General features: G+C 26.7%; 2 protein-coding genes across 2 annotated transcripts; one reads left to right on the top strand and one right to left on the bottom strand.

Moving 5' to 3' along the window:
• The first annotated feature begins 17718 nt into the window (after positions 1 to 17718).
• On the top strand, positions 17719 to 65580 carry LOC100202602 (uncharacterized). Its single transcript, XM_065816406.1, has 13 exons — positions 17719 to 17840; positions 26449 to 26576; positions 26920 to 27033; positions 35550 to 36455; positions 43872 to 43988; positions 48141 to 48281; positions 52911 to 53012; positions 53100 to 53267; positions 56480 to 58014; positions 58124 to 58212; positions 58517 to 58652; positions 58786 to 59032; positions 65249 to 65580. Exons 1-13 carry the CDS (start codon positions 17768 to 17770, stop codon positions 65453 to 65455), a joined length of 3963 nt encoding a protein of 1320 aa, XP_065672478.1. The 5' UTR covers positions 17719 to 17767; the 3' UTR covers positions 65456 to 65580.
• Positions 65581 to 69508: 3928 nt separating this feature from the next.
• Positions 69509 to 71158, bottom strand: LOC136089754 (uncharacterized). Its single transcript, XM_065815835.1, has one exon. The coding sequence runs from the start codon at positions 71156 to 71158 to the stop codon at positions 69509 to 69511; it is 1650 nt and encodes a 549-aa protein (XP_065671907.1).
• Between the last annotated feature and the right edge of the window lie 931 nt (positions 71159 to 72089).

Genomic DNA, 72089 nt, shown 5'->3' with positions numbered 1-72089 from the left:
GTTTTTTTGTTTTTTGTTTAGTAATAAAATAAAAATTGGTGACATTTACGGACTTTTACAACAAAATAAACTAGTTCCTAATGATATACCATTCTTTTCATTGAAATTAACTGTTCTAGTTTCTGCAGATATTAAACTAGAGGATTCTGAGTGAAAAACTTTATAAAATTATAACGTAAAAAGCTAATAGCTGCAAACAATGATAATACTCATTTTGAGAGAAGTAATGAAGATTAGCTAGCTCAAGATTTTCAATACACCTACGGTACATTAAATGCTAGATCATCAGTTAATGAAGTTGGGAAATCTGTTGCTCTTTTGAAAAGCTTGTAACATAACAAAACAAATAAGCCTAAGAATGTTAGTAATATTTTATTTAGCCATAAATTACTTCATGCAATAAAATTAAAACTAAGAAGTGAGTTTAAGTACAAAACTGGCACAAAAATTTCTGAAATTTGAAATAAAAACCCCATTAAACCTGCTTAGATATATTCACCTGATGAAACTTTATCATTAACTATTAATAGTGATATATCAAAATCAACATACCAGCTTCTAAGAAATGGTGCTGAAAAAAAAGGCTGCCACATATCCTTTATATAATTGTATAAGATCTTCAAAAGCTAAATGCTATCCCAAAAACATTCAAATAAATGGCTAGTCAGTACAAATATCGCTAAAAGATCATCTAAAACACACTCTTAAAAAGGTATGTGATATACAAACTATTGTGCTAATCGCAATGCTAAGAAATTAACTAAACTAACGTTTATATGCAAGGTTGGTTTTCATGGTGCTACAGGATATAGTGTTTATAAACTGGTAAGTTAAAATGAAAATAGTGGCGTATGAAGAGTGCCTATTGATTATTTGTATAGTACCTTTAGAACTCAGTAGACTTTATAATAATAAAAACGTTGTAATATTATTCACCCAGAATCTGCGGCCAATATATTAAAGATAAAAGTAATACACTATTATATATAGCGATGATAAATAATCTACAGATTTATTCAAAACGTCGTAAACATGTTACAATATCAATAATAGAGTTTGAAATCTATTCACTTCTTTATATTTTTTATTTATTCCTATATATTTATTTATATATTTCAAATCGATCATATAATAATATCGATAATAGAGTTTCAAATCTTTTGATAAATTTTTATTTTTACCGAAGTAAGTGTGCATTTTAATTTTTAAAGTTTGTTGCATCAATTTTTATTTTAAGTTTATTCCACCAGAAGAGTTTGTTATTCAGTTTCACGATTTTAAGAAGTTATATGATTTAAAAAATTTAAATCCGCGTTTTGAAAGTTTTATAAAGTTTGTTAAATAATTTTTAGTATTGGCAACTATTTAACTAAAATTTATAATAAAAGTAAATATATCTCAATAAAAAGTATTTCTTAAGACATATAAAGGGTTTTAGTAAAAAAAAAAAGATCATAATAATTTTGTCCACCATATGTCTAATATCCGGCCCACTGTGCCACGCTGTATTACGCCCATAGTTTTGCCAAATTACAACAAAAAAAAAAAAAAATTTATAAACTTTAAATATGTATACATTTATAAATATTATTTATATTTTACTTTATACTTTTAAAAAGTTTAAAAATATAGGCTGATCTCCTTTTACACGTTTTAAAGTTTTAAGCGATTAAATGCTTAAAACGTTTAAAAGTTAAAAATTTATTCGATAGTCCTAGAAAAACAACCGTTCTGACACAATTGTTTTTTATTTTTTTATTTTTTTAAATAGTCAATAGACCGGGTAAATAAAAATAAGCAATTGCTTTTACCCAGTAATTGATCAGCTTTACGTGAAAAACTAAGCAGTTTTGCTTCAATTTTTATTCACGTAAAGTTAAAGCTGAACAATTCATTCAGTAATTGTTCAGCTTTACGTAAATAAAAAGTTAAGCAAAAATTTTTAAGTTTTTATTCACGTAGGGGTGACCAATTACTGAGTAAAAGTACTTGCTCATTTTTATTCACCCGGCCTAATAAATCATATAAAACAAAACTTTAATGTCAAATATTTAACATTTGTTCTTGTTAATATTTTAATCGCTCGTTAACTTAAAGACAAACGCGCAATTATTTTTCATTGAATCCGCCGGCAGGAGGAAAATATTTCCACCTCCAATTTGGCAGCCGCTACCAGCTGGGAGGCAGAAGCTATTGGAGGCGGCCTCCAAATGGTTTTGCCTCCAAAATTTATTATGGAGGCAGTCACCATTAACTTTCCGCCTCTCTATTGGTGTTGGCCTCCAAAACATTTTGCCAAAAAAAAAAAACTCTGACTGCAGTCGCCAATAGAAGGGCGGGAGCCAATGGAGGCGGAATAGAAAAGATTTTATAAATATAAAATTTTATAAAATTTACCGCTATAAATTAATTGGGAGGCAGCCACCGTCTGCTGCGGAAGAAAAGTGGAGGCGAGAATATTTACCCCGTTTATCAACACTGATGTAAATAGTAAGGTGTTACATTTTTTTTAAAAACCTAAAAAAAATTGCTATTTTTTCTCTTACATCGCAATAAAACAAAATAACTTGGTTTAAATAAGTTGGTTTAAGATAAAATCTTAAACCAATTAGAAAATAGCATTTTTATATTTTTTTATTGTGATGTCAGAGAAAAAATAGCAATTTATTTTAAGTTTCTTATTTATTTCTCATAACATAAAAAAATGACTTAAGCGATTGTGAAATGATCGTGTCGACTAGGTCTTGTCATCGAGAACCGCTAGATCGTTAAATAAAAATAATATAAAATAACAGGATAAAAAAAGATATAAAATGAGCAACCGTGGCGCAGTGGTAGCGCACTTGCCTCTTTTGCGACATCAGTTACAAAGGAGGCAAGAACTATCTATCAAATGCTCATCCACGGGTGTCGCGTTAAATTAGTAGATCGTGAAGTAGACAGTCAGTTCTGCGCAAGCGTCACGCATGCGCAGATACGGGGTAATACTTCTGTTAGGTAGGTTACATCTATCATTAAATAAGTAGTCTTGTTTCCGTTAGGTATAAACTCAATAAACAAAAATAATCATTTTTTTAAATTTTTTAAAATTATATAATTAAAATGCCAGTCTATAATTACTCTGTTGAAGATGTTTAGCAGTATGTCTCTGATGGAATGATAAATTATTATATTAAAAGAATGTCAATTTTGTGGTATGTGTATATATAACCCACTATTTTAGTTAAACTTTTACATAATTCATGATAAGGAGTTTATTATTATTGTATATTTTATATTATTTTATGTTTCTGAAGTTAATTTTGTACTATGTCTCAGCATCTCAAAATACACAGCTGTTTTGGGACTTCATTTTATGCATTGACTTATTTGTCAGTTTTGCTCAGAACTATTAGTCAATTTTGTTATATATTTACTAGAAATATTTATTGAAAACAATCTAAGATTAAATTACCTGTAAAATTATTATTATGGATTTGAACCTAATTTTCAGAAAATGACCCTAGGTACAGTTTAAAAGAAGCTTATTGTACAATTTGTACATTATTGTACAAATTGTACATTATTTTAAAACCACTCCTACTTGGTGGACTTTTATTAGTATTAGGTATGTTACATGAAATTTTTAAATTCATCAAATTCTAGGTTGTTATATATCATTAAAAAGAGCTTCATTTCAATATTCCAAAGGTGAAAAAATTTTCAAATTGGAACCACCATACAAAATGTTATGGCGTTTTAAGTACCAATTTTTTGATATTAGAATTTGTTGAAGAAACTGGTCAAATAAAGTTTTTATTAACTAAAACTATTATAAATTAATCAATTTTTATCCAAAAGTTTATATCTTGCTATCAAAAGATAGATACAAGAGTTATAAAGATCTACAAATTTATAAAGGTTTCTAGATTACAGGCGCAAGAGGGGGCACAAAACCACCATCCTTACCGGCAATAAAAACTAACTATATTTATAAAAAAGTGTTGTTTTTTTTTTAATGAAAATGTAAATTTTTATATACAAGATGTTATAGTGATTAGCTATCAGACCACAGTCAAATATAGAAGTTTCATCATTGCCTTTCGGTGGATGTAAGGGTAATGGTTTCAAACACCCTATTATCAAAAGTGACTCTTTTTTTTTTATAAATATTTATCTTTATAATTAAAAAGAAATCTAGTATTCAAATCAAAAATTATATTTTACTACTTTACAACATCACTAGCAGCACACCCTTTGTTTCAAATGGTGTAGATGTGTTGTTGCATCCCTTCTTTTTTCCCCCTTTTTCAACCTAAAAAAAAGTTATATTTTTAATAAGATTCAAAAAAATATTTAATTAAATTTATGTAATTAAAATAATAAATTTTAATATAAAAACATCTTTTACCAAAATTCAAAATACATCACACAATGCTTAGTGATAGTTATAGGTGGTTCCCCCTCTGACCTGAAAAAAAATTTTAAAAACAAAAATTGCAAGTTTCACTACTCGCTTTATATTTTTGCAAGTTTCACTACTCGCTGTAAATTTTTTTTGCAAGTTCCACTACTCGCTGAACATTTTATTATATATATATATATATATATATATATATATATATATATATATATATATATATATTTATAAGATAGTAAAATGTATGTCCAATTATCAAAAAATAATGGCAGCATATTCATATTAGAAAACCATCAACTCACCGGATACAATGTCAGAAACTAGCTGGAATTTTTTCATATAATAATCAACAGCTTCAGAATCATTTTCTTTTCTAGTCCAGTAAGAAATAGTAATAGCCTTTCTGCGTTTTTTTAAGTTTTTCTACTCTACTATTATGCAAGACTGTCATTGCTGTATCGGAATCATATCATTCATAATTATTATTGATATAGTATATATTATATATATATACTATATTATAGTATATATTAAATATATACTATATTATAGTATATATTTAATATATACTATAATATATACTATATTATAGTATATATTTAATATATAATATACTATATGTCTATATATATGTCTATATAATTTTAGACAAATATTAATTTATTACTAATATATGATATATTCTAAATACATAAAAAAGCAATATATTATATTATTATATGTTACAAAGCTTTTTTAAAATGTAATAATATGATTGGACTGAGCAAAAAACATGTATTATTGATTTTATATATAATAAATGTTATTTTTACATTGATACTTTATTAATGTAATATTAGTACTTACATTACAAAATCATTGTATAGAAAAATCACTTATGTTTTTTAATAATTATTATTATTGGCTTAATAATATGCTGAAGGATATTCAATATTCGTTTAATAAAAACGAATATGGAATATCCTTTAGCATCCCCCCTCCTCCTTCTCCTCCAAACAGAAGTCGGAAAAACAAAATTTAGGTATCAAAAGTGAGGGTAAAAATAGGGTATCTGCTAGTTAAAATAAATTCTTGAAATTTGGCATGTGCATAGAAAATGTATAAACTTAAAAAAAATAATAGGTTAGAAAAAAAAAGGTCTTATCTTCAACATTTACTAAGCACAAGAAGTACAACACAGTTTTTGATATCAATAAATAACACTTTAAATTTCGTCAATATAATAAAAAAATACTCTTTAAAAAAGTTCGACTATTCTACTTTTAAAAAAACTTCTAAGTTAATATAAAACTCTTTAAAAATATTCTACAAAACACCATCCTACCATACTGCCTACACGCAAAGTTCTAGAAAACGTGGAACAGATATTTAGCACCAAAATCGGTTCCGTAAAACGCAGTATTTGACATACCTATTAATATAAGTCAATATACTTATGCTAATACAAAGTAATTAGTATGGAGATGTGATCGTATTTTCGGCCTTGAATTTGGGCATTGAAAAAATCTGGCCATAGCTATGGCCAGATTTTTTTTAGGGATGTTTTTGTACCTATGCATAGGTACAAAAACATCCCCACCTTATTGGACCTCTTGCCTTAACAAAACTTGGAAAAAATATATTATAACAATTACTGATCATTGTAGTAAATATATTGAAAAATTAACAAGTTATGTAACTACTTTATTTTATAGATTTTTGGTACTCTTTAAAAAACTCTAAAATTTTAGATTATTTGATAAAGTCTGCTCATTTTCCTTTTGGGCTTCCAAGTTTAAAATATCTGGGTTTTTTGCATTTTTAATTGTTTTAATTTATGTGGTTTTTCAGAAAGTTACAGTTGTATGCAAATGATTAATGTTAGAAAATCATATTTAGTGTTTCTAAGTAATGTATTCTGATGTTGTTTGACATTAGAAATGTGTTCAGTTTTATGATTCACTCTTTAATAGTTTATATAAAGATGATGCCCCATTGTTAGTGCATAGAGTTACACATGAAAATAATTGTGATCTTTTCTTAAAAGGAAATGCAACGGCTTTGTGTAGCAGTATCAACCTAAGTTTAGTTATATAAAAAGATAATGACATGAGGTGGCATTACCTTAAATGTATTAAGAATGGTAAATTAGAGATGTTTCCTTTTGTTACTGTGTTATACTGTCATAAAAGGTGTGTCTTTAGTACTATCATTGTTGTGAATGTATTCTTTTATCTCTGTTGTTTTTGTTTTAATGACTTATTTAAATATTTAAATTCAATCAATTTACATAAATACGTTGTTTTTTTTTATTGTTATTTTTTTATTTTAGTAAATATTTAAAAAGTTCATTACTTATTTTATTTTTGTAAGTGTCTCATAGATGTCTAAAGTTATACAATTAGCTAATTTAGGTCAATTATTGCTTGTTCTTTATTTTGTTATTGGCATGATGATTTGTTTTGCTCACTTTGTAGTTGTTTTTTTCTTACTGTCATCAGTTATTCATTTTATCAACTAGGGTTATCGATATAAGATATAGTTAATAGGTACAGTTATTAAAGTCAGTTCTTTATTTACATACATTTGTTGCAGTTGCAGTTAACTATAGCTACTATTACTATTACACCTAAAGTAGTATTAAAAAATTTAGCTTTTTTTAGTTATAATGAGATATTTGATCAATTTTTTTATAGAATATTGTGAAAGTATAGACTATTCTGGCATGTTCATACCATAGCTGTTTTAACATTTTTAACATTTATATGATTTAAAAATTCAAATCCTTCTGGCACACAAGAGTTCATTTAAAGTTCATTTTGTAAATCAATTTATTGACATATATTGATCTATGCATTTATTAAATACTCTTCTGGCACAAAAGCAGGTATTTTTTTTTTTTTTTTATTCATTGCGATTTTATGATACTATTTATATTATACTATATTTCTATTCTATACAGGCTTGTAATTCCATGTGGAAAAATCGAATTTATTCCGAAAATGCCCAAGTTTCAACCAAGTTAAATTTTTTCAAAAGGACTTAAAAGCCATATTATTTTATTTTGCTATTTATATTGTGTAAGGATAGTTTGATCTTATTTTCAAAATAAAGTTTTAGTGTAGCATGAAGTGTGTCGTCTCTTCGATGTCGTTTGTATTTAAAACATTCACATAGTGAGGAATAGTAAACTAAGTTTAGGTCACATTCTATTATTATTGTGCTAAAATTGTCGAATAATACCCCTCTAGGTTGTTTTTCAACGGTAGTACAGTACTAGTGTAGTGGTAGAGCGCTTGCTTCATAATCGAGAAGTTCCGAGTTCTATCAACACCACCTCTCTGGCAGTACCGCGCTCAACTTGTTTCTCCGCGTAGCGGTCTTGTTCGCAATGGTTTGTGTTTCGAAGTTATAGAGTTGAGAGAGGTTTGTAACAACAACTCGTTGTAACAGCAGCCTCCTTGACTGCAGTAGCTTTTTCGGCCTTGAGGAGGTAAATTTACACACAAAAAAAAGGCTAGACACGAATTAATAAATTCTTTTTTCTGCAATAACGTCAAAATACTGTCCTTACTATTTATCTGCGTAGAATCAAGTAACAATTACAAATTTAACAATTGTAAGGTTTAAAAGTTAAAGATAAATAATTTAACGTGAAACATTTTGCTAAAATGCACAGTTAATTTATTTAGGAACACAATAAACTTCCTTGTGAGATGACTATTTTATTTGATATCATTAATACGGGTGAATGACCTAAAAAAAGCTTTTTCTTAAAAATATGTTTTTTGTCATACTATACTATAAAGATATAAATTGCGACTAGAATATACGACGTGAGTTAAATATTATTAAAAGTAGTAAATAATCCCAACAAAAATGCCGTAAAATAGTAACAATTCGCATGACAAAGCAAATGCTTTAAGTTCAGTTAACGTATTTTTTTTTATAATTTGTTCGTCTGGGTAACAAAAATGCCTTGATTGTTCAATTTATCTACTTAATTAACGATCTGTCACGGAGAAAACTGTCCGCGGAGAAAGTTGTCCGGTTGGACATTTTACTCCGGAGTAGAACGTCCTTGTTTGTTCTATCCGTCCGTCTAGGACAATTTACGATGGTTTGAGAACTCGCGCATTATTCTGCGGCATAAAGAAAACTATAACACTTTATATACTAAGTATAATATTATTTTAATTAACATAGTAATATTATGCGTCACGTAACTCATACAAATAAACCTGAAGTTTTTTAGTTCACAAGGTCATTTTTTACCGGTTTAAAAGTTAAAAAAAAAAATATATATATGTTAACACTGGCATGTTTAGAACTTTATACTTCGTTTAAGGTTTAAGTTAAAAACAGTAAAAAATGATAATTATGTTTTTTATGTTATCTTGTATGTTTAGCTATATTTTTTATTTAGTACCTAATTAACTTTTGCCACATGTTACTAATATATGTTTTTTAAATGTGTTTTAAACAGAATTCTTTTTTTCGACCTTGTACAAAACATAAAATTGAAAATGAAAACTTGAAATATTCAAGGTTTACTCTTTAACAATTATTTGAGCGACTGTAGCAGAATCATAGTAAACTTATGATAATATTTTAAGTTTTGAACAATTATCTTTAATAAAAAACGAATTTTTTCTTTTTGCTTTAACTGCTTAGATCTGCCATTATGATAGAAAAATTTAAAAACGTAAAAACGTTCTGAAACTTTGTAGTGCTTGTTCTTTCAAGGTGATAAGTAAGATCTTCACTATGACAAGAACAAACAATTTTCTTTCTCTGCTCTTTCCTAAAAATAATCTCAATCCATAAACCCTTCTTTGTCATATATTTTAATTAATTACCTTCCATTCTAAACCTGGAAAAACATATTTCTCTTTTAATTGGGAGTGCAACTAATGGGATAGACCCCTTTATTTAAGTAAATATTAACATCTAGAAAGTCTTGTTCTTCTTTTTCATCATTCACTTCATCAATTTTATTTAAGAAACTAAAGTAAGTTTTTTTAAAAATCGTATCTACTAAACTGGTTGACTTTGTCAACCAAACTATATTTTAACAAAAAAAACTAATAATGTAGGTCATTTACGAAAAGTTTAAGTAAATACCAGCTAATATTATTAATGATACAAATAACATTGATAAAAATAAAATAACCAACTGAAACAATTACAAGAATGATAAGATAGCTTTATAATTAAAAAAAATCAGTATTCATTTTTAAACAACAATAAGCTAAAGCAGTTGGGAACTGCTTTAGTTTGTCACTATTCTATTAAATAAACCATTCCATTAATGACACACAACTGCATAAACAACAACAATATGCTTGTTTGATTAGATAAGGTATACTTTGTGGGGTTTAAGAAATAGTACAACAGACATATTATAGTTCAGTAAATAAATGTAAAATAAATGTAAATAAATAATGATACAAAACAGCACTAAGGTATAATCTAACTTCAGTTAAATCATATTTTGCAATGTTACCTGAAAATAAAACTAATATTACCTTTATTGAGTTGAAATCAATTTTTCCTTAATTGTTGGCGAATGATTAATAAAGTAAACTTAAATTCATAGAAGTTTACTAAATTAAAATCATATTTCAACAGTAGGCAAACTAAAATAAAATCATGGCAAAATTAAAACCAATGAAATAAAGGAATAAAAAAGAACTATTTTTTTCAATATAATCATTTAATAATAAAAAACAAACAAATCAAAAACTTTAAGTTTTTGAAACCTTACAACTAAAAACTTCTTTAAACTCCAAACATAAATAAATAAAGCTCCAAGCATAAATGAAAAAAATAAATAAATAAATCTAAATAAACAAATAAAGCTCAAGCATAAATAAAATTATAGACAAAATAAGTATAAATATAAAGAAGAAGAAAAACGATAACTCTTTAAACTAATGCTACTCCTTAAGCTAGTACTACTTTTCAAGCTAATGCTACATTTTAAACTGATATTACTCTTTAAGCTAATACTACTATTTAATCTAAATTTCTAGCTTATTTATCATAAACTAACTATAACTTGTAAAATCAAACAATTATCTCAGTTGTAGTGCAATGCAGATGATTACTTGATTTTAAATCTGATATAAAACTTTATGACACTCACAACTGAAAATTTAACTCACACACATACATATAGATACAAAGATAAAAAAAAGAATAACATCATAATACTATTATGATATGACTCATGTCTTTATCAAAATACTATATTACAATTACTATTATTAGTAGTAACTATATATTAGAATTTTATATAATTAAAATTTTATATAAAACGATATTTATAGAAATGGCGCTGTAACTCATAAGAGTTGAAACTGAAATTACATAGAATTTCAGTTTATAACAGCCAAAAAAGTTAACAAGGATTTGAAAAAATACACAAGATCTGAGATTTGAGGTTAAAATTAAAAGTATTTGTGAATGTGGTTCTTAAATTGATTTATATTTTTTGACTTGATGATTTATAGTGTTAGTACATTCCAGTCATTTACAACTATATAAGTTAAAATTTTTTGTCTGATTGTGTTATTGACTCCTTAAGCATTTTTAATTTATGACCTTTTGCTCGACGATAAGTATTAAAATTTTCAATTCGGTTAAGCAAATATATTTTGTCAATTTGTTTTACTAATTCGAACTTTTACTATATACATACATATATATATATATATATATATATATATATATATATATATATATATATATATATATATATAAAACTTAAATTGCTAGTTAAGATGAGCACTCTGACATCACACTGAAATGGCCTGCTGCCAAGGGCTTCAGTACATACATCGACTGACAAATAGCCTGACTCGCAGCAGAGTGCTGCTACATTGACTGAGAGTTTGGGATGGAGCAGCAGTCTTTTCTTTCATTATTCTTTGTTTTTTATTTCTTTTTCTGAAAATTCATATTTATGAATTAGGAAAAATCTGAATATTCATAATTAATGTAACAAAAATAAGGTAACAATATAAAAAATATATATATATGGAAAAAAAGAATATGAAATATATAATAATTATGTATTTCATAAACTAAGTTTTTTTTAATTTGATTCTTTTTTATTTTTATTTATGAGTTGTAGAGCAAGGAAACGGTTGACTTAAAAAAGTTGAAGGTTGTATGAGTCAGGAAAACATGAAGATGGGAGAGAGTTACCAAGGGTTGAAGTGCGGGGGAAAAAACAACATATTTGCTTAATTACTAAATACCAGTTTATTTTATTTTAATGCAGTCACTGTTGAAAGGAGCTAACATCTTTATTTCCATCTAAAACTAATTAAATTAGTTATTAGTAATATAATATAATAATATTACAATAGTAATATGTAATAATATTACAATATTAATGTGTAATAATATCACAATATTATTATTACTGTAGTATATATCATTATTACTGTAGTAAATATTATTATCAAATAATAATAATAACTAAATTTATGAATTAATAATAATAAAACTCTTACGAATAAGAACTATGGTGACAGTATTTCTAAAAGTAACTTTAATTATTCAAAATAAAACCTCTTTTTCTCTAAAAAGTCTCTAAGTACTTTTTTAATTTGTCTTAAAAACGTCAAAACCTTTTTTAAGCTATTTTGTCTGATGAAATTTCACGTTATTCAAAGCGGACAACTTACTCCAGTGTAGGACAATATACTCCGAAGTAAAATGTCCTATCGGACAGTGTACTCCGACGGACAGTTTTCTACGTGACAGATCTACTTATTTTTATACTTAATACTTGAAATAAGTATCCGTAAAGTAACGCATGCGCAGAATATCATTTGTCTAATTTAACGATCTACTTATTTATCGTGTCAACGGTGTTCTGTGATAAGACTTCTTTGGGTACCTAATTAAAAATTAAATAAAAAAAACATAATTAAACTTGACAAAATATAAATCGCTCGGAATACAAGTGTCGTATCTAAAATTTATTAAAATTATATATAAGTACTTAATTTAATTTATGTAATTTAATTAAATGTAATTTATGTAAATTTAACATTATGTTAATGAAGAAAATTCATTTTGTACAGAGTTATATTGAAACGTTATATAAAAATACTTTTTTACATTTACATAACTTTAAATTTATTTCAGTCGCGCGAAGACAGATATACTTTTTAATAAAATAAATAATGAACTAAAAAGAACATTGGTTTAGAAAAAATAAATTGTCTTCGAATACGGATGAAACAAATTTTTACTTTTTTACCCAACATCTAAAAAAAAAGAGAATTCAAAATATCTTGCCTGACTTATTATTTGACAATACAATCATAAAAAGAGAAAAAGTTACAAAATTCTTAGGAGTCATGATAGGAAAAGAGACAAAAACTTATCTTGGAATCTAGACGAAAACTTATCTTGGAATCAACAAATTGATAATATTTCCATGAAAGTTGCTTAAAGCATTGGAATTCTATATAAAGCTAGATATATACTAAATAAACATAACTAACTCAACTATATTATTCATTTATTCATTGCCATATAAACTATGCTAATATTATATGGCGAAGCGCTCACAAAACCAAACTTAAATCTCTCTATCGGCATCAGAAACACGCAGCTCGCATAATTAATTTTGCAAATCGTTTTTCAAGCTCAACACCACTTCTTATAGAAATAAATGAAAGTTTTAAATATATACAAACTAAATATTTTTTAAAATTTAATGTTTTATGTTTAAATGTAAAGAAAATGTCCTCTCCTAGTGTATTTATAAATCTCTATAATTTAAAACCCAAAAACAAATATGAACCTCGTTGTAGTAAAAATATTCAAGAGCCATTTTGCAAAACAAAAATCGACCAGTTTTGTATTTCTTATCGTGGTCCATTTCTCTGGAATAAAATAGTATTACCTAACTTTGATTTTTCTTTCAAGCGGTCTTTTTTTTCCTTTAAAAAGAAATTAAAAGAAATAATATTTTCAACACAAAATATATTCATCTATTTTTAGTATTTCAAGTTAATATGATTTAATACATTATTTTTGTTTACTGTATAAAGAATATAATTTATACAACATATATTGAATACTTTATATTGTAATATTATTCAATATTGAGAATGTTATATACCTATATTATATAATATTATGTTAAAACTTGCTTAACATCTGAAGAGTATTATAACGCATATGTAACTTTTTAATGTACGAATTCATTTATATTTAGATTGTAAAAGGCTTCATGATAAGGTCATGTGATCTTCTGGAAGTCCAACCAGTAATATATTCATTGTAAATTTACCTTGTTCATATTATTCTGAAAAATAAATTACAAAAAAAAAAAGAAAAAAAATTTACATAAATTAGATAATTTTGCATTTATAACTTAAATAAATTTCAGATACGACGCTTGTATTCCGAGCTGACGTTTTACCAAAAAATTGAGCCAATTAGATTTGGGAACAAAAAATACTATAAAATTTATTTCTAAATTTATCAATAATATCTCCTATAAATTATTTATAATTTATAGGAGGCGCCGTCAAAAACTGAAATCCTAGTAACCATCTAAATACCGTAAAAAAATTAAATTCACATTATGTATTCATTACTTTACAAAATTATAACGTTAAAATTTATTATTATTACATTTTGTAAAACTTTAATCGAAAAATTATTATTATATATTAGATTATGCAAATTAATCAAAAAAGCGCAACATTGCTAAATTAAATAAAGCTTGGTTTCCAATAGTTGTTAAAATGTCGTACAACAGTTGTACAACAATAATGCTTTATAATGGAAACATTTTCTTGCGTAAGTTGCAGAACTTAACATCGATTGTACAACAAAATTTATGTTGTAAAACAAAGGTTGCGGAAATAGAATCAAACCAATCTCGGCAACAATTGTTGTACAACAAAAACGCACAACTGTTGCACAACATTTCTACAATTATTGGAAACCAAGCTTAAACATCGCTAAATTAAATAAGTTCTTACATTACGCAATTACAACGTTACAAATTATTACATTATGTAAAACTTTAAAGAAAATATTATCAGTGATTTAATTTTTAAGTCCGGTTTTTATTTGAAAGACTTTTGCTCAGCTTCCTTTCCGAAAATTTTCCGAAATTTAATAAACACGTTTCACTCTACTCAACGCCGTTAATGCAAGTTCTCAAACTTTTTGTCTTGTTTGTTATAACATTCGTTTATAACAACGTTTGTTATAACTCTGTTATAACAAACATATTTTTTTTCCGGTCTGCAACATTTGTTTATAAACAATATATGTTAAGTTTTAAAAGATATGTTAAGTTTAAACAATATCTATATATATTGTTTAAAACTCAACATATCTTTTGCGATGGAGTAAGAAAATATGTATTCATATTTTCTACAAAAAAAAAAATGAATATATATATATATTCAAATAAAATATATATATTAATCTATGGTAATTTAAAGACCGGAACTTTAGTTAAATAGTTTTATGGCATTATAAAATAGGGGTGGTTCACATCACAGTAATGTTTAAATTTTGAGCTTAGACTTTTAAATGAGCCTTAAAAGGTTTAACTATAAAAGTCTAACTAGTCGTATGTCAATTTGTGTGTTCTTCACACTCATATTAATAAAAACTTTCACATAAAATGGAAAAAACAGATTTTAAACTTGAAATAACTAATTTTTTTCGACCTTTAATATGTTTGCAGACATGTGACTGGTTAGAAATTAAAAATATAACTTAAAACTAGTTTGAAAAAGTTGTTTTCTCAATTTAATGTTTTATCTTCATTGAGAGCAGCACCATTTTCTGCCAAAATATGGTTCATCAACTATAAAGCAAAATTTTATATATAAACTTAAGTAATTTAAAAAAGATTTAACTTTGTTTGATTTTAGACAAACTAAAGCGCTAGGAGAAAAAAAAAAATTAAAAAAAATAAATTATTCGGGCTAAAAAGTGCACTGAAACATAACCTTTTTATAAAAACGCAAAATTCGTGTATTTTCCAGTACATGCATTAACGGCGTTGAGTAGACGATAATTCGTCTGACTTTTTTCCAGTTATATTTATAAACATTATATATATATATATATATATATATATATATATATATATATATATATATATATATATATATATATATGCAAAAAAAGACTTCCCAAAGTTCACGGGGAAAAAAAAGTCAAACGAAACATCGTCTAGTTTAACTCACGTTGATTAACCACCTGAGAGTATTAATGTTGTTTATCTGAAAAGAGCTGTCAAACCTCTAGTTAAGTCGGAATTCTAACCATTGCGTCACGGCTGTTTAAATTATTTTTGTTCTACTTATCGCTAATTGTTTTTTATATAAAATTTTAGAATTGAATTTGAGATATGAAACCTGAATTCTAAATATAAAAAAGTTAATTGTTATATATAAACTTTTTTTTTTGTAACGGACTAGATGCGGACCAACGTTACTAAATTTAAAATTTTAAAAAGTAGGGGTAACGGTTTCTGGTTGCCATAGAAACGGAAGGTTGCGGTGGCCCATTCAATTCAAATCCCCGCCCCTCCTCTCGTAAAACCGCCTCTGTATGTATATATATATATATATATATATATATATATATATATATATATATATATATATATATATATATATATATATATATATATATATATATATATATGAATATATGAACAGAGCAATAATAAATTAGTAAAAAACACTTCCTGATGATCCAGCAATGGTGAAACTTCAAGTCGAAGATAAAAGTTAGATAAGTGTTTTTTACTAATTTATATATATATATATATATATATATATATATATATATATATATATATATATATATATATATATATATATATATATATATATATATTTCATCTCAGTTTAAGTTCGTAATTTCTAAGTTCTAGTTTCATAGCGTCTAAATGATGCAATGAAATGAGATTTTAACATATTCGTTGTATAGGCTGGTTTGGCGCTAGGTCAGCCGATTATCTTTTTCTATCTCGACTTTTTTAAGTTTTGAGATGAAACGATTTAAAAAATAACAATTTTAGGAGACTGCATATAAAAAGTTTTTTATAACTTATGTTTTCTCCGCAACATTTTTACTTATAACTTAGGTTTCAATACAGTAAAAAAAACATTATTCTGAAGTACATAACACTTCATAAAATTTTTTTTTTCAAAAAATGGAGATGGAACAAGTACATGTAACGTCGCGAATTATCAATGTCGTTTTTTAAATTAAATTTTAAACTTTGCTTAAATGCAAATATTTTTTATAGTATTTTTTTATGTGAATAACTTTCAGATGATTTTTTTTATGGATTTTTTATGTGTCTTTCCAGTTATTTTTAATTTTCTTGGCTTCATTGCACGGAGTTTAGGCTTGTTTTCTAGTTTAATTTTTTGCTTTGCTTTTTTTTTAGTTTTTAACAATTTCTTCCAGAACCGCCAAACCGTTAATAATGGCGCCTTATTGTCTTCATTTTAGCTTTTAAAAGTTCGAGCGCGTTTCAAATTTAGTGTAAATTTGCGTAATTAGAAAATTAGTTACTATTCGCTTCCATTGATTCATATAAATAAAAAAATGCTTTAAATTTAGACATACCATTCTTTCTCTTTTATAGGATTCAAGTGAGACATGCTCAAATTTCATGCATTTGTTCTATTTATATGAAATAAATATGATTTTAAATCAAATTGAATTAATACATGTACCATATAAATATTATTAAATTTCAATATCTAATTTAATATTTAAATATTATTAAGATACCCATGAATTTTGATAAATATAATCTATATATATATATATATATATATATATATATATATATATATATATATATATATATATATATATATATATATATATATATATATATATATATATATACACACACAAAATGTAAGACTCATTGTGGAATATTATTGATATTTTTATTATTATTATTATTATTATTATTATTATTATTATTATTATTATTATTATTATTATTGTTATTATTATTATATATATTAATGCTTTTCTGTTAGTTATTGGTAATACTAATATTTAATATATTATTATTATTTTTGTTATTGTTACATATTATTTTCGTTAGTAAGTGTTAATCTTATATTTGTTACTTTCCACTTTTATTTTTGATAAATTAAGGTATTTATATCAATTTTAAAAATACAATCAGTATATCAATAAAGCAACACATTTTATTAAATACAAAAAGTTTATTTATTAGTATAGAAGTGTTACTTAAAGTTTACTTAATGTACTATTATTTTAATTTACTATTTTTTCTTAGGAATTAATTTTAAAATACTCCTTGAAATGGGTTAGCTGAAAATATATAAAATGGAATTTTTATCCAATGATGCTAAAAATGCTATTAAACAACATAAGAATTTAGAGGATAAATATGAAAATAGTAAGAGATTTTAATATTGTTTATAAAAGTTCTATTTTAGATAAAAGGTTTAATTTGCATTTTTTATTAATTATTATAATATTGATAGAACATTAAATGTTACAGTATTTATTATAATATATTATGCACTAATTAATCATATTTTTACTAATCACTATAAAATTTAACATATTATTCAATATGTTAAAAATCTCTGAGTGTGGTAGTGATGTGATGGTAGAGTATTTCATATTCAGAGTATTTCATATTCATATTCAACTTTTTATATTTTTCTATTTATCAAATATGAAAATATAACTTATGGATATAATAAATATGATAGTCCTGTGGCAATGTTTATTGTTTATTACTTAAAGTTTTTTGCAAATGTATTCTTTTTTAATTATATTGTTCTAAATAAGATTATGCTATAGTGGTAGCTAGTGATGATTGTACATTTTAGGCTGATGCCAATACCGATAAACAAAAAAAAGCTGATACCAATGCAGTTACCGATTAATTAACTAGTTATATAAATAATCAATAATATCAAACTAAATATTACAGCTCAGATCAATTTCAATATCATCATAATCACCCTACTGGTAACATAATCAAATATAACCTGGCAGATATCTTGCTGCCTTGTAACTCTGACTTAAATAAATCCTGCCTTGCGGTTCTTGGTTGAGGCTAGAGATAGTGTTTTGATAAAAATATTTGTCTTGGACAGTTGTTAACATTCAGCTGCTGCATTGAAAAAACTTCTTGGGCTAAAGCTTTAGAGGTAAGCAGAAAATTTTTCTAGGCCAGCTTTGCATATGTTTTTCATTAATTGGCTGGGGTATTTTAAACCTGCGTTATATTGTTTTTTTGTCTTTTTTAAACATCTTCGCTTCCAACAAGGCTGCAAGCAACCACTAATTAGAGTTGGAAGTTACTGGAAGAGAAAAGATGAAGATTGTAGAGCTAAATAACAATTTACAGATGACTTAAAAGATTGCAAATTACATGAATCAGGAAAGCAAGATAAAGGGAGCGAATTCCAAAGAATTGATGTTCGAGGAAAAAAACTAGACGAATAAGAGTTTTTGGAGCACTTAGGAACAGTCACAGAAAAAAGATTTAATTAAATGACAAGTAACACGAGAATGAATTTTAGTAGATGGCACAAGAAACGCTAGCTGTTTAGAGCAGTGCCAATTATAGTATTTGTAGAAAAGAGAAAGAGAAGCAACATTACGGCGATGTGATAATGGTTATAGGTTGGCTGCAAAAGCAGGTCCAACTATGTTTACAATGTGTTTTTGCACCTTGTCTAGAAAAGAAAGGGCATCATTAGAAGATCTTTCCCAGATACGGCAACAGCATTTCATACAAGGCCGGATTTGAGATTTATAGAGATAGAGAATAGAATCGGGAGTAAAAAAGTGTCAAGCTCGATAAAGAGATGCAACTTTAACAGATGCTAATTTTGCATTGGATTTGATATATGGTTTCCGGGAAAGATTCTGATCTTTCCCGGAAACCATAAGAGTTATTCCTAGAAGATGAAGGGTAAATGACTCATTGAGTGAATTACTGTTCATAAATATAGGAAGAACTAAATTATTGCGATAATTATTGGCTGAAAAAAATTGAGTTTTATCTGAATTGAATTTCACCAGCCACTGAGAGCCCCATGCTGTAGCAGAAGTGAGATCTTTTTCAAGTTTAAAAGCCTCCTCCAAGCAATCAGAGAGTGTTGGCTTCTTATCATGACAAGAATGAATGGTATTATCATCAGCAAAAAATGCCACCTTAGATTTGAGAATTTTTGGAAGATCATTAATGTAAATTAAAAAGAGTATAGGGCCAAGGATTAAACCTTAAAGAACCTCTGAAGTTACAGGATATAAAGAAGAGTGCTGTCTATCGAAGACAACTTTTATACTAGGATTGGAAAGAAAGGGCTCAATAATCTTAACAATGTTACCTGATACATCGTAAGAAGAAAGCTTATGGAGAAGACCAGAATGCCAAACTTTATCAAAAGCTTCAGAAATGTCAAGAGTGATAGCCTTAACATCTCCACATTTATCTAATGCACGATAAAACCTATTAGTTATAACTGTTAGCAATTCAGCTGTAGAACAAGAAGATTAAAATCCATATTGATGATCAGCAATTAAGTTATTGCTGTAAATTGTTTGTTAATTAAAGATTCAAAAACCTTGCTTATGATAGAAAGAAGACTAATAGGACAGTAGTTAGACGAATCTGATCACTCTCCAGAATTTTTGAAGATAGGGATAACAGCCACTTTCCAGCTAGCTGGAAAGCAAGACTCTGATAAGCACTTGTTGAATAGTTTTAAAAGTATAGACAACAGCTCCATAGAACACTTCTGCAAGACTATAACAGGTATGTTGTCCGGGCCACAAGCTGTAGAAGAGTCTAAGCAGGAAATCACTTTAGATACAGAAGCTGGAGTGATGCGAATGTCAAGCAATGGATCAACTTGTTTGACAGCTTTATCAGGTAGAATTAAACTAGTGGAATCAAGAGACCATATTCATGAAAAATTCTTAGCAAACAATTCAGCTTTGTCTTTAGGTGAGGTGACAAAGTCTGAACCATACAAGAGAGGTGGAATTACAGATTTGCCCTTATTATTGATACTATTAAAGATTCTCCAGAAGTCATGAGAGCCTAATTTTTGTGATGAAATATGAGATTTCATGACCTGAGAATAGTAGGCTTTGGTATTAGACAAAATCTTTTTACAATAGTTTCTAGCAGTAATAAACAGAAATCTGTTTTCTGGAGAATTGTTTTGCTGATAGATATGAAAGTAATGGTTTCGATTGGCAATTGCAGCAGCACAATGTGAGAAAAACCATGTAGAAGAGTGAGGCTTAACCTGGAATCGTTGATTGGGAATATAAGATTCCATACCAGCCTGAATCCACGAAGTTATGTAAGAAAAACATTTTTCAACAGGAAGACGAAAGATTTCTATCCAAGGGCCATCACTATGAAAATGACAGAAAGAGACCTGGCTCCTTCTGGCCTTAGAATCATATAACTGAGTTTTAGAGCTGTACCCTCATTAGGAGATAATAGAATGAGTTTCCTTGTCATAAAAACAGAGACACAAGCAAAACCCATGCATTGAGTCAAGAAGATCCAGCATTCACATCCTAAACTGGAAACAATGTATTAAAAGTACATCTGTGTCAACCTAATAGATGAAGAAGGGGTGCGAGGCTGGTTAACAGATAGAATCTGTTTACCCCTTAAGTCTTTGCCTAGGAGGCCTTTTACAAGACAGTAGCCGGATGCATTTAACATCTGCTTAAGATGAGTATTTTTATGGAGACATAATCTCTAGCCTTTACTCAACCAAAAGCCCCAATGCAGGGTGGTGTTTTAAGTCAGAGTTGGCATCTCCTAGCCTTTGCCTAAAAAGGCTTGGAGATGCCAACTCCGACTTATTGTTTTTAACTTATTGTTTTTAAGCCCAGAGTCCAGGATTCTTCCTTGCTGTCATTATACCAAAAGACTCCAGATACAAAAATTGATTGTTCCTCTAACCTTAAAGTGTAAAATTTCAAAAACTAGGAAAAAGTAATCTTATTGTGACTTTCAAATCCAGGTATGCAGAGACTCTTTTTTAAAATCGTTTTCATTTAAAATAATTTTGCCAACATGCAAATTGGTAAACAGCTTATGGAAAAGTTGTTTTTAATTTGATATACAATATCAAATTAAAAACAACTATATACTATATATATATATATATATATATATATATATATATATATATATATATATATATATATATATATATATATATATATATATATATATATATATATATATATATATATATATATATATATATATATATATATATATATGTATAATATCTATACAAAATATATATATATATATATATATATATATATATATATATATATATATATATGTTATATTTAAAACATATAGATATATGTTTTTGAATAAATGAGTTTAAAATGTGTAATTTGTTTTAATTACATTTTTTTGTTGAGTTTTTCGAACCCAACTTGGTAATTTGTTTTTGTAACTTTGTGTTTATTATTCATTATTATTTTTTTTTTTTTTGTGCTAACTTGCCTTTTTTTGTATTACTAAAATAATTTACGTTTCTTCTTTTAAAAATTTTCAAGAGGAACTGAGGCAAGTTAACATTTTTTTTTATTTACATGATTTTAAAAAGTTGAACAGTGAAACTTTTTTTTTTTTTAAATATGTGAATTTTTATTTATAGTTACAAATATAACTATCACAAGCATCACAAGATATTATTTATGAAATAGGGGATGCTTACATATCAGAACAGTGTTTCAAAACAAAGAAAATAATTTGCAGATGATTTTAATGAATCATTGCATTCATCTTATCACTAGGTGATAAGATGAAAAAAGAAAGAACTCTGGAATTTCAATTATTTCAACAACTTTATCACTAATGAATGTCCAGGCTTGAATGTTGATTAGTTATTAACTTATAACTTTTTTTTTTAATTCACCTTCCCAAGGCCAATAAGGCCACTACAGATGAGAAGGCTACTTGTGGTTATAACCCTCTCTCAACTCTATAACTCCGAAACACAAACCTTGACGAACAAAGCCGCTGCATGGAGAAACAAGTTGATATTGAGTTAATACACAAAATAATAAGACTATTGATTGTGTTGGCAATGCACTTTTTAAAAACCATATGGAAACAATAGATACTTTTAATACTGATGAATCCATAACTTTAATGCATTCCCTTAAAGCAAGTTAATGGGTTCAGGGTTGTTAAAGCGGAAAAATTACTGGTTTCTATTAACATGCAATAATTATTAGATAAAATTTTAACAAAGATAACCTTAATATATATTTGAATATATTTTAAGTAGTAGTATTAATATATATAAAATTATTAATCTTTGATTACTGGATTATCGATAAAGCATTAATTTAATGCAATGTTTTAAAAACAAAGATAAAAATCAGTATTGAAAAAAAAATCAGGATTACAGAAAATATAATTTCTTTTTATTTTTAAACTTTTTGCTTTAACTATTAGCAATTAAAGTAAAAAAAAAAAATGGTTTAAATGTTTTGTTTATAATATGAGTTTAAAACGATAAAATGTTTTAATGTTTTTCAAAGTTAAAATGGTTTTATGAAATTTTAGTAAGTACATTTTCTAAATAACATCCTGATTATTTGTCAAACCTTGTTTTTTAAAACTCTGATTTTTTTTATTAATCACGTCTAAACTAGCTAATGGCTTTAACTAATCACGTCTAATCATGTTTAAACTAGCTTATCTCCATAAATTCTTTGCGTAAATTTTAAATTAATTATTATCAAAATCTAATCTAATATAAAGTATAGAAAAGAAACATCATACACTTAAGAGCAAGTCCTGTTAGTTGTGACCACAGTACAAAGCAGTAATTTTTTACTTAACAAAGCTGCTCCATTATTTAAAATACCAGTTTTAGTTTTTTACAGGTCTGCTGACAGCATAGGAGAATTAATTGCCAGTGGTTCAAACATGGTTGCAGCAGCAACTTAAATCAATTCTGGTAGATAAGCTTATTAAGTTATTGAATTTGGAGTTAACAATAGTGTAAAATTTAAAATGATATCATTACACTAGTTACAGACTATAAGCCACACCAAGGTCAGTCTCATCTGTTTTCTAATGGTACAGCAGGGAGAGATTGGTACCAGCTTTTCATCAATGGGTGACATAAGTTGACCATCAGTCATTTTTTATCACTCAGCCACTTCTTGCATGTAAGAAATAGTAATACAAGTATTTCAACACACTGTAAATTGAATTCAATGAAACAGGTGTTATTGAGAACATTTCATGTCATTAATGGAATTTTGATGAAGTTGGCTATTCTGGTGAGCAAGACAAGTAACACATAGTTTTGCAGGCATAGTGCTAAACAACCATTGAAATTGGTTGGCAACTATGAAAAAGTCATCAGTTGGAAATTGCATTAATGCTGCTGGCATTCAAAAAAATATCTGGTTGAAAAAAACATAAAGGTTGGTGCTTGCGTAGTCCAGATTCTTCATCTTCACAACTTCTTTATCTGAATGGATGAAAGATAAGCATTTTGTACAGAAGCCGATTGTGGTGTAAAATCCAACCAACATTCTAGTTAATTAGTTCAGTCTTTAGTTTAATTATTTAATTAGAAGAAAATAAGTAGAACTAATTATAGTTATCAAATTATAGGTGCTCATATTTCGATCATAGATGAATACTTGACATACCTATCAAGTTGTACTTATTTGTATCAAAAGCAATATCTCGTTAATTTGCTTATCAGCTCATTTGCACACATTCTGCAGCCATTGTTGTTGTTTGTTACCATGTCAGAAGAGTTTGGCACAAGTTACTTCAATAGTTTTATGCAGAGAAAAATTAAGCAATTTATCATAAGAACAGCATGGAAAATAAAGGCCGGTCAACGGTCAACGACCGTCTGAAATCACTTAAATTGCTATTTTGACCTCCCAAAACGAATTCTTGCTGGTCATGTTTGACCGGTTAAAAAAAATCAGAGTTTTGAAAAACAAGGTCTAACAAATAATCATGATATATTTTGGAAAATGCATATAATAAAATTTCATAAAATCATTTAAATTTTAAATAAGCTTGTTTAAAATAGTTTAGTTTACGACATGCTACTTTAATTTGCTTTGTTGACAAATTTATGACATAAACTATATCTTTTTTTTTTGCTTTACTTGTTTGAATGATTGAAGTTTTTATTTTGTTATTGTTTTAAAAAAAGTATCTAATATATTCTAATATATTTTTTTATATGATCTAATATATTTTTATAATAATATAAAAATATAGAATAGTTACTGTATTTAACTGAGAACATTTTTGCTTTAATGTATTTAGTCATTATAAATATATATTTTTTTGGTGCAAATGTAAGAAACGAATGAATGATTTATGGGTAAATTTAAAATTTTCTATAATTATATATGATTCTTTAAAAAATATGCTTAGTAAAATCTTGTTTTATGTAACATTAATAATTTTTTTAGTAGTGTTTCATGAAACAATTGTCTTTTTAATATTAAGTATCAAGTTTAAATAGTAAGAGTGTTTATAAAGTTTATAACTAATTTTTATAGTTTTTCAATTAAGCAGAGATAAAAAAGTATTTTATATCTCTTCTCATTAAAATTAGAGAAATAAAACTATTATTTATAATTTTTGTATGTAACTGAGAACATTTTCTCTATCTTACTTTGTTTTTTTCTTTTTTTAATTTAATCTTTTCATAATTTTTTTTTTTGTAACTTTTTCCAGCCTATGAAAAGCCATTGCAATGAATGAATTATTTTTAAATACATTTTAAATTGTCAATTGCGTGTTTACTATTTTTTTTTTTTCTATTATTGAATAGTAATAGAAACTTCAAATGTCAACCCGTCCTAATGAAGGCGAATAAAAAGAGACAAACAAAGCTTTCATTTTTCAATAGCATTTCATAAAACAATATCTTTTAGTATTAAGTATTCAAGAAAAAATTTTTAAGTATTTTATAAATTTGTTTTGATATTAAAAAAAAGTTTAATGTTAGATTAATCGGGTATTATCAAACTTTTTTTTTTTTTAATTGAATGAAAATATATTCGCGCAAGCGTAATTTTAAACAAATTAACATCAGCTGGTAATTTGAACGTTAATTATTTTGGGAGTTTGAAAAATACATTGATTTTATTTAAAATTATTATTTTAAACATGAAAGAATACAAGCTTGTTATTTTTTGAGCATTAAAAATTTAGTTTTAATTATAAAAAACTATTACTCAGATGAAAATTTGAACAAAGAAAAAAATACAAATTCAAAAAAAATAATTGACCGCCAATTCCATGTGTTAGCTGGTCAAATTGACTGCTCGCCTTCAGTTTCTTATTTTCCACGTTGTAAGAATGCTTTAGTCAACTGCTAACAAAACCTTTCAGCTCTTGTTATATTTTTTACACACATAAATTATCACCGTAAATCAAATTATATATTTGTTTGAACTCCTCATCAACAAAATCAATCGTTCAAAATTATAAATTGTTAATAAGTTTGAAACACCATCATTTTACCTTGTGTCTTTTTTATCTAACCACCAGAATCTTTGTTAGTACCACCAAAAATCTAGTTTAACTTTAATTAAGACCCAAGAAATATCTTTTTTTAAATAAATTCTAAAATAATTATTTTGTTATCAAATAACTGTTATCAAATATTTATTGTTTTTTAAATTTTTATATAGTTTAACTTTAATTAAGATCCAGATTGACTTATTTTTGAAGAACAAAATGTACCTTGATGAAATATTTTTTTATTATATTTCAGGTTTGTGTTGACTATAATTAAAAAAATAATGCTGAAACAAAAAAATATTGAGAAATTTGTTTTAAGAATAAGCTGTGTTCATATATTTTATGTTAAATTTTTTTCATGCTCTATTATTATTTACCTATTATAAATCCAAAGTCTTATTGGAGTTATTTATTATGGAACTATAAAAAAAAAAACTTTTTTTTTTTAATTGAATATGTTTTTTAGGTTGTTTAAAATTTAGTCATTTGTTGGAAGAATTTGAAAAAGAAAAACATGAGTTTGACTGTTTTTTGAAAAAAACATGGGAAGACATACATTCTTTTTCTAACAAAAACCTTATACTTCCTGAAGAGGTTAGAGTTGTATATAATGTTGTATATTCTTGTATACACCATGTAAAAATAAATAGTTTTTTCATAATTTATTATTGTATATAGCTTTTTATATTAGCAATTATCAGTTTTTCAATTAATATTGGCAGCATATTGTATGAGTGTGTATTTATTATTCCAATTGTCAATTAGGTTGGAATTTTTATATTATGTAATTTGGCATTTGTCATTAAATAATTCTTCTATTCAACCTTTTCTTTTTTTGTTTCATTGAAATTAGCTTGATAAATCCTCATTTACAGTAGCTGTTTTTATGATTTAATAAAGAGACTCATTCATGTCTATCTATTTGCATAATTTTTAGATAGATAAAGTTCAATCAATTTCAAATATTACTAATGAAGATTTTGCAACTGTCAATGATTCAACTACCTCACACAGTTCAACAGCAGAGCACTATCTTTCAAAATCTATAGAGGTAATTAGTAAAATTATGTGTATATTGATATATCAGGGGCTATTCTAGACCGTTTTCAACAGCATTGACCGTATTTGGGTGCCGGTTTGGGTGCCACCCAAATTTAAAGGTAAGGGCCTTTTTTTTTTATGTTTTTTACGAGACATTTTTTTTTTTAATTTTTTACTTTGTTTTTACTGCTCATTTTTTACATTTGCTTTTACGTTTTTACATTACATTTTTATGTTTTTACATTATTTTTATGGCACGTTTTTTTTTACCTTTTCACATTTATTTTCACGTTTTTTTGCAGAAAAATGCCTATATTCTGCAATATTTCCGCTAAATTTCTCCAGGGCAGGAGGGTTCTGCTGCCCAAATTTTTTTCCTAGAATAGCCTCTGTATATATATATATATGCATATTTTAGTTTTTATTTCTTTTTACAGTTTATGGTTTGTTTATTTTAATTTTAGTTTAAGTTTACATTTGTTTATTCAGCACATTTTTTAAACGCTCTAATTTTCACAACTTGCAAAGAAATGTGGCTAAGTAAAAAAAATATATATATATTCCTGGTCATATAAGACGTACGACAACACGCTTTTCTTGAGAAGACTTGATATATATATACATATATATATATATATATATATATATATATATATATATATATATATATATATATATATATATATATATACACACACATATATATATATATATATATACACACACATATATATATATATATATATATATATATATATATATGTATATATATATATGTATAAATATATCTATATGCATATATATATACATATATATATATTTATATATGTATGTATATATATATATATGTACATATATTTATATAAATATATGTACATTATATATGTACATATATTTATATAAATATATATATATATATATGTATATATATATGTATATATATATATATATATATATATATATATATATGTATATATGTATATATGTATATATATATATATATATATATATATATATATATATATATATATATATATATATATATATATAAAATATATATAGCCCTCAGAATTATGGTTGACCTAACTGCTAACCTGAGAGTGTCTGACAAAATTCTTTAACACTGTGTATTTAATGAATGGTGCATAAAAAGACATGGCACAAAGTAATTTTTTTGCCAACCTCAAAGTTTTAAAGTTTAATTTTATTTGCCATTTAAACTAAAAAACAAATGTTTTGTTAAAATTCTAAATAAAATAACTAAAAAAATCAGCAAAATAAATTTCTAAGTAATGTAACTAAATTAAATATAGAATAACAGAATAAAGATTTTAATTCTTAATAAACTAATTAAAATAAAAAAAGTAAAAAAAACTTTATTTACATTCTGAACAAAGTAATTTAAAAAACTCTACTGCAAAACAAGGGTTTTATTTAACTTCTATATAAAATTTTGCAAAAAACCAATGCAAAAGCAAATGTTTTATTCAAATCCTTAATTAGATAATTAAAGTAAAAACAGCAAAAAACAAATGTTAATTAAATTCTTAATGTCAACCTTTTATTTAAATAGTAATCAAAATAATTGAGATCTACACGGATGTACGTGTAGATCTCAATTATTTGTGTGGTGTTTTCCACACCCTACATATGCATGCAGGGTGTGGAATAAGTTCCCGTACAAAAATATAAACATCACAAACAGCGAAAGTGCCTGTACAAGGCATGAAACAAATTACACTTTAATTTAAAACAAAATAATACTAAAAAATACTAAAAGTATACAAAGGAATACAAATGAAAACTAAAACCACACTATATATTGAAAGAAAATATACCATACATTTTGTACGGGAACTTTTTCCGCACCCTGTGTGTATATGTATATATATATATATATATATATATATATATATATATATATATATATATATATATATATATATATATATATATATATATACACATATATGTATATGTATATATATATATATATATATATATATATATATATATATATATATATATATACATATATATATATATATACATATACATATATGTATATGTATATATATATATATATATATATATATATATATATATATATATATATATATATATATATATATATATATGTGTGTGTATATATATATATACATATACATATACATGTATATATATACATATATATAAATATATATATATATATATATGTAGAGTTCCACGCGGTTATTAAAACAAATCTCGTTTAAAAAAATAAAAATAATGAATTTTTTTTTCCATTACTATAAGTATATAGTCTTAAATGTTAAAAAAAAATAATTAAAGAAAAAAAAAAAAATTGAACAAGCTATTTATAGATTTTAAAGTAAACGGAAAAAGTATAATTTCATTTAAGAAAAAGTGTTTAACTTTCATTATTTTTTTATAATCTTGTAGTGATCCAAAATTTTTCCAATTAGTTTTAAATTGGTCGGCTGCAAAGCTGGTTTAATATGTTAAAGCACTAACATTTAATTTTTAGTTATTTCACGCGATATAAGCAAAATAGTTTCTTACACAATCATGATGCGTAGCTGACCGCTGGGAAGGAAAAGTTGTCTTTTTTCATCAATTTAAATTTTTTTTTTAAATCCTTGTCGATTATTTACGTCAACTAATTAGCCATATTAAGGTTTTGCAATAATTAAAAAAAATTGGCATCAAATAGTTAAAAAAAACCCACTCAACTTCCTGTTGCGTAGCTGACTGCCAAAACTAAACATTTAAATGTCGCAAATTTTGTCAATTTTTTTAAATGCAACAAATAGTTTTGCCCAAACTATTTTGAACTTCAAAACATTTATAGTCAATTAGAAATTATTTAAAACTCCAAAAGACTTTATAGTCAATATAAAGATATGGAATCACTGCAGGAACCAGTTGCTTGCGCATCCAATAAAAATAAAAAAGGTGAACATTGTGTTTTTATAGAGTTTTTAAGTAATTTTTACATTTATTTGAATGTTTACTTTTTTTATTACAGCTATAAAGATAAAAAATAGAAAAGCAATGAATCAAAAGAACTACATGAGTAGAAATCATGAAGAAAAGAAATTCAAAGCTAAAGAAAATGCTAGACTTCGAAGACAAAGATGGAAAAAAGATTTTCGAAAAATTGCAGCTGAAAGATTAAAAAGTTTAGAAAGAATGAGAAAATTTCGACTTCGGCAAAAAGACGCATCTTTATCTCTCGAATCAAATCACTCATCATTTGCAAATGATGAATTTTTATTGCGACGATGAAATAAGTCGAATATCCCCAAGAACAGCAGATTATACTTCTGTAGTGATAGGAGAAAAAAAGGTGCGTGTTCAAATTCGACACATGTTATATACGCTAAAAGAAGCTTTCGAAGAGTTTAAGCTAAACAATGCAGATATTAAATTAAGCCTGTCAAAATTTTGTCAGTTGAGACCAATTTGCGTTCGATGTGTATCATCAATTCCTCATAACGTGTGCGTTTGCATGTTACATGAAAATATGCGTTATGCTCTTGAATCACTTTCGCGGGGTTCAGATATATTCACTACAATTAAAACGGGAAACTCTATGATTCTAAACTTTATTTGTGAAAAACCAACAAAACAATGCTTCAATGCCGTTTGCAAAGAATGTACTGTTTGTAATATGTTTGATAAATTATTACTTCAGTTCGAACAATTTGAGTTAGATGTTTCATGGAATCAGTGGCAGAAACCTCAAGCAAAATCGTATATCAAAATAGAAAAGGTTAAAAAAGAAGGAACAATTGCAGTTTTATTATCACATATTAAAGAAATGCGTGCAAATTTATTATTCATTGTAATGTCAAGAGCAGTCAATCGTCCGTATTTAAATTTAATATAGAATCAGCGATTCAAAAAGACTCAAATAAGGCTGTTATTCAAGTTGACTGGGCAGAAAATTATACTTGTATTTACCAAAACGAAACGCAAGCAGCTCATTTCGGTCAAAATCACATTTCTATATTTACATGTGCAGTTTGGCATCGTCAAATTAAATCTTTTGCGCTAGTTTGTGATTCAAGCGATCATACAAAATTATCTGTTGTTCCAAACATAAATAAAATTATCGAGCTTCTATCAGACGATATTACAGAAGTTCATATTTTCAGTGACAACGCAACATCACAATTTAAAAATAAATATATTTTGGCATCAATGAAAATTTTAGAAAAAAAGCATACAATTAAAATGCACTGGCATTTTTTTTGCTGCAATGCATGGAAAAGGAGTTGTGGATGGAATTGGAGCCACTGTAAAACGTGTTGCCAGAAAAAATGTTTTAACTGAAAAATATATAATTTCTAGTGCTAGCGATTTGGCAGCCGCAACAAACAATTTAAAAATTACCGTTATATTACTGACTGATAAAGAAAAGCTAGAGATAAACAACTCTCTTGGTTTGAGCACCTTTTTTAAGAAAACAAAAAAAATTAAATAATTGCATAAATGCCATTACTTTCAGGTTTTAGACGGTAACGTTGTAGGTGAGCAGCTTTCGCCAAATATTGCATAATATCAAAGCGATAGAAGCGTCTAGACATTTAGTAGTGATCAAGTAATTTAAAAATCACCGCTGTAAAAATTTCTTAATAAAAGCCATAAATAAATATTAGATTTGTTTTGCGTAGCTGATTGTTGCGTAGCTGACTGCATGATTTCTTAAAACGTTTTTTTTTTTTTACCTGTTATTGTTATTCTATTGAAAGTCTTACTTATTCTTTTCAATACTTTTCAAGTTTTCTTGGGGTGACTTTTTTTGCGCAACTAAGCTCAAAAGGTTTATTCAGTTTATCCCTAATACATTTCGATCAACAATAACAGCTTACACGTTTAAAGAACTTCTAGTTGTTGCTTTTTAAATTATTTTAGTTGTTCAATTATTGTCCAAATACTTGATGCTTTTAAAGCTCTGAAGATCAAAGTTCCAAAGTAAATGCAAGTAAAATGAATGTATTTATATACATCTTTGAGTTAAAAACGTTTATATAATAAGGTTGTGAACAGATAAAAATATCAAGAGTACATTTAAAAGGAAATTGTATTACCAACCCCCTAGCCCCATTATTTAAAAAAGTGAGAGTACTGAAGCTTCTAAAGCCCCCTCCCCCTTTTCCACCCCGGGGTCCAGGTTTCTTTTAATGTAAAATTATCTTTATAAACTTTATAAATAAATTTTATTGTTTCTAAATACAAGCTATAAATATAGTTTTAGATTTGTCTTGGGTTTTAATTTGAATTATAATAAAAATTCGCATGTTGCGTGGCTGATTGTTGCGTAGCTGACCGCATAGTTTTTTGAAAACTTTTTATTTGACGTGTAATTAATATTATATTAAAAATTTTTTATAAATATAACTTCAATGAAATAATTGTTTTTGAAGAAAAAAACGTTTTTATAAAAAAATAAATTATAGATTCGGAGAAAAAATAATTCAAACTTTAAATTAAAAAAACAAGCTTTTTTGCGCGTTGCGTAGCTGACCGCTGTCTTTTATTTCTATTTTACTCAAATTGTCTTCTTATCCTTTTTTTTTTTGTGAATAATAATAAAAAAGGATAATTTGAGTGTAAACGTAAAAAAAAATTAAAAATTATAATATAATGAGTCAGTTAAATTTTTAAAAACATGTTGCGCTCGTTGCGTAGCTGACCATAGAACTCTACATATGTATATGTTACATATACATATATATATATATATATATATATATATATATATATATATATATATATATATATATATTAATATGTATATATGTATATATATACATATGCATATATATACATATACATATATGTATATGTGTATATATATATATATATATGTATATGTAACATATATATATATATATATATATATATATATATATATATATATATATATATATATATATATGTATATATATGTATATATATATATATGTTACATATACATATATATATATATATTAGAGATGTGCTGGAACCAGTTTATGCTGATTCCCCAATTCCCGGTACCCAGAAGATAATATTGGTTTGGAATTTGAGTACCAGGCACATTTAAAAAGCCGGGTACATTTTAAAAAGTTGGAACAAAAGCCTGTGAATTCTCTAGCGCTGAATTTTCACTAAATAACACAGATTAATTTGCGCTAATTAAGTTTGCTTAAATATATCAGGTTTCTTTTTAATAAACAACTATATTTACACTTGAGGTCACAAATTTAAGTTACGCAAACTAAAGAGTAAACTCGATGTCTGTCAGTGTCTCAAGATTGCTAATATTTAAAATAACTTGCAGTCTGGCGTCCTTAATGCCAAAAACATTAGGAACTTTAAAATTAAAATTAACTCTATGGAGACAGAATTGCATTAAAAAAAAAAAGAGTAGATCTCGACTGTAATTTAAATAAAAAAATTATATATTTTAAGTGAGACGCGTCTATAAGATGTAAACAGGGCTTTGTGGTTATCAACTCCATAACATTCTTAGACTTATATCAACAAGTCTATTGGTTGATGTTTAAACTAAAAGCAATCCTGTTAACATTATTTTGACATAATTTAAAGTACCACTTAAAAAAATAGTTACAGCAATTAAGGTTAATATTTGTAAAAAATTGGGTACCGCAATAAAATAGCCAATTCTAGGTACCCAGGAAAAACTGCCTAATTATCGGGTCCTCCGGTCCGAACCGGGTACCGATAATTAGGCTCACTAATATATATTTAGCTTAAACATATTTTCTTTAAACATATTTTCTTTAAACATATTTTCTTTTAACATATTGAATATGAAGATACCATGTTAAAAGTTTGGAGTCTTTTTCACAAAATTAATAATGTTTATGTTATAAAATATTATAAATGGCAACAGTAAAGGTATTAACACAAAAAGTGGGTGTATTTAGATAATTTAATTATTTTAAGACTAAATATATATTAAATTGTTTAAAAGATCTCTATAGTGAACATATAAATTTATTAATCAAAGCAAATTATTTATAATAAAAAAAATTGTGTATAATTATTTAAAAGTACTGTATGGTAATCACATTCATTAATTAAACCAGGTATTTTTATAACAAAAAAGGCTATATATAATTGTTTAAAAAAAGGCTATGGTGAACACATTAATTTAATAACTCTAAAATCTAAATAAATAAAATCTAAATAAAAATTTTCTTTTTTTCTAAAGTTTATTTATAATAGTAATACAACTTTATGCAACTTTATTTATTTATACATTGTGTAAACTTTAGTTTCATAGTCCCCCTTCTAGCATGACCAGATGATAACTTTTACTGAAGTTTTATAATTTATTTTATACTTTTTATAATTTTTTTGTGATTAATAAATTTTTTGTAATTTACATTTTGTAAACTTCATTAGCTAATATTTTTTGAATCACAATAAAAATGTTTAAAAAAGAATTAATATAGCAACTTTATTGTGATCAAATATTAAATTCATCTTTTAAAAATAAAAGCAGTTTAAAAAAAGTTGCGCAAGTATAACATATTATAAATAAAATTTTGTCTGCATTTTAAAACAACCAAGTTTTGACAATTTTTAATTTGGTAAAGGAAACAGTAATCCCAAAAGATAATCTGTTTGAAAAAACTATCAAGTGTTTAAAAATATAAAACTACTAATAAATTATATATTTATATATATATATATATATATATATATATATATATATATATATATATATATATATATATATATATATATATATATATATATGCACACATACATATACATATACATATACATATATATATATTTATATATATACATATACATATACATATATATATATATATATATATATATATATATATATATATATATATATATATATATATATATATATATATATGTATATATATATATATATATATATATATATATATGTATATATATATATATATATGTATATATATACATATACATATATACACATATATGTTTTTGTTGATCTCAAACACTCTTAGGTCAGCAGTTAGATCAGCATTGCAAATGCAGACCCTATGTGTGTATATATATATGTATATATATATATATATATATATATATATATATATATATATATATATATATATATATATATATATATATATATATATATATATATATTATATATATATCTTCTATAGCTGAATTAGATAAGCATTTGCTCACTATTTTTGCTTACCTTTATAGCATACCGCGTTTTTATAAAAAGAAGAAAAATGAAAGGAAAGATTGCTGCCCCATCCCAAGCCCTCAGTCAATGTAGCAGCACTCCACTGGGAGTCCTGCTATTTGTCAGTCAATGTATGCACTGAAGATCCCAGCAGCAGGTTATTTCAGTGTGGCGTCAGATTGCTTATCTAAACTAGCAATTAAAGTTATATATATATATATATATATATATATATATATATATATATATATATATATATATTGTTATCTAAATAAATGCTTACATTTGTATTAATATTCTTATAGTGCCGAGATATATCAATGCAAACTTCATTTCAAGAACTTAGAGACAACAGCAACATTTCTGTTTTACCATTTAATCGCACATCTGCTTTGGATGTTTTACCATCCAATCATGCATCTGTTTTGGATGTTTTACAATTTGACATCAGTAATATAAATAATAATGATTTTGTAAACTTTCAACAAAATTTATATAAAGTACCAATAAATGAGACATACTCAGTTGGTTCTCAGGTTTCAGCTGTGGTCAATGCTACAAAAACTTTATCTAGGGAATCAGATATTGACTATTATAACTTAAAAGATGTTTCTGAAAAAATTCCAAATAAAAATTGTAATTCATACTCAGCAGAAGTTTCTGGAAAAATAACAAATGAAAATTGTAATTCATACTCAGTAGAAGTTTCTGAAAAAATTTCAAATGAAAATTGTAATTCATACTTGGCAGAAGTTTCTGGAAAAATACCAAATGAAAATTGTAATTCATACTCAGCAGACGATTCTGGAAAAATACCAAATGAAAATTGTAATTTATACTCAGCAGAAGTTTCTGAAAAAATACCAGATGAAAATTGTAATTCATACTCAACAGATGATCCTGGAAAAATACCAAATGGAAGTAGCTCAGATAATTCAGGAAAAAAACTAAATAAAAATCCTAACTCATTAATGAATGTTTGTGAAAAATCTCAAACGAATGTTCACAGTAAGTTTGAAAATTTGTTTGGAAAAATGTATGGCGATCAAAGTTTCTCTTTAGACATTACACAAATGACACCAACTAATAACAATGAATTCTTTTCAAATAAAAAAGTTTCACCCATAAATAAAACTTATTCACTAAGAAACAAAAGAAGGACTCCGCATGGTTTTTTTTCATCCACATTCATTGACAATGCTTCGAATCAGGTAAACATATTTTTTAAGATTATTTAAATAGTAGGAAGATGTTATTATTATATTTTTTATATAATATATTAGTAGTTGCGTTTGAAATTTAAAGGAACATTTTGTTGCTGCTTTTCAAATTTAAAGTAACAATATGTTGCTGGGTTTCAAATTTAAAGTAACATTATGATGCAGCATTTCAAATTTAAAGTAACATGTTCCTGTGTTTCAAATTTAAAGTAATCGCAGATGTGTTTTTAGTTTATAGTAGTTATTTTTTGTTATTGTGTTTGAAATGGAAACATATTTTAGCATTAAAGTTATAGTTAATAGCCTGATATTGAGCATTAGTTCTAATTTCAAATTCTGCGGAGTTTCATACTGCAGCTGTTAGTAGTTCTAGCCCCCTCATGTTGTTTTTTGCACTTTTTTTTAAAATTGACAACCAAGTTTTTTTTATAATTTTGTTCATCTACCTTTTTCTCCAGACAGAATTATTGATGCCAAATTGTGTTTTGGCTCTACATGTACATGCCAGCATGTCTGGTTTTATGCATGTTCCCTCAAAAATCTAACTACACTATAACATTAAAATAGTTAACTGGTCAAATTCCCTCTAAAATTGAACTACAATATAACATTAAAAAACTACTATAGATATATTACATAAAAAAATCATGAGTTTATTTTGCTGTATTAATGTACATTTGATAATATTAATCATTTTTTTTATAGTAATTTTTTAAGATGATCTGTATTTAATCTTCTTTTAGTTAAGCTCACATGCTGCTGTACTACCTCTGGAGTGACTTTTTTCAAACAATATTAAGTTCTTCAATATGTTTTTGATCATTTTTAGTTTTCGATTTCCCTTGTAGACTAAACCTTTTTAATAACCCTGAAATTTGTTGGTTTTATCTTTGGACTATTGGCAAGATATATTAGGACTATTGGTTATCTTTATTAAGAACATAATTGATATTTTTACTCTCCAGCAAAGCAATGATTTTTTTTGGCAATGAGCTGAAACTAAGTCACGCCAAAATACGTATTTGTTATCGAGATATTATTCATGTACGTACAGAATCTGCATATAGGGTTAGTGATTTTTGCTGAGAATGTTTTGCTAGTGACTCCCAGTGATAGTATTTGATGTTTGGCTTAACAATCTATGTTTGTATGTGGTCAAAATTTTGAAATTTTTGTCTTATTTTATAATGGTTGCTTTGGAATTATTTTTATTTAAAACTAATTCACTCCCAATAAGACTGCTATTATGTTGGGACTTACTAGAAAACAAAGAATATTGATAGAATATTAAAAAATATTAAAGAGCAAGGAAACAATTGACAGAAAACTTTAGAGTCTGGGAGAGAGTTCCAATGCATTGATGTGCAAGGAAAAAAATGAAATGAATAAAAGTTTTTAGAGCATCAAGTGATAATAGGTACAGTAAAGACTTATAATGTTGTAATAAATAAAGTTTAATACAGCCACTTTGCTGAATGACTTTGCAAGAGTGAGTTTTGGTTGATAGAACTAGAGATGATTTGAGCTGTGTTTTTGACCTAGTTTAGAACTAGAGATGATTAGAGCTGGTTTGAGCAGTGACTATGATAGTATTTGTAGAAAAGAGAAAGAAGTGCAACCTTATGAGGGTTAACAAAGCTTACATATTTACATTGTTAAAAGTTAAATTGCATCATTATAGTATTTTAAAGTATTGCGTTTAATTCTATTCTTAAGAATAAACTGTTCTTTAAAAAAATACTTTTGTTTCTTATTTATTAAAATGAAGTTTTTTGGTTGCTTTTACACATTTTGATCTATAATGGAGAACCTCTAACTTTTTTACACAATGTATTGTATTCTTGTGTTACTCGTCATTTAATTAAGTGTCATCTTTTAACTGTGAATGCTCCTAAGTGCTCCAAAAATTCTTATTTGTCTAGTTTTTTTCTTCCAACATTAGTTTTCCTTATTCATATAATTTACAATCTTTTAAATAGTTTGTTAATCGTTATCTTGCTTTTTTAAACTTCATCTTTTCTTTTCCAGTAACTTCCGACTCTAATAGTGGTTTCTTGCAGCCTTGTTGGAAGTGAAGTTGTTTAAAAATATATACATATATCAGAGTGGAAAATTAGAAATAGAAGGCGAGCGGTCAATTCAATCAGCAAACACATGGAATTGACAATTGTTTTTTTTGGACAGTAAATTTTTATCTTAGTATTAATTCTTCATGACCAGGACCAAAGACACAGGGGATGTATATATATATATATATATATATATATATATATATATATATATATATATATATATATATATATATATATATATATATATATATATACAGTGGTTTTCATAAATTTAGATGCACTCATATTTGAGAATAGAACTTTTAGTTTAACTATACGTTTAAAACTATACGTTTAAAACAATAACGAAAAAAGATTTTTTTTTTTCTGTTTATTAGATAAATACATACAGACTAAAAAATTAAAAAAAGATTTACAAAAAAAATGCAAATACTAAGTAATATTTAGGTACAACTACATGGTATTAAAAATCAAGACAAAAAAAATAATTTATAAATTTAGACGCATGATACATTAGGAGGCGTAATTTATGAACCAATCAATATTTTGTGTATCCACCTTTAATACAACTAAGAACTCTTCTAGGCATAGACTCAACAAGATATTTGCACATCACTTCTGGGACCCTATACCAGGTCTCCTTGAGGACGTCCTTCAGCTGGCCAAGTGTGGAAATTTGAACCTTCGCTAATTCATGGTCAATCCAAGCCCAAATGTTTTCAATCGGGTTCAAATCAGGTGAGTATAGAGGCCACAATATTATCTTGATATTATTATCATTGAACCACTCCTTCTTATAGTATGCAGTATGTGCAGTAGCGCCATCTTGTTGAAGTTTCCATGGTTTATCATTTAGCATAAGCAGGTCAATTGATGGAATTAGGTTGTTTTTCAGTACTTCTACGTATATTCTGGAGTTGATTCTTTGGGTGTATATTTGGCACATACCAACACCTTTGTAATTGAAGCATGACCAGATTCCTATCGAGCCTTCTCCACTTTGTACAGTTGGTCTAATGTACCTGACGTAATACTTTTCGTGAGCCATTCTTTTGGCTGTTATGTTAGATTTGCTATTGGTAAGCCAGGGCGTTAGCCAGAAATAAATTTTATACCGCGTTTTTGCCGTATTGGGAATTTTTATTGTTGTTGTTCTAGAAAATGTTGAAAATTTTCTAGAAAAGGTCCTAAAAAACTCAAAAAAACACTAAAAAAAAAAAAGGTCATTGACTTTTGGGAATTTTAATCCCATTGGGAATTCCGCATTTTACGCGGCACAATTGGGCTAGCTAACACCCTGTAAGCTCAAAGTTACTCTCATCATAATGTTATCATCAAGTTACTCCACATAATGTTTTTCCATTGTTCTATTGTCCAATAACTTCTTTCACGACACCATTTTAGTCTCCTTTATTTATCATAAGGATGCAGGAGCGGTTTTTTCAAAGCAGAGTAGACTCTAATCTTGTATTTGATATGTGTTCGGCGGACTGTGCTTTGAGAAATAGATGTATTTCGGGTTGTACTGAATTCTGTGGTCAATTCTTTGTAACTAATTCTTGGATTAGCTCTGACAGCTCTAAAAAGGGCACTATTGTCCTTTCTGGTGGTTGGAAAGGGTCTATCTGGCCTCGTTTTCTTGCTGGCACCACCAGTGTGAAGAAAGTTTTGCTTTATTATCCGAACGCATTTCACAAAAACTCCAATTAACCTGGCGATTTCTCTATTACTTTTGGTTCCTTCATTGATGCGAGCAATAATTTGCCACCTTTCACCTTGAGTGATATGTCTTTTGCCCATTTTTTGCGTCTTTTTAGTGCAAAACTAACTTAACTTTTGTTTATTTATTAAATAATGATTAACTAATTCCAGGTAAGTCATATTTATATAAGGTTTTTTGACAAAATCAATTAATTTAGGTCTATTAATGAGAAATATGTGAAAAAAACTACTAATTAACTATCAATTAACAAGATATAAGACTTTTGATTGTGCATCTAAATTTATGAATAAAATAAAATAAAGCTTATCAATTAACTTTTTTGTGTTATTTGGTATGGAATGAGTAACAAACATCCTGTAAAAAAAATTAAGGTACTCTATAATAGAGTTTCACTTCCTCTATTAAATTATATATCAAACATAGCGGTAGCACTTTTATTTTATTTTTATTTTAAGTATTTTCATAAATTTAGACACTCATTTATAAAAAAAATGAGTGTCTAAATTTATGAAAATCACTGTATATATATATATATATATATATATATATATATATATATATATATATATATATATATATATATATATATATATATATACACACACATAAATATATTTAACTGAATTCATGATCCCAAGCCCGAGTGGGACACTTTAGTCGAGTAAGCTTCTTTTTATATAGTTTAAAACCCTCTCGGAAACACTTTTCAACCTTGACAAAAAAGACCGCTGCACGGATAAACAGGTTTAGTATACATAAAACATGTAGCATATTTTATAATAATAATTTTTTATAAATTGAAAAAAAGTTAATAGCTTATGAATTTAACTGAAAGTTAAATGAAATCTTGTAGTTGTTACTGAAAGCCGAATTTCTATTTCAACTTTTGAACCAAAGTCGGAGCCGAAGTCAACTTCGCCTTTCAGTAATCTTCGTAATCCGAATTTTAACGAATATTCGCCGGTCCTTAATAGTCCATGTGTTTGCCCTGGTCCAACTCCCACTTTTCTTCTTATGGACCCTTGTTTTGGACATTGTTTTTGTTTTTTTTTTGTTTTATTTTTTAAGAAAGTTCTAGATAAAGAGGACTTTTTTTCAAAACTGACAATTTCGTCCCTCCACTTTTAAACCCATGTCATAGGCCCTGATGACTGAATTTTATATATACAAAAATAACTTAATGCTTGAAAGTTAATGAATTTGTATTCCTTTTAAAATAGTTTTTAACAAAATCATTTTTTAAATGGAGCCGCAAATAACTAAGATTCAAGTTACCAACTAATATAAATAGTTTAAATCAACTCTTGTGCACACAGATTTCCATTCAATTAAAAAAGGAAGTTTGATACCATCCAAGAAATTTAGTTTATAATTTTTTTTGTATATATATGTATATATAACAATTACTTAGGTCACATAAAACAAAGTTTTTACTAAAAATTTATTTCAAATAAATGTACAAAAAATTGATATATATAGTTTATGTCATATTTCATATTCATCAATGAAGCGTATTAAAGAAGCATTTTGTAAAAAAAACTATTTTAAACACATTTTCAAAATTTAAATGGCTATGAAATTTTAGTATAGCTTTTCTAGCTTTTTTTTTTGTCTTTAAATGTACTGTGTTTTTAAAATTATCGTGTTTTTTTACTAATAGAATAAAAAAAGTTTTTTACTATTTTTAATATTATTAAACACTACAAGATGTTATTATTCAAGTTTAAGAATATATATATCATACTATATAAGTACAAAATTTTAAAAATGTATTTACTAATATTTACTTTTTGTATGATAATTGGAAAAACATGGAGCTGCACCAAGTCCTACATCACATTCTACACATTCATATCTTGAATCTTTTTGAATTCTGTGTTTATAACATACTACACACCTTCTTCGAGCATTAATCTTTTATTATCATTTTCACTAATCATTCGTCAAATATATTTTTTCATTATTGATTCATCAAATGTATAATTTTCTATCTTTTCGTGAGTAAATATTTTTTTGTGAGTAAACATTTTGATAATTATTTTTGCACTGAAAGAACTTTCTTATTTTTAAAACTAAAGTGAATTATGGAAACAAAAGCTCTGTATTTATGTAGTAAAAAATTTTGTGACAAGTAGATGTATAATTACTGAGGAACAAGAAGGAAATATAAGGAGATGCATAAAACCGTAATATTATGGCATGGACATTTGGGAACCACTTTTACTTTGCATAATATTGCGGCATGGACATTTGGAAATCACTTTAAGTTTGCGTAATAATATAGCATAGACTGTTAACGGATTAAAATTCACAACAACAACAAAATTTTTTTAGACAAATGCATAATAAATTACAAAAATGATAACTATAAATTTGAAATACACATAAAAAACGCAATTTCAAACATTCAAGTTACATTAACATCAGACCACGACAGATTTTAAAAAGAATATTCAAGGGTTTTAAACATAAAGCATACAATGTATACAGTCAAAACCATATAGAAAATGAACTAAGATTTCTTTTTCAAGTCTTTGTTAAAAAATGCTACCAACAATCCAACCTCGTAAAAATCATAACAGAAATAAAAAAAAAGACCAAAAAATTAATTATTATTTTTTATTAATTATTATTTTATTAATTAATTGCTAAAATCTTTGAAACATCACCAGTCCATATTCAACTATTTCACTACATTGTGTAACAATATTGTCTACTAAATTATGTAAGGTGTTTAGGAAAGCAGGATATAAAACCGTCTTTAAATCAATCTTGAACCTAGAGACAATATTAACATCAAGAAATGAATCCAGACTACCAATAAACAGCCACCCAGGTGTCTACTTTATTAAATGTCAATGCAACAAAAAATATATTAGTGGAAAAAAAATTCAAATAAAACATGCATGCACATACAGAAAATAGAATAGAATACAGAAAATAGAACAGAACATTGTGCGTTACAAGCTGACTGGAACAGTTGCAGAACTCTAAAAATTGGTACTAAAAGTACAAAGAAAAAGTTTTGACAGTTCATGAAGCACTTGAAGTACAATATCATTAATGTAGCCATTAATGTACCCATAAATCCCATAGTCATTCTGAGCACCTTTTTTTTTATGCAAGCGTCACATTCAACCGCAATTTATGCTATCTTATTGACAAGAGAGCATGTTATATGCACTTTTATCCTATATTTTATATAATTCTTTTTTAATTCAAAGAACTTATGCTAAAATATATCCATAATTAAGTACTATAGTTTGGGATCAAATTTTGGCGCCTAAACCGGTATATTGGTGTCAAATATGGCCTGTATACGTCACTGACATACATACATACATACATACATACATACATACATACATACATACATACATACATACATACATACATACATACATACATACATACATACATACATACATACATACATACATACATTCATACATTCATACATGCATACATGCATACATACACACATACATACAGTGGTACAATATTATTTGTATCAGTAGTGTAATTTTATTTATAGTTAATATCAGTAATCATTAGTGAAATAATAAAATAGATATAACAATATGTCACTTTATTTATTATTATTTATTATAGGCAATAGAAAAAGAAGAATATAAACATGTTCATTTGGAATCTGTTAATTTCACACCTGGTAGTGAAAAGTTTCTTAATCCCAATGATACAAATATTGACATGAGCTTGATAAAATTGGTTTGTTTTGTTTATTTTTTACCTCAATTCCAGTCTTTAATATACCATAAAGACTATAATATTTCACAAATTATTTTGTGAATGTTATAACGATCCTATAATTTGTTTCAGGTAAGTCATTAAAAGTGTTAAATCTTGTTAGAGTTTTTGTTTAATAACTGGATCCATTTAAAAAGTGTATATCAAAGGGTGGCCACTGGTCATGGAAATGTCATGGAGATGTTATGGAATTTCATTTGGTCATGGATAAAGTCATGAAATTGCTAAATTTTTATTAAAAGTCATGAAACTTTATAAAATGATTTTTAGTTTTTCTACTAGTAATATTTTTAAAATATTTGGAAACAAAACTACTGGTATGTCTAGTCCAAGGCATTTTTGAAAAAGATGTGATATTTTTTCAGACAGTTTTGGAACTTTAGGGGTGTACACTCAGACTTTTGGTCGGTTGTTAGAAGGGTGACTGAAAGTAAATCAGTTTGTTAATTTTTGTCGCCTGTCGACTTCTTGAGTTCCCTGTTGCTATTTTTTATAAAAGTTTTGGCATTCAATGGATTTCTTGCATAATTATAGTCATTTTATTATTATTGGGCTAAATGTAGATCAGAAATAATTTGCATAAGTTAAAGTAATATTGGTAACTATTGATAACATTCACTTTTCTTCTTTCAGTTAAAGCACATGCCAATATATACACCATAAGGTTTTTCACTTGAATTAAGCACTAGTTTTATAAGCATCAATTACCCTATTATATATTTATATATATATATATATATATATATATATATATATATATATATATATATACATATATATATATATATATATATATATATATATATATATATATATATATATATATATATATATATATATATATATATATACATAAAATAATGAATGTATAATTTGTTCAAGCTCTTTTTATTCCTGAGAGTTTTAGTACATGACCTCATTGAAGAAGGCAAGCTTTGACTAAAATAAAGTTAGTTTTTCTTGGTATGCATTTAATCTTTTGTTTTGATTAAAAAAATTTAGCCCAACTGTTTTGTTTTTTTATCATTCTCTTTAATATGAGCACAGCATGTCTCAGAGGTTTGTGATCTCTTCAGTAGGAATTCAACTTTTTAGTATTGTATCGTTTTTAAAATTCGGCCACAACATTTTACATTCAATAGCCGCTTGGCACCTTTGCAGCATGCTTTCAACTAGTTTTGTTAACAACTAAGTTTCAGCAAGTTCCAACTATTGTTTAAAAAACAATTCAAATCAAATATATTTCGAAATAGGTTATAACATTTCAAGGAAATTTACAATAGTACAATTACTAATATAAAGTAAATACTTGAATATACAATATAACGTTATAGACAATGATGAAAATAGTAATAATAACTGATATCAATTATATTAATTATAATTATAATAATGATAATAATTGTAATAATAACATAATAATAATAACAACAACAACAATAACAACAACAACAACAATAATAATAATAATAATAATAATAATAGTAACAATAATGGTAACAATTATAATAAAAGGAGAATTTTAATAAATAACAGCAACAACAAAAATTTAGTACATAATGACAACAACAAAGATTTAGTACAAAGTAGAGAGTAGTTGAATGAAAAGAGATAAATAAATGTCAAAATATTAGTACTAATAATATTATATTGATATTGGAATGAAAAATTTAATAAAAGTATTAAAAATGGCAGATAGAAAACCAGAGGAGTTAGAGGTAAATGGATAAGTAAAGAATTTCAAAGTGTTAAAAATATCAAATTAAAAACTGAAGGATCATGAATTGATAGATATAATAAAGAATTTCTATTTTAATTTGTAAAAATATTTAATTGTATTTTTTTAACAAATAATTAAAAAGCTTGATTTTGAATTGAGCCTTTTTTCAGAGATTGAATTAAAAGATTTTAGATCAGTAGATAGTTTGTTCCATGAGTTTGATACATTGATATTTAATGAATTAATTTCCATATTTAGCAGATATTTAACAGTTTTAATAGGTGTTTTGGAATAACTAAGTTTATGCTACTAATGGAGCAAAGAGGATAGTGACAATTAGTACTTGTAAAGAAATTGTTGAATGATAGGGGAAGGTTTTTTTGATGATAATTCCAGACAAATTGGCAGTTAAGAAATACCACAAGGTCGCTTTTAATATATTAGAGATTAGGTATAGCACATTAGATTTAAAGTTATACTGAAAATATATTATTTTCAAGGCTTTATTTTGGAGATGTGACAACCTTAAAATAATTTGTTTACGGGATTGTCCCCATACTTGACATGCATATCTTATATGGAACCCAAAAATAGAATGATATATAATTAGCAGAGTTTCTAGATTTACATAATGGCGGACTTTGGCTAGCATTCCATTAGATCTGCTGAGTTTCATTGTTAAGTCATTTAGATGGCCTTGAAAAGAAAGATTAGAATCAATTTTAATCCCAAGATATTTAATAGAGTTTAAAGGATAAATTTTTTGTCTGCTTAGTCTGAAGTTTAAATGCTTATTAATTGGTGCCAGATTAGATTTAATGATGATCATCTCTGTTTTTTTAGAGTTGAGAGAAAGTTTATTAGAATGAAGTCACTGAACAAGATTTCCAAGATCATGGTTAATACATTTCTTGATTTTTTTAAGTGATTTGTCAGTCAGTAGCATGTTGGTATCATCAGCAAAATGGTAAGCAGTTGCAAATTTAAAAGAAGTATTTAAGTCATTACTAAAAAGAAGAAAAAGAAGTGGTCCTAAAACTGAACCTTGTGGGACATCATTTGAGCATTCTTTAAATCAGATTTAGTGCCATTAATGGAAACAAACTGTGTCCTGTTTTGTTGATAAGAAGTAAACCATTTTAGTGGGATGCCCCTGATTTCATAGTATTCCAATTTTGTGAGAAGGATGGAGTGATCCACAGTATCAAAAGCTTTTTGCAAATCTATAAACACCCCACACGCAAAGTGCTTATTATCTAGAGCTCTTCTAATCTTCTCAGTAATTTCAATAAGTGCGAGGCTTGCGTAAAGTTTGCTTGGAAATCCATATTGATGTTGATACAGGCATTTAAATTTTTCTAGAAACTTATATAGCCTGTTATGCATAGCCTTCTCAAAAAGTGTGCTTAGGTGGGAAAGAAGAAAAATAGGTCGATAGTTAGGAAAGTCTAGTGAGGAGCCTTTTTTATAAATGATTTTAGCTACTTTAAAAGCTTCAGAGAATTAGCCACTATTAAAAGAATTATTTATCATATTGCTAAGAGGTTTGGAGATTGTAAACGGTAAGTTTAAGAGGAAATGTAGGTATGCTGTTAGGTCCATAACTTTTATCACTTTTAAGATCATTATTAATAAAATTAGATACCTCATCTTCACTCACAAGATCAATAAAAAAAGAATTAGCATTAGGTAAATTAAGAAAGAATATTGTCATCTTTTTTAATCATAAGCTCCCAGTTGACTTTAGAAACTTCTAGAATAAATTTGTTAGGGTCGAATTTTTTAAGACATTGTCTATTAAAAGTTTCATAAACTTAGTTATTCCAAAACACCTATTAAAACTGTTAAATATCTGCTAAATATGGAAATAAATCCATTAAATATCAATGTATTCATGGAACAAACTATCTACTGATCTAAAATCTTTTAATTCAATCTCTGAATTCAAAATCAAGCTTTTTAATTATTTGTTAAAAAAATACAATTAAATATTTTTACAAATTAAAATAGAAATTCTTTATTATATCTATCAATTCATGATCCTTCAGTTTTTAATTTGATATTTTTAACATTTTGAAATTCTTTACTTATCCATTTACCTCTAACTCCTCTGGTTTTCTATCTGCCATTTTTAATACTTTTATTAAATTTTTCATTCCAATATTTCTTTTTTTTTCAATTTACAAAGGTATGAAAAGTTAAAAACAACTTTAGATTAAAGTAAAACAATATAAAATTACATGTAGCACTTTTCATATTATGAAATAATACATAATTTTAAAGAAATTTATTTTTGGTCTGTTGTTAATTTGAGGGCCCGCCTCTTTTATTTTCAATTTCTTTTTTAATATAATTAAAATAGAGTAAATATATATTTATAAATTTTTTTGCAGCTAAAACAAAAAGAAAACAAGCAAGAGCATGCACTATCTGTTACTTGTGTTACCCCAATAATTCCACATGAGAGTGAATCAAGTGATTTTAGTTTTATCAATCCCAATGATACAAATGTTTGCATGAGTTTGGTGAAGCGGGTAATTGCTAAAATATTTTTTTAAATAGTTATATTAGTTTGTTTTTTATTATATTTTAGTTACATTAATACTTATATTTATTTGTATTTGTTTTGTTTGTAAAAAAAGAAGAATAAAGCATAATGGTTCAAATCAAAGTTTTATCTAAGCAACTGTTAAATTTTTTTGCTATGCTTTCAAACTTTTAGATAATATGAAATATCAATTAATTACACAGTAATTAATGGGTATTTATTTTTTAACTTTACAAATTTGGGTGAAGTTATGGGAGTATGATATCTTTTTTGTTGGCCTGTGTAATTGGGAAATTACACAGGCCAAAAAAATTTTTTATTTATAAAACTCTTTTATATTACACATGTCAACAATAACTTTATTGCATTAATGTTGACACTTGCTCTTACTTAATTTTGATTGGCTGAAATCAAATCTGACATCAGATTTTTGTGGCAAGCTACAGATCTTTTACAAAAAACAATTTTTTATGTTTTAAAATATAGGTAGTTGACTAAATTTTCAAGATATTCCTCTAAAGCAGATAGAACTCATTTATAAATGCTAGGGTATAATTTAAATGATTTAAATTTTTTTAAAATTTAAAATAAAAATAGAAAATAGGTGAATATAAAATTTTTATATTTTATAGAAAAATGATGTTTTATTATTTAAAAAATATCTAATTTGTGCAAGCATTTGGAAACAAGGATGCTAAACCGATGATGATAATAATGATGATAAACTAAGTTATGACCTTACCGTGAGTATAATGATGATGAACTAAGTTAAGACCTTACCGTGAGTATAATGATGATGAACTAAGTTAAGACCTTACCGTGAGTATAATTATGATGAACTTGATGAAAGTTAAGACCCTGAGTATATTAAGATATAGATATTTAAAATCATTTAAAGTTATTTAATGTTAAAAGTTAACATATTAATATCATTAAACTTTTTTTTATATGATTTTATAAAACTTTTTGTTGATTTATAAAAAAATTATGTAAATTTTGGTTTTGAATGATATTGCAGACAACATTGTTTAATAAAGAATATTTATTCAGAAAGAAACTTTTGTTTGTTGCTTTCTTATTTATAAACTTTTCCTCAGTCATCTCAATTGATACTTCAACAGTTATCTGCCATCATGTGTTTGTCCCAACGCCTTTGGTAACGGTCTTCAATTATCTTAAGATGAATTGCTCTCTTTTCAGCAAACTGTTTAAGATGACTAATTATGTTACATTTGATGCAGATAATCTGTGGTGCTTGAACTAGACTGAGCAATGAAAGTCCACAGAGAAATATGAAAAAGGAGGATAAGTAATAAAATCAGATTCATTTTAAGAAATCACAGTCAACAGTAATTTTATTGTTAAAGTATACCTAAAACAAAACAGGACACATAAGTAACCATAAATCTTTTTTAAATACAAAAGTTTAACTTACTTTAAAACAAATTATAACTAAAACTATTATAAACCGCAAACATAAAAAACATTATAAAATAAAACTTTATTAAAACCACAGCTAGTTGCTGGTACTTTTTGGAGAAATACACTAAAGCCGTTAAGATAAACTTGTGTAAAATTGAAAAAACAACAAAACCAAATACAAAGTTCATGAACACCTCACGCTGTCATAAATACATAGATCAAATTTTGCTAACCAATCAAAAAACAACATAACCAACAACCTGCGAAACTTAAGTTAGTCTTAAAATAAAATAGTTAATAAATTATAAAAATAATTAATAAATTATTTTATTATATTAATAATTATTTTATTTGATAAATGCTTTAATTATAAACTTTAAATGTAAAAAAAAAAACGCCACAATAAAAATTAAAAAGAAATGATCCCAATAAAAATAAGATTTATGGATACACAATATATATAAGTGAGTAATACAAAATATATAAGTGAGCCCATTTGCTATTTGAAATTGATTGAATGATAGTAGGTTGAAAGCAAGAGTTCCTTGAAAGAAATAATTCCTTTCAAAAATCCATTGTGAAAAAACAAAGTTACTTATAAATGAGGAATTATAAATAATGCATTCATAATACTAAAATTTATTAGTGAAAAGGTTTTTTAAAGAAACAAATTTTTTGTTATAAAATATTAAAAATGTTATAAAATAAAGTTGAAAGGTTTTCTAAAAGTTACTCACTTAATGATAACAAAAATTTATCTCCTAGATACTAAAACATGGACACAAATCTCTTCAATGACATTAAAAATTTATGGTCATCATCAGAACAAAGGTTTACAAAAAAAAAACTCTGTTTCTGTTGTATGAGATATTTAATCTGATTATTATGCATTTTTGAATGCCGATTTCAAATTAAAAAACTTTGTTTTTGTCGGCAAGCTCAGTTTTTTTTTGCAATTTCCAATTTTATAAAAATACAGTTTTTTGTATTTTTATAAAATTAGAAATTTTATAAAAATACAAAATTTTTATGAAAACTTAGTGACCAAGATAAAAAGTGGGCACCACATACTTTGTGCCATATTTGCAAAGAGAGTCTTCAAGATTGGACAAAAAGAAAAAGAAAAATTTACCTTTTGGAGTTCCTGTGGTGTGGAGAGAAAAAACGAAGTTACTTATAAATAAGGAATTATGAAAAATTCATATAACATAAAAAAACACATATGAGGTACATTAATAGAACACATATGGGATACATTATTAGAACACATATGAGAGTATTTCCATTTCTGTGCGCGGTTTTTTATTTTTCTTTGTTTTAGCAATTAAAAGCTGGAACTTTATAACAAAAATATTTTTATCATATTTTAGGCTACCTGAATAAATTTAATATATATATTTTTATCATTTTTTTTTTTTTGTGTGTGTAATAATATCGCTACAGTTTGAAAATATACGACAATTTTCAAAACGCTATACTGTAGCTAGAAAAAAATGATGACTGACATTTCTCATTGAAAATATATTAAATATGAGTCGTAGAAGTATAATACTTCACTTGAAACATCCACAAGCAATTTATTTTCTAAAAAATATCTAGACGAAATTGACAAATTTGCAACTTCCGTGCGTTACTTTTGTGCGTGATCATTCATGAACTGCATTTAAACAATTGCTGTGACTCTATGATACATAGTGCTACCCTGTAACTTTCTAGAAATCTTTACTAATGTTTAAAATATTATTTTTAAAAAATCGAATAAAAGTGTATTTATTTAGTAACTAAAATTTGAGTTTTTTTGTTCCCTGTGTGATTCTGCTTCCAACTTAATTTATTCTTTGTTAACATTGCTAATGTATACTACTTTTTGTATACAAAATAATTATATAGGTTAGAATTAAATGAGAATAAATTAGAGATTAGCCAGTTTTATTATTATGAAAATAATAGACAAAACATATACGAATTTCCGTGCATGATTTTTTGGAAATGCCCATGAGATACATTAATAGAACACATACGGGTTACATTAATAGAGCACTTTTTTTTTTTTTTTTAATTCACCTCTTTAAGGCCCAGAAGGCCACTACAGATGAGGAGGCTACATAATTGTGGTTATAACCCTCTCTTAACTCTATAACTTCGAAACACGAACCTTGAAAAACAAGGCTGCTGCGCGGAGAAACAAGTTGAGCGCGGTACTACCAGGGATGTGGTGGGGATTGAACTTGGAACCTTTCGTTTATGAAGGGAGCGCTCTACCACTACTGCATATGAGATATGAGATAAATTAAAAGAACATATGAGATAAATTAAAAGAACACATATGACATCAATGGAACACGGGATTTATTTAAAAATATGACATATGACAATAGAGCACATATGAGATAAATTAAAAGAACACATATGACATTAATGGAACATGGGATTTATTTAAAAATTTTGCTATTTAGAATTATTCAGAATGTTTTAGAAAAAAAAAACATAAAATATAAATGAGATTTTACTAACATTATGATTATCTATTGAGTAAAACATAAATACGCTAAATTTTAATTTTGTAAAACAAAATATTTTCAAAAACTTTTGTACTTAGTGACGCTGTGTAAAAATATTTATAAATGGCACAAACAATAAACTTTAAAATAACAATTAGAAATGTGTTATTGTCATTTTTTTAACTTTATGTTAAAATTTTTGTTTGTTAAAATGGTCTAAAGATTTTGTTTTTTACATGCATCTTTAGATTTAAATTTTTATCCAAATCTACATCCTTTAAAAAGAAATATTTACTTATAAAGTAAAAAAAATTTTTTTAATCTAAAACATTGCTTTTGTGAAAACTCGTACAGGACTTGTTACTAAAGAGTTAAGATGTTGTGATAAGAAGGGGAGGTGAGGAAGGTGTTCAAAATAGTCAAAAATTGTGTAACATAATTTATGGATGACCCCTAATTTATTTGAATGACATAGCATGAAACAGTGAATTATAATTATTTATTTGAATGACATGGCATGAAACAGTGAGTTATTGTTATTTATTTAAATGACATGGCATAAAACAGTGACATCCATTATAGTTATTTATTTTTCACTGATTCTCAGAATTCTAAAAAAGTAGTGATAATATAATAATAGAATAATTTAAGTCTTTTTTTATATGTTTTTTATGGATTTCTGTAAACTTTAGGCTCGGTTAGAATATTTGGAGAAAGAGAATGAACTTTATGATAATCCAAATGACACAGGAAATATTTATTCATATTATCATCCATCTAAAACTAAACACTTGGTATAATTTTTTTCTTTAGTTGTATCTAAATAAATTTGATTTATGAAATAAAGTAATTAGATGTAATTTTTCTCTCTTTTATTACAGCCTTCTGTTCCATTTCAAATCAAAAATGTTTCCAAAAGTGAAGGATTTTCTGTTTCAATAAGTGACAAAGTAATAGAAACTAGTGATGTTAATAATAAAATGTCTTTACAAGAGGTACATTCTTTACAAGAAGTGAGCTGTTTACAAGAGGTACACTCTTTACAAAAGGTGAGCTATTTACAAGGAATAAGTTGTTTGCTATATTATAATGCTTAAAGTTTGTTTGCTTAAAAATCAGGGTTAGAATAAAAATCAGGGTTAAAAAACTTAATGCTTAAAGTTTGTTTGCTTAAAAATCAGGGTTAAAAAACCTGGTTTTTTTTTTTAAAAAAAACCCAGCCTAGTGGTTTTTTTTAGGTAAGTCAACCCAGACTTTTTTTTTTTTAAAAAAGTCTTGGTTTCTTTTTGGGTTTTATTTTTATTTTGTATCAGTTAAATTTTTTTTTTGTTTATTGATATTAAAAATTAGTATAATTTTCTACTTTAACTTTATTTAAAATATATTTTATATAATTTTATTTAATAATTTATAAAAAAATTTTTCAAATTATTTTGAAAAAGATTTTTAAACATAATTTAAAACTGTAATAGAAAAAAAAAAATTTCACGTTAAACCTATATGTATTGAGTTTTTTTATAATTAAAAATGTCAATGAGAAATGGGAAAAAGAAGGCTGTTGAATGGGAGGAAGTATATGAAGTTTCGATTGAACTTCAAATTTGAAACTTCAAACTTGAAATTCAAATGAACAAACTAGTTTCTCCGTGCAGCAGCCTTGTTTATAAAGGTTCATGTTTCAGAGTTAAAGAGTTGTGAGAGGGTTGTGACCACAATAAAGTAGCCTCAATCTGTAAAAATATTTGAATAAAAATTGTGATAATGTATTTCCAAATAATGATTCAACTATTACCTGCTCTGTTAGCTATTATTGTTGGTTATAATAGTTAATAATAATTGTTAATAATAACTTAGTTAATAATAGTAGTTAATAATTGATTTAGTTGATAATTTTATAGTTATAATGTTAATGTTGGTTATAATAGTTCATAAAATTATAAAATATCTTTAAAAAAAACCCAATAAAACCCAGACTGCTGGGTTTTTTTAAGCAGGTTTTTTAATGCCAACAATTTAGTAAGCCAGTAATAATAGACGCGACTCTGAGGAGATGTTTATTACTTAATCACTACACAAATTATGTTTATACATCAGCATTAATGTTTTTTTCCCCCCATTTTTAGGCCTTACAAATGTAAGTGTTAATGTAAATGTAAATGTTAATGTAAATGTTAATGTAATTTAGGCCTTACGAATGTAAATGTAAAACAATTGTTTTATGCATAGTTTTTATTTTGTACTCTATTATTTGTTTTGTATGTTGTTGTTTGGTTATATATATTTGTTGCATGTCTTTGTTCATCTTAAGTTTTTAAAAATATATATATATATAAATTAAATTTTTTTATTTTTTATTGTAAGTATTGTTTAGGTGTATTGCCTGTCTTATTTTTGTAATCATATCAATACATTTTTAAATATATTCTTATATTAATCTTTATTTTTGTCTTGACAACTGTCAAAATAAGTTTTTTTTAAAAAATAATTCTTCTCTATTCTAATGTACTTCATTTTTCCCTCAGACGTTCACTGCTTGTGTGTGACTATTCGGCTATTTTATGTCAAAGTTTTTAGGTAACATGACTGCAAAGAAACAATACAACTGTAATGTTTTATGTTAATATCTTGATAAACAGTTTTGCTGAGTTGAAATAACTAAACTTTTTTTCTAACCGAAATTTTTTTGCAAGAAGAAGAAAAAAATGTTGTTTTTATTTATTTATGATATCTTGTTTGAGAATTTAATATATAAACATTAATGCGAGTTTAATTTAATAAACATTAATACAAGTTTAATTTAATATATAAACATTAATACAAGTTCTCTCAATACTGATTTTTTATTTATTTAATAAATTTTCACTAAATTTTTGATACTAACATCTTCAGCTTTTATTACAAAAAATTATATTTAATTACAAAGAAACAGTGAGGTCACTTTTTAATGGCTTTGCTTAAGTTCTCTTTGTATGGGCTTTTTTTTGGTTACGCAAATATAAAAAATGTGGCATCCAGAATTGCGTTTTTACGCACTGACCATTGTCTAAATTTATACCTCTGTTTTTAGGTCCACATTTTTTTTTTCTTTTCTTTTTAAACGTTAATTGATTGGTCCCACTTTTCTTCTAATAGATTTTTTGGAGTGTTGTTTTGTTCTTGTCTCTATTTTCATTTTTGTTTCTCCAATGTATTTTTGTTTACACTCTCACATTCTTTTAGTTATATACTGGGATAGCTACTTGAGATAGTAGTTTTGTTTTGCTGCTTGAGGTCAGCAAAGGTTCAAATTTTTCAGAGCAAATTGATAATGCTCTACAGATAAATCCCTTAACTAGGCCTTCTAGGATTTTTGAATCATGGTTTGAATTGTGCTTAACCTGAATATTTGAATATTAACCTAAATAAAACAAAGATAAATAAAAAGGACTCGACCATTTAATTTGCTAATCATTAATAATAATCAAAGTAAAAAAGAACAAAGTAAGAATAAAAAAGGATGGTTTAAAGAAAATGAAAGTCTATACCTAAACGACCCAATACCACCATATATGGATAAGTGCACAAACCAGAAAAATCAGACCCTATGTGATTAGAAGTTTCAACAATCGGGATACCAAGTTATGGAATATGATAATATTTAGTAAATAAAGGTCAACCAATTTTAAATAAAAATGTATTAAATTAAAAAAATTTGTCAACTTTTGTAAAAAGAGCTAAACTGGAGTAAATCAAACATTGAAACACAGGTATCTTACGATGTTGTCGATTTAGTTTGTAATTAAAGCTAAAGATTATAGTATCAAAAATTTACCGAAAATTTCTTAAATTAATAAAAAACTTGTATTATTTGAACTCGTTTTTTTTAATTATATATATAATTGTTCACATATATATATATATATATATATATATATATATATATATATATATATATATATATATATATATATATATATATATATATATATATATATATATATATATATATATGTATGTATGTATGTATGTATGTATGTATATATATATATATATATATGTATGTATATATATATGTATGTATATATATGTATATATATATGTGTATATACATATATATAATTTTCAGATTCTACTAACTCTCTTGTAAAAAATAAAATCTTTTTTGGTTATGTGAGATTAACGTATTATTAAATTATTTCTAAGTTTAGTTAATAATTCAAGTTTAATTTAAGTTTACTTTTAAATTTAATTTACTTTTGATTTAATATGACTTTTGTTTAAGAATTCTGGCATCTCATGTTCCATGGACAGTTTAATTGACTTTAAAATTCATTGCCAGACAGGAGAGTTTCTTAATAAAGTTGATCTATGTACACAAGTTGTTCAACCTAATCCAAATATAAGTAAAACAAATAAACTTACAGACAAAATTCAACTTGATAAATCTAACATTACTGTTAAAAATGTAAGCAATGAACTTAAAGAAAAAAATCTTTCTCCTGCTTTACCAGACACAAAATCTGAAACATCTGAGCCTGCATTCTCTTGTAATACATCAAGCATTAACATCAAAAATAAAGAAATTAAGAGTGCTAATAGAAAAAAGAAATCACGTAAAAAAATTAAACTTTGCATGCCTTCAAAACAGCCAAAGACTGATTCAAAATATACTTTTGTTTCCTATAGCAACTTAAGAGAAAATGATATGTCAGTAAACGCTATGTGCTTGAGAAAGATTTCACATGCTACAAATGAAACAAAAATATTACATTGTCTAACTGAAAGTCAGACTAAAGTTCAACATCCTAAAAAAATGAAGGAAAATATTTTCTCTAAGAATTCAGCTGGTCGCATGGAAAAAATTTTAGAAATTAACTCTTGTGAAGAAATGAAAAAAAATATGAAAGATTCATTGCCTCTTAACAAAAGTTCTTTTAATCCAGTTGCAGAAAGTCAGAATAAAGTCAAAAAAACTAACAAAAGTAAGGATGTTTTTTTAATCAAAAGTTCACCCTTAAACTTGGAAAAAGTATTAGAATTAAATTTTCTCAGTAATAATAGTGGTTGTTTACAAAATTTTATTGACATTATAGATGATTCTAGAAACTTAAGACTAAGGACCAATAGATCTTGTAACAAAGATCGAAATTCTCAAGTAATTGCTTCTTCAAATCAAAATGATTCTTTGCAACTTACGCAACCAAGTCATCTTTCCATTAATAAAAAAAATCTTTTACAAAATTCTCAAAGAAATATTAATGATTCGTTAAAAATCAATTGTACTGTATGTAGCACAAGTTCTGAAAATTCTGTAGGTGCGAGTGCAACACCCATTTCTAATGTTTTGTGTCAAAAATGTATTTGTGCATTAAGGGATATTGATAGAAAATCAAATGTTAGATCTTCTAAACGTCTAGCTGAAAAAAGCCTACTTGTTCAAACTCTATTAGGTACTAAACGTCATAAATCAAAAAAAGATCCTTCTTATAAAGAGTGTGATAAAGTTCCAATACCAACTAAAAATACAGCAAAAATATTGACTTGTAGCACAACAAATAGTAATACTAATGCTAATATTATTGATAAAAAGACAAATTTAAACCCTGTATCCAATACCTATGCACTTCGAAGTAGATGTAAAAACCTTTTGTCTTTTGAAAACAACTTAACTGAAAAAACTGACCATGGTAAAAAAAAGAAACAAGCTAATAAAAAAATATATTTATATAAAAAAAAAAAGCCAAGGAAAAAGGTGAAATTTGTAGATAAACAAACAGAAGAGCAGCTAGCAAACGATGAACGCAAGAAAACAAAAAAGTAAGTTTTTTTGAATTCTTAAAAACAATGAGGTGTATGCTAAGTATTTCACAAATTTATAAATTTTGTTCAAAAACCTTGTCTCCTTTTTTAAAATTTTTTTTTAAAGAAAGACAGTAAGTATGTTAGATGATAGAAACTCAACGAAAGAAATTTCAAGTAATAATGACACAGTTTCCACACTTTTTAATAACACAGGTTTGTTTTTTAACTTTTTTTTTGTTTGGATTTTTTTGCGTTATTTCTTTTAAGAAAATTTTTTATTTTAAATATTTGTATTAAATCTTTGTGTATTTAATATTTGTATAAAATATATATATTATTATTGATAATTTAAAATATATTATAAAGATTTGTTTAATTATGATCTACATATGTTTTTGCTATTATTATTATAATTACTTTTTAAAGTTAAATATTTGAAAGTCATCAAAAGTTTTTTTAATATATTTGTATGATGTTTATGTTACCAATTTAACATAAACATATTATGTTTATGTAGTTATAAAGAAGCCAACTAAGGAAAATATTTGTGTAACAAAAGAAGTTATAAGGAAGCCAGCTAAGGAAAGTGTTTGTGTACCAAACGAAGCTATAACAAAGCCAACTAAGGAAAATATTTGTGTACCACAAAAAAGGTTTGTGTTAGTTTTAATTATACTTTTTAAAATTTGCACTTTGTTTGCTAATTTTAAATTTAGATGAAAAAGTATCAAATAAGTTTTCTAGTGTAAAATTATTTATTTACTCTACTATTTTATTTGGTAAAAGCATTTTGGACATTCCGAAACCATTCTTTACAAAGCAGCCAGAAGTAAAAAAAGATTATGTGCTTATAATGAATCCTCCTCTTGACAACCTAAATAATAATGCTATTCCGAATCTTTCCACATTGTCATCTACTACAAACATGTCTCGTCTGTCTGGTGAAACTACTGCCAGTTATTTAGGTCGTAAGAAAAAGACCTTGCTAAAAAAATATGGAAACAGAATTATGACACCTGATAGGCCTCCATTGGTAAATCTTATTTCCTATTATTTTTTTAAAACACTTTTATTCTTATGGATTTTAACTTCAACTCCTATTCATATCTCTATGCATTTTCTCATTATGTTCTTTTAAATTTTACATTTAAATTTTTGTAAGAGCTTGCAATTATATGTAAAAATTAAATTTTCAAAAACGATTTATTACATTACTTGAAGTATTTCTTTAAATATTTTATAATTCTTTATGCAATTATATTTTTAATATTTTCATACAATGATATTTTGCCCTTTGCATTTAATACTTTACACTGGCAGTTGACTATTTTCACTCTATTTTTAAATAACTCTGTTGCATCTTTTTTTCATTGCTGTGAAGCTGTAAATACTACATGTTTTTTATTTCTTTAATATACTCTATATATTTCTTTAATATAGGTTATATATTTAAATATATTCCCCTACTTGAAGTTTCAAAAATTTAGTAATTAATAAAATTCAATAGTTAAAATAATTGTAATTTAATCAAAATGTTTCTATAAATTTTATTCAAATAGTTGTTTATTTAATCAAAAAGTTTCTAGTTTTTACTAGTTGAAATTGTTATAGTTGTTATAATAATGGTAAAGTGTGTTTTTTTTTTAAATTTTATTAACTAGTTGGTTGTTATTTATATATATATATATATATATATATATATATATATATATATATATATATATATATATATATATATATATATATATATATATATATATATAAATATATGGCTATTTCCACGATGGAAGAGATAAATTTCGTGTTTAAAAATATCTTTTTTCAAAAGGTTTTATTTCTTTAATTACAGTTTAAACACCTTAAAATTATTGTTAAAATAAATTTTGAGTAGAAAATGTTTGAACCGAGTAGATAAATTTGATGAATGATAGCAACTGTTTGTTCTTTTTATTATTCGAAAAAGTGAGTAAAATTTGAGGGCGAGTTATTGCAATATTTTAAACAAAACATATCCATATTTTTGTTTAGAAAAAATCTTTGAGATTACATATATGTCTTGAGTAAAAAAACTTTTACTCTTTAAAAATAATTCAAGTGTTTTTTTGTCACATAGACATCTGCAAAAATTATGTTGTGTCACTAAGCTAAAAAAGTTTAATTATCGCAATGAAATTATGCTTTATGGCGAGGTTTTTTTAGAAATTATATATTTTAATGTAAACTTTTAATCATTACTAAAAAAAAAATTGGTCAAAAAGCATTGTATTAACATATAATTATAGTTTAAAAGCTGTTGCGTCACTGAACCCATCGACGGGATAACTAGCGTTTTATAAAATAGCGCCGTAAGGAAGTCAAAATATCATCCAAAAATTCAAATTTCGTTTTGGGTTTTCAAATTTTTCAAATTCGAATAAATTTTTGCATTTTAGTATTGTGAAGGGCTATTAGTAAATATTAGTAAACTTTTGGATTTATGTTAACATTTTCTTATAAAGTTGTAAATTTTTAAGAAATGTATTCAAAATTAGAAGTAAAAAAAAAACGTTATACAGAATACCAAGCTAATTATGTTTCTCGGAATGCTGATAAAAAGAAAGAAATGTCCAGAGTTAGATCTAAGAGATATCAAGAAAAATTGAAAGCCGATCCTAATAATAAAGCAGCTTATGCTGCTAAAGCAAAATTAAGAGTTTTAAAAAGTCGCGCTTTAAAAAGAAAACTTTTAAATCAATATCAAAGTCCAAGCTCATCTTTTAAAAACGTTCAACAAAGAAGAAAAGCATTGAAAAAAGTTTTAAAAGCACTACCAACTTCAAAGGAGAAACAATCTGAAATTTCTTTCTATTCTTTCAAATAGCTCTGCTTGTAAAGATTATTTGGGTCTACCTCCAGCATGTTCAAAGCCGTATGGTCTTTCTGAAAGCGATGTTTTAGCAGTTGTAATTTTTTATAATGAAGATGAGGTTTCCTAAATATCACCAAACAAAAAACATGTCACTCGAATTCAATTATCTGACAGAAAAGCAAACAATATTCAGATACATCATTTATATTATACGCTAAAAGGAGCTTTCGAGTTATTCAAGGAAAAGCATTTGCACATAAAAATTAGACTCAGCAAATTTTGCGACCTTTGTCCACGCAATGTAAAATCAGTTACAAAATTTCCGCATAATGTTTGTGTTTGTAGTTTGCATAAAAATATGCGATTTGCCTTAAATGCATTAACAAAATCAATTCAAGCGCCTTCAATCAAAGTTGGATCTGAAATGATAAATAACTTTGTTTGTGAACCGTACACATACGATTGCGCCTATTACAAATGTGTTGCATGCAAAGGTATGAAACAGTTCAATAAACACTTGCAAACTGTTAATACTTTTGGTTTCGAAGTATCCTGGGATGATTGGAGAAAGCCTGAAACTAAAACATATGCAAACATTGAAAAAATTTCAAAAAAGTCTACTGTAACAGAACTCATCCAACACATATCAGCGATGGGTGATAAGTTCGTTAAACACACATTTGTAAAGAAAAACCCATCAACAATTTTTAATAAACTGAAGGAGGTTTCGATGAGTGTTAATTCTGAAATTGCGGTAATCCAAGTTAACTGGGCTGAAAACGCTAGGTGTTTCTATCAAAATGAGCCACAAGCGGCTCATTTTGGTCAAAATCAAGTTTCTATCATGACCCTAGCAGTCTGGAACATTGAGTTAAAAACATTTGCCATAGTTTCAGATTCAACTGATCATACTAAGTCTTCCGTTATACCGTAGATTGACAAAATCCTTCACTTTATTCCTGATCAAGTCAATGAAGTACACATGTTCAGCGATAATGCCACTTCTCAGTTCAAAAACAATACTACTGTTAAGCGAATCACAGCCCTGAGAGTTAAAACTAGTCAATACGAAATCAGGTCAGCAGCAGATTTTGCGTTAGCATTACAAGATTTGCAAATATCTGTAATTCACATGTCAGAAAACGATACAAGACAACAAAAAAATGAACTTGGATTCAGTTCAATTTTAAGTTATTCAAGAAAAATCAAAGGTATATCAAAATCACATTATTTTTACGGTCAGAATGATAACGTTGTTCCGATGCTATTTTCACCTGAGTATAATTAAAATTTATTACAAAATAACAAAACTTTTTAAAATGTTTTTAATTTCGTCTTTTTGTTTTGTCACTGAATGTTGCGTCACTGAGCTGATAGTTTTTTTTCTGTAAAATAAAACGATATGAAAACTTTATTGTTTGTGGCTTTTTTTATGACTACCTTATTGCCAAATGAATAAATTACAACAAAAAAATTTAATAAGTCAAGCAAGAAATAAAATTTCAGCGAAAACTCTATTTAAAAGTATGCTGATAAAAAAACACTTTTTTCCGCGTTGCGTCACTGAACTCAAGATTTTTTTTTTTTTGCTATGTAGCAGTGTTATGTTAATACAATTGTGTTTAGTTTATATTATAAAATTTTAATTCAAGATTGATTTAGAGTAATAAAAAATTATTTTTGAGTTATAGAAAAAATTTCTATTAAAAAAATTTCTCCGCATGATGCGTCACTGAATTATGGAATTGGCCATATATATATATATATATATATATATATATATATATATATATATATATATATATATATATATGTATATATATATATATATATATATATATATATATATATATATATATATATATATATATATATATATATATATACATATATATATATATATATATATATATACATATATATATATATATATATATACATATATATATATATATATATATATATATATATATATATATATATATATATATATATATATATATATATATATATATATATATATATATATATATATATATATATACAGTATCGGACAAAACGAGTGCAACCAAATAATGCTAATTTAGTTTCTTTATATAAAAGTGCTACATTTTTTTAATTTAGAGAAAACTATGTAACTGTTTAGAGACAAAGTTCTTCAAGTTTTATTCATCACAAAGTTCATTAATTGTGCACGAAAATTAATAAATTAATCAAAAGTATTAAAAAAAGTTGATTTCCTTCTGGACAAAACAAGTGCAACTCGACAAAATGTTGACCAAGCTGTATTTCTCTATCAGTATTTCGTGGCGAATTCTTTGTTGTCGATCACAGCCTTGCATCTTTGAGGCATCGATTCGATCAGGTGATCAATGAAACTTTGTGGAATCGCTGTCCAGGCCTTTTGGATTTGTTCAAACAGTTGATTCTTATTACGAACACCTTCACAATTAATTCTGCGGTTGACGATCTCCCACAGGTTCTCGATAGGGTTGAGATCCGGAGATTGAGGCGACCAATCCATCACTGATAGGTGGTTGTCTTGAAACCACTGCTTGACTACTTTTGCAGTGTGTTCGTTATCTTGCTGAAAAACCCATTTTATTGGCATATTCCATTCAGCATGAGGTAACATAACATCTTTCAGGATATTTTTATACAAAAAACGGTCCATTAATTCATCGTTTCGATGTATTGGACCTAGACCGTTAGCAGAAAAACACCTTCAGACCATTCCATTGCCTCCACCATGCTTCACGGTCTTATGGCAGTAACGTAAATCGAGGCGTTTTCCGGCCGGTCGACGTACACGGCAAATGCCATTGCTCCCAATGATGTTGAACTTCGATTCATCACTGAACAGGACAGTTCGCCATTTCTGCACATTCCAGTCAATACGAGATGTACCAAACAGGAGTCTTTTCTTCTGGTTTTTTAGTGAAATCAGCGGTTTTTTTGCAGGGCGTCGAGAAAACAATCCGGCTTCAACAGCACATCGTCTGATTGTTCGGTCCGATACAGGCAGCTCTAATTGCTTTTTTATTTCGACTGATGATATCCAGGGATCCTTCTTAACGGATCTGACGATCATAGAATCCTCTCTAGAAGTGGTGGAACGCGGTCTTCCACCTTTGTTATCTGCTGCCAACTTCCCCGTAGAACGATATTTGGAACATAGTCTTGATACGGTCCATTTTTTCACGCGATATTTATCACAAATACTTTTTTGTGACATTCCACTTACGTAATCGCCAATAATTTTCTTTCTTAGTTCCAATCTAAGACTGACGGTAGCCACTTTTGCACTTGAAGTCATAAAAATAATAAAAATAAATAATCACGCTTCTCAAGGCTTACCGTGTTACATTTACCTTGTGATGATACAATAATGCTCTGTGGAACACAACGTCTTGGTTGGATGTGGACTGTATTGATGTAATGAAACAATTGTTGTATTTCACTTCTTGTATTGATGTTCTTCGATAAAACACTTTGATAAAACTCACTTCGATAAACTGTCTTGATAATACTGACTGATTGACTTCCATATACTTACATTTCGATTTACATGTCTCTTATATAGTAAAATGATGCTGTGTGAACCTGTTCTGGAAGATTCTAGATTCTTCTTTTCGATGCTTCTGGAAGCTTCTGGATGCGTCTGGATGCTTCTGAATGTTTCTGGATATTTCTGGATGTTACTGGATGCTTCCAGATGCTTCTTCTGGAAGCTTCTGCATGCTTCTGGATACTTCCTTTAATTATTAAAAAACTTCCGTGACGTTGACACGGACCAGACTTAAGAAAATGAAACAAGCCAAAAAAGTTGCACTTGTTTTGTCCGCTGCAAAATGGCACTTGTCAACGAAATTCTGCCTGTGTGTTGTTGCCTGTCAGCTGATTGCTCATGTCATGGCATGCTATGACTCCAGACTCCTGAACTGTTTGCTGTGGTAGTATAGTTCGTTTCGTTTTTAAGACGTAAAATTAGGAACACTTTTTAGCATTGTTCGATGTTGGTTGCAAATGTTTTGTCCAATACTGTATATATATATATATATATATATATATATATATATATATATATATATATATATATATATATATATATATATATATATATATATATATATATATATATATATATATATATATATATTTAACAACAATATGTAATGGTGATGGTTTTCAAGTTGCTTTACTCGAGCAAATTGGTAAATTGACTTTTTTTAATTCAATGATGATTATAATAATAATCATGATTTTTATTGATTAAAACAGTAACATTTCAAATAAATACAGTAATTTAGAAATAAGCAATTTTTTTGCATGTTAGTATATATTTTTGTGTGTTAGTATAACCTTTTATTTTTTTGGATTTTGAATTTGAATTTATTTTAGAACTCAACTCAAATAGAAATATCAGGAACATCACGTATTTTTGAAAATAATGACATAGAGGTATCTGCAATATCAAATCAAACGAAAATAAGTCGTTCTCGCCTTCTTAGCTTGGCTGCAGAAAATGCCACTCTTGGTATACCCGAAACATTAACTCAATATTTAAATAAATTCAACTCTCAGACAACAAGTTTAACAAAAAAATAGAAGAATGCCTTAGACATTTTAACCTTATACATTGTTTTCTATAATTTTAATGCGTTTGCTGTTTTAAAGATTGTTTATAATCTGTAAATTTAATTAAACACTCGTGTGTAAATGACGTGATGAAATTATTTGGTTTTTCTAAACCGTTTTAGGTTCAGCTAAACTTTAGTTTAATGATTTGCGATGAAGCTGCTTAAAATCCTTGAAAATAGCATTGAATTTTGTGTTTTTTGTGAAGTACGTTTATGCACGTACAAAGTTTTATTTTTAAAATATCTGCTTTTATTTTAAAGATCATGAAATATTTATTTAATATACATAAAGGTTTGAAGAAAAAAAATGTTTTGATTTCTATTCATTCAAAGAATTTTGAAGTAAAATTGTTAATCGACTTTCACATCAATTTCATTAAAATTTTGCCTATTTTAATAATACTCATTGTAAATATGTTACAACTACAGTTGACTCTCGGTATCTCGAACTCTCATGGGACCGGGAAAAAAGTTCAAGATATCGAGAGGATTTTGGCTTAGATGAGTGCGCAAGGGACGGGAAATAACGTTCGAGAAGTAAAGTTTGAGATTTCGACTATTCGATATCTCGTCAACTGTGCGATAAAACACGTGATGTTACAGTTAAAATAAAACACGTGTTTATTGCAACAACAATAAAATAGTCTAGATAATAACTAGATCATAAGTAGATCATTGAAAGTTAAAGTATTTTTATTTTTACTCAAACACACTATAGTCGATTAATTTTTTTATATCTGTATTAAAAATTACACAAATAACCAATCCAATAGATAAATTGTTGTTTACATACCTTTACATACTCTTAAAAAAACTAGAACTCAATGAAGTAAAAAGGAAAAACTCACTTTGTTTTGATACCAGGGTTACCAGTCAAACCGAAGTCAATAAAATCATAAAAATAATGAAAAACACATTAATCGTGATGTGCCCCAAGGATCAAAGTTAGGACCACTACTATTTTTATTGTATTTTTTAATGATTTCTCCTTTCTTAGCGTCAAAATGATTTCTCCTTAGCGTCAAAAATTTTATACTAATTGTAATGACTCCAATCTTTTTTATTTCGATAAAGACGAAAGTTGCATTTAATGAAGAATCATCCAAAAAAAATTAGTGATTTACAAGTAATGGAATCTTGTTAAATCTGGAAAAAAAAAATTTCTTTTGTGTTAAAAACCTAGGTAAGGGGCCGTCTATAATTAATGTCAGTGTGTTTTTCGACTCCTGCCCCCTTGTATCATTTTTTGTCAGACCTTGCTCTCTTCTTTTAAAATAATGTCATACTCTCCCTTAGAAATAATGACAAGGTGTCAATCTGCTCCATTGAAGTGTATTTATTAACCAACCTTTGGGAGTTTTTGTTTCATTTGTGACTTGACTTGGCATAGCAACCCTTTAACTCCTTAGTAGACAATGAGCTGTTGCAGCATTTTGGTGGATAATTATAATGCGAGTGCCGACCAAAGTGTTTGTCGATACAATTTTTAAACTCATTAACCGTATATTGCTCAATGTCGCCACACGGCTACAAACAGTTAACTCTTTTTATTTTAAAAACTTCGCAACGGTTTTCTTTTGTTTATCATAATTGCTTAATTTAGTCAATAAGTCAGTACTTGCGTTTTAAGTTTTTTTATTACTTAATTTCGTCATTAAAAAAATAAGCTTTACAATGTTTTTACAACATAAAAATATAACATTAAAGTTTCGACCGGAGCCGGCATAAGACATGGTCTTATCATCCAGCCCCGTTAATATAACTAAAAAATTCAGCCGATAAAAATGAAAAAGGAGAATAAAAACAAAAGAGGAAACTGATTTAACGATCAATTTACTATTTGCAGAAAAAAAAGAAGAAAAAAAAAATTTAATTATTTTTTTTAACTATTATTATTATTTTTTAATTCTCTATTTTATTCTACTTTTATTTTTATTATACACGCACGCACAAATATATGTCCGTTCATATATACATACAAAACCAAATAATTCTGTTTTATATTCCATCTACAAATTGCGTAAGATACAAAAAATACTGCATTTACAAATCGCGTTATTGTTATAATATAGAATAATTTCAAACATGCTTTAAGTACCATACAATATAATTAACATGTTGCGTCAATTTATTAGATATTAAATATTTAAGATTATCAAAATTTTAAATATAAGGATAGTAATTGCTTTGTATCATAATCAAATAAATGTTGTTTTGTTGCACGTTAAAAATGTTGAGTTGAAGTTAAAGTTTTTATATTACTCGTTAAAACCAAGCTCCATAACCGCGGCCCTCGGCAAGATATCGAAAAATCAGCTTGTTTTAATAATGTTTTTGGTATAAAAAAATTATTTATTGAGTATTTAGTTTCGTATTTGTGGTTTAAAGAAAAAAAGTAAGTTTAAAAAATGCTTGGTAGCATACCATTTTTAAACTTAAACATAAAAATAAGTATATTAAGAATACTTATTTCATAGACATTAGGCACTCCAATTTCTCTTAGTAGTGGTCTGGCACTAGCGTATTTATTTGCATTTAGTATCAAGCGACTTGCTCGTTTTTGTATTTTGTAGATTGTATTTAACTTTGAAGGATAAGTACTTGCCCAGATAACGTTGCAGTAACTGTTGTAGCTATGAATAAATGCAAAATAAATATTTTTTAAACAATTTGTGTTCAGATGTTTTTTTTTATACATAATACCAATAATTTTAGATATTTTATTTTCTATTACTTTGATATAACTACTCCAGCTAATATGTTCATTAAGAATTACGCCTAAAAACTTGATTGAGTATTCTCGTTTAAGTTTTGTTTTATCAATTAGTAAATCAGGTAGTTTTAAGGGGAGGGTTTCAGATTTTGATAATTTTGTAAAAAGAATATATTTACTTTTTTCGACATTTAAAGAGAGTTTGTTAGCCTTAAATCATTCTTTCAGGTTCTCAAGTTCTTGATTAACAGTGTTAAATAATAGGCTAATTTTTGTGTGGCCAAAGAATACTTGCGTATCATCAGCAAAAAAGACAAAGTTAAGTATGTTAGAAGATAAATAGATATCGTTAATGTAAACGAGGAATAACAATGGACCATGAAGTGATCCTTGTGGGACCCCACGAGTAATGTTTTCAAGTCGTGTTACAGTGTTGTCATATGATAAAGCTTGTTTCCGATTATTAAGGTAAGAGCAAAACCATTATAAATTGTTATTTCTTATTCCATAATTATACTATTTATAAAGAAGAATCTCATGGTCAACTGTGTCAAACGCTTTTGAAAGATTGAGAAAAACCCCAAGAGTGTATTGTTTTCAAACCTATTTAAAATTTCGTTGACAAGTTTGGCTACAGCGTGTTCTGTTGAATGGTGTTTTTGAAAACCATATTGGTTATTATTTAGCAGGTGGTAGTTTACCAGGTTGCTGTAAAGTCTATTGTGCATTATGCGCTCTAATATTTTTGAAATGCATGGTAAAATAGAAATAGGCCTGTAGTTAGAAGCTATAGAATCATCTCCGCTTTTAAATATAGGAACAACTTTTGCTAGCTTTAGCTGATCAGGGAATACCCCATTTTTTAAAGACAGATTACAGATATGCAGAAGAGGATATTTAATAATATCGTAGATATTTTTTACAACGTTCACGTTAATGTTATCTAGACCTGGACTTTTGTTTTGTTGTAAGGTATTAAATGCATTTTTAAGCTCATCCGGAATTATATCAAGCTCGTTCATAACTGATATCAAGCTCGTTCATAACTCTTTTCTAAATACGATTTATAACATTTTTTTCTAGGAGTTATTTTATTAGTTACACAATTTTTTTTGTATAAGCAACTTAGAGTTTTGGTCACAACTCGAGTTGCTTATTTTTCAGCCAATTTCTTTATCTCGAGTTGCTTAATGGTTGCTTAAGTTTCTTAGCCTAAATTTCAGTGTTTTTACAAATAAGAGACAAAATACGGTTTAATATCAAGTTTTTAACAGAAGAGTGCTCTTTACAACTAAAATCACTTCAATTCTAATTAAAAAAAAGATTAAAAATGTTTCTCTCTTCTGCTGGATCTTTATTTTCTTCATCTCCACTTTCTTCGTCTTCTTGTCCGTCTGATTTTTCTACTTGTCCATCTAGTTCCTCGTCTTCTCCGTCTGATTCGTCAGGCAAAACATCAATAGGTTTATCCTTTACTTCGTCTGGAATAGGAGTCTCTGTGATTTCCACCAGGTTGTGGAACAACATAAGCGGGCACGGAGCAACACAAGCAGGCATGCCTTCAGGACTTATCTTATCGTCCTCGCTACTATCAGCCGTGATAAGACATCCTGTTTTCGCAAAGCTCCTATAAAGCATACGAAGAAATTTCTCGTCTTTGGATGTTTTACGGTAAGCTTCACCGACCCAACGAGTTATCAAAATGCGGCGATCTTTTGCCGACAGTTTCCGGTCATCGTTGCCAAGCCAGAGTTCGATGTTTTTATCATTTTCAAGCCAGATATTTTGTTCTGCTTTAATATGTGATTTGAATGCTTTTCCTGGTCCGGCATCAGCAGGTTGCCAAAAATGTGTCCCGTTGGGACCACCAAACCAGACAATACCTTTATGTTGTCGCTCTTCATTCAAAAACTCATCACTGACTTGGGCTGTCAGGTTATCGCAGAACAAAACATACTCATCCAGATTAACGACAGCATTGGAGAGAGTGTTCTTCACCCATTTCACGGAAAACGCTGTATCTGCCCATGCATTTGGTTGCCAGTACACATCTACATCAGTGTCATAGGCTAAAACTTCATCATGACTAATACTTTTCCCCTTACCTCTGAAAATCAACGCCGGCTTCACCATTCCTTCAGGACTGAAACATATTTGAAGGGTAGCTTGTCGCTTACCAAGCCCACTGTCAGGTTGAGCTACCCATACTCTATGGTCCCTTCGTTCCTTTCCCTTACTCATTGGAATTTCGTATGTTCGTTTGCTCTCGACTACAAACTGGAGTGGAATTTGATCTACATTGATTCTCTTTTTCGGTGGGACAGGCCCCCATTTTTTATCGTATGTGGGTTTGCCACTTCCAGACTTTTCTCTCAAATTTGAATGCCATTTTATCAGAATCGGGGTTTGCTTTTTTACGTCAGCTTGGCACTTACGTTGAACACACAGCATGCGGATCTTATTTTTCCTTAAGAAATGAGTGACTATTGATTTTGGCAATCTGTCAGCATTCGGGCTTTGTTGTAGATGAATTTGATTCGCTCGGACATACAACCACTCAAAGTTAACTTTTAGCCCCTTTTTTCTTGCTTCGGAGAATTTGTCATAAAGTTTGTTATATAAAGCTTTGTGTTTGTCGCCTCTTTGGCATTTCCTGAATAACGCTTTTTTCTTGTTTTCGTTGTACTTGTTGTAGATTTCTTTTTCCTTTGATTTCCATCGTGTAATCATACTCTTATGAACGTTATACTTTTTTGCTACATCCCTACTTAACATACCATAGTTTAAGTGATTTAGCGCATCAACCTTTTCTTTTAACGTATAGCTCTTCCGTTTGTCAGCAATTTTTGGTAATTCGTTAGCTTCAACATCAGTAAGAAGCTTCTCTAAAACCAATTTCACAGTTTTTTCAATATTATCGTACTTGTTCTTTCCATCAATGATTTGATCCAAGCTCATTGATTTCGGGTCTTTTTTTTTCTGTCAGTGTTACTACCATAGTATATATACTATGGTAGTAACACTTACAGAAACAAAAAAAAATGTTAAAATAAATGTTTAGAGAATTCAAAAAAGAAATTGAAGAAATGTTTCGTAAACAAGATAAAACTGTTATTGATATTATTGGCGCTAATATAAAAATAATTAACGACAGATTGGACAAATTAGAGTTAAACTTCAACGTGAATGCAAACAAAATTAAAGAACTTACAAAGGAATTGGAAAATATTAAGGATAGCCTAAACTACAACGAAGAACTAGTTAACAAAAAATTCATAACAACAATAAACAACTAGATAAAAAAATTCGAACATACTATTATAAAAAAATTTATGAAGGAAAAGCAACGAAAATGGAAAAGCAATGAAAATGGAAAAGCAATGAAAATGGGCAAGAATCATGGGGGGACTCTGAAGAAAAAGAACTTTAATTTTGAAGTACCTATTACTTTTTGCCTTTTAAAAAAAACTGAAAAACCTCATTTTTTCATTAGATATCGAGTTATTAGTAGTAGTTAAAGTTAAAAATATATTTTACTTTTTTTTTATTGTTTATATACATGATGACGTTTATAGAAGTTTATTCCTACTTAACTTATTTATTGTTCTTATACTTTTTACTTTTTAATTTATATGTTGGTTTACTCTAATATAAAATTCTGATGAGAAGATCCTCTTGATCTATATCTTATCTTTGTTAAATGCTTATTTAAGATTCTGGACGACAAGATATTTGCGACCTTCTTTCAGATACCTTGTTTATATTTGTTATATTTTCTATGAGTGTAAGTTTGTATTATAATTTTATTATTGGTTATTTAAAGCTGTACAACGATTAACAAATGTAAACAAAAAAAAGAATTTATATCTATAGATATAAATACATATTT

Source organism: Hydra vulgaris, chromosome 13 (assembly GCF_038396675.1).
Source record: "Hydra vulgaris chromosome 13, alternate assembly HydraT2T_AEP".
Classification (NCBI taxonomy): Eukaryota; Metazoa; Cnidaria; class Hydrozoa; order Anthoathecata; family Hydridae; genus Hydra; species Hydra vulgaris.
This window is presented reverse-complemented; position numbering and strand designations above follow the sequence as displayed.

What these genes read in the sequence shown, in the direction of transcription:
- LOC100202602 (XM_065816406.1), top strand. Translation starts at nt 17,768, where the DNA reads ATGGAATTTTTATCCAATGATGCTAAAAATGCTATTAAACAACATAAG. An exon ending in GCATGAGTTTGGTGAAGCGG is followed by an intron (nt 48,282 to 52,910) that starts GTAATTGCTAAA and finishes TGTAAACTTTAG; the next exon opens with GCTCGGTTAGAATATTTGGA. An exon ending in ATTTGTGTACCACAAAAAAG is followed by an intron (nt 58,653 to 58,785) that starts GTTTGTGTTAGT and finishes ATTTGGTAAAAG; the next exon opens with CATTTTGGACATTCCGAAAC.
- LOC136089754 (XM_065815835.1), bottom strand. Translation starts at nt 71,158, where the DNA reads ATGAGCTTGGATCAAATCATTGATGGAAAGAACAAGTACGATAATATT.